This window comes from Pholcus phalangioides, unplaced genomic scaffold (assembly GCF_987345545.1).
Source record: "Pholcus phalangioides strain wild (caught in Gottingen) unplaced genomic scaffold, Ppha-v1.0 ptg000024l_1, whole genome shotgun sequence".
NCBI classification, from domain to species: domain Eukaryota; kingdom Metazoa; phylum Arthropoda; class Arachnida; order Araneae; family Pholcidae; genus Pholcus; species Pholcus phalangioides.
The window spans coordinates 23,458,484-23,518,747 of record NW_028301616.1 but is presented as its reverse complement, the minus strand read 5'-3'; the positions used below and the strand labels follow the sequence as shown (position 1 = coordinate 23,518,747).

General features: G+C 36.4%; 4 protein-coding genes and 1 long non-coding RNA gene across 6 annotated transcripts in view; 3 read left to right on the top strand and 2 right to left on the bottom strand.

The window, feature by feature from the left end:
- The first annotated feature begins 2,208 nt into the window (after positions 1 to 2,208).
- On the top strand, positions 2,209 to 11,031 carry LOC149069022 (uncharacterized). The gene is made up of 3 exons (XM_089250853.1): positions 2,209 to 2,417; positions 2,552 to 2,639; positions 8,255 to 11,031. The coding sequence occupies exons 2-3, from the start codon at positions 2,564 to 2,566 to the stop codon at positions 8,578 to 8,580; spliced, it is 402 nt and encodes a 133-aa protein (XP_089106979.1). The 5' UTR covers positions 2,209 to 2,417; positions 2,552 to 2,563; the 3' UTR covers positions 8,581 to 11,031.
- A 5,687-nt stretch (positions 11,032 to 16,718) lies between these two features.
- LOC149069021 (uncharacterized) lies at positions 16,719 to 24,419 on the top strand. Its single transcript, XR_016195146.1, has 3 exons — positions 16,719 to 17,155; positions 21,226 to 21,385; positions 23,982 to 24,419. It is a non-coding gene; the product is annotated as an uncharacterized LOC149069021 (long non-coding RNA).
- A 4,139-nt stretch (positions 24,420 to 28,558) lies between these two features.
- On the top strand, positions 28,559 to 34,045 carry LOC149069020 (transmembrane protein 231-like). Of its 2 annotated transcripts, XM_089250472.1 has the most exons (7): positions 28,572 to 28,929; positions 29,623 to 29,795; positions 30,227 to 30,352; positions 31,089 to 31,232; positions 31,596 to 31,677; positions 32,746 to 32,851; positions 33,573 to 34,045. In XM_089250472.1, exons 1-7 carry the CDS (start codon positions 28,791 to 28,793, stop codon positions 33,730 to 33,732), a joined length of 930 nt encoding a protein of 309 aa, XP_089106598.1. In that variant the 5' UTR covers positions 28,572 to 28,790; the 3' UTR covers positions 33,733 to 34,045. The 2 variants fall into 2 exon arrangements, with proteins under 2 accessions (XP_089106599.1, XP_089106598.1); XM_089250473.1 differs by lacking the exon at positions 32,746 to 32,851 and having other exon boundaries at positions 28,559 to 28,929; positions 33,551 to 33,756.
- A 1,579-nt stretch (positions 34,046 to 35,624) lies between these two features.
- LOC149069019 (dysbindin-like) lies at positions 35,625 to 42,290 on the bottom strand. Its single transcript, XM_089250474.1, has 9 exons — positions 42,153 to 42,290; positions 40,369 to 40,407; positions 39,624 to 39,686; positions 38,537 to 38,597; positions 38,321 to 38,453; positions 38,045 to 38,200; positions 36,793 to 36,942; positions 36,469 to 36,603; positions 35,625 to 35,803 (listed from the first exon to the last, which is right to left on the bottom strand). The coding sequence occupies exons 1-9, from the start codon at positions 42,206 to 42,208 to the stop codon at positions 35,733 to 35,735; spliced, it is 864 nt and encodes a 287-aa protein (XP_089106600.1). The 5' UTR covers positions 42,209 to 42,290; the 3' UTR covers positions 35,625 to 35,732.
- Positions 42,291 to 49,517: 7,227 nt separating this feature from the next.
- Ctu2 (Cytosolic thiouridylase subunit 2) overlaps positions 49,518 to 60,264 on the bottom strand; it is a 14,601-nt gene continuing 3,854 nt past the window's right edge. Inside the window, exons 3-15 of the mRNA XM_089251112.1 lie at positions 59,807 to 59,945; positions 57,979 to 58,039; positions 56,858 to 56,967; positions 56,510 to 56,658; positions 56,120 to 56,255; positions 55,298 to 55,344; positions 54,047 to 54,128; positions 53,615 to 53,706; positions 52,789 to 52,846; positions 52,272 to 52,429; positions 51,590 to 51,638; positions 50,572 to 50,627; positions 49,518 to 49,647 (exon numbers count right to left, since the gene is read on the bottom strand). Coding sequence (XP_089107238.1) covers positions 49,566 to 49,647; positions 50,572 to 50,627; positions 51,590 to 51,638; positions 52,272 to 52,429; positions 52,789 to 52,846; positions 53,615 to 53,706; positions 54,047 to 54,128; positions 55,298 to 55,344; positions 56,120 to 56,255; positions 56,510 to 56,658; positions 56,858 to 56,967; positions 57,979 to 58,039; positions 59,807 to 59,945 — 1,219 coding nt within the window. The 3' untranslated portion in view covers positions 49,518 to 49,565. The remainder of the gene's footprint in view (positions 49,648 to 50,571; positions 50,628 to 51,589; positions 51,639 to 52,271; positions 52,430 to 52,788; positions 52,847 to 53,614; positions 53,707 to 54,046; positions 54,129 to 55,297; positions 55,345 to 56,119; positions 56,256 to 56,509; positions 56,659 to 56,857; positions 56,968 to 57,978; positions 58,040 to 59,806; positions 59,946 to 60,264) is intronic.

The following is a 60,264-nucleotide window of genomic DNA, read 5'->3' as shown; positions in this document are numbered from 1 at the left end:
AATAAACTAAGAACGCCATGTAAACGGGGCTTAAGTGCAATATTCACAGAGATATTCAAATTCGATAAACGGTGGAAATTCGGGAGAGAACATCGTTAAGTGCGGGTAAAACGGTTTTTCCCGCATGGAGCCCTACATACACCCTCGTGGACGAGTTCAATTCGATGAATGCATAACGTATTCACGGTCAGTCAAATGGTGGTGAAAGAGAAATATATTTTTATGCACATATATATTTTTACTTCCGGTAAACTGGGTCGGGCGGGGGTAGAAACGTGTTCTTCCTTTTTCCGAGATTTCCGTTTCCTCAAGATTACATCCTTGAGAAATAGAAGAAAAACAGAAACAGAGTCTATATATATATATATATACAAAGTGGTGTCTGTGGATCGACTTGGTTTTTTCAAATAAGTAAGTCAATTGCCAATTTTTGCCTATTCGCTGCAAATAAAACCCCATTGAAACCCGTATAAATTGATTTCTTTATTATTCAATGGGCAATCATAGAGTTATTTTGGTTATAAAAAAAAAAAAATGAACTAAGATTGCCATTTTTTCTGGGAATCGGATTCTGGGTATCAAGAAAAGTAATAGTGTTCAAGGTTTTTGTTTTACTATTTTTTCCACTCGGAAAGGATTGATATTTATCTTTTTGTAGATAATTGGCTGCGATTCGCGATCTGCATCTACACAACACGTAAGGGCCATTCAAGTATTAAAATTCTGAAGCTCTTCAACTCTCAAAAATTCCAACCAGATCTCACAATCACATGTAACTCATAAGGGGGGGGGGGGCATTCAAGTATTACGTAAGCATATTTTCAGCCATTTTTGACCCCCTCCCCCCCCCCCTTGTCAGCAAAACTCAGCAAAACTCAGCAAAACACTGACCCCCCCCCCTCCTCCCTCTCCCATTATCAGCAAACTTTCGTCAGCAGCTTAGAATAATTCATATCTTCAAAAAGGGTGGTCGATGACGTAAGCAACCTTCAAACCCCCCCCCCTGTCATCAAAAGTCTGACAATCCGAACCCCCCCCCCCCGATGCTGACGTAATACTTGAATGAATAATCTAACCTTCATTATTCCACGAAGCAAAAGGCGGTGCAATACTCATTAACCAGAAATTAATTCGAAATGAAATTTGGATTAGTCTGCTATTGATAATGGAATTTTTTGTGTCTAAAAACTCTTGACTACTACTACTTAGGGGTCATTCAAGTATTACGTCAGCATCGATGGGGGGGGAGGGGGTTTCCGATTTGTTGACTTTTGATGATAAGGGGGGTTTGGATAATGCTTACGTCATCAACCACCCTTTATGGAAATATGAAATATTCTTAATGGCATCTCACTCGGTGCGCCAAAAAAACGGTAAAAACTTTTCGATAGTTTGTGGGCACCTGAAGTGACATTTCCCCCTATTGATAAGTGCCCTACAGAGCCACTTTAGTGATCTCTAAATGTTTCGCGAATCCATGTGATCTGGGAATGTGTCCGGGCCGCTTAAGTGCTCTGAAACTGTGCCACGCATTATTCAAATGATCCGTAATTATGTCGCAGATCACTTAAATAATCTGAGAATGTGCCGCGGGTAACTTAAGAGATGTTGAACCGCACTTATATTATCGAATTTTCACTATTCCTGTATATTCTGTGCAAGGCCGTCTTAAGAGCATCGTGGGCCCCCGGGCCAAATGATTTTTCTGAGGCCCTACCAGGCAAATTCTCGAAAATCTCAACCAGATCTCATTTTTGTGGGGCACCTTTTCTCTTGAGGCCCCCGGGCCTTGCCCGGGTAGGCCCATGCCTTAAGACGGCACTGATTCTGTGATAATGCATGAATATTGGATGCGATTTCTTCACAAAATATATAATATCGGGGCCAACTTAGCCCCGATTGTATATATTTTCGCACCGGGCCCCGCGTCTGATAAGGGCGGATGACATGGACTTATGCAATGTTGCCATTTCGATCATTCACTGGTGGAAAAGGGAAACCCGCTGTTGATTCTTCAATCACGCGAGATATCATTTTCCATGTTTTTATACTTAAACATGCATTTTAAACATAAACATACTTTTACATTTTTTTAAACATACTTTTTCACGATTTTCGAATCGGACCATTTACCGTTTTATGAGTCACAATGACCGTGACTCATCCGAACTCACGTTCGTCGTCATTTATAACACCAGTTGATAGACCAGACCGCCAAAATGTAAACGGAATTGTCCGTCGACGAATAAACATTTTTTTTTTTTCCATTTCCTGCCGAAAGCAGATTAGTTCACTTACTGGCGGCAGCAGCAGCAACTCTCCATTGGAAAAATCACAGATTGGTCATTGCGGTCTTGGTATCCAATTTCTTCTCTTTGCATGCTTGCTAAAAATACTTTACACACACACGCATATATGTGAGTATTTATAATTACTTCACCCCCCCCCCCAAAAAATTTCGCATAAAAAATTCTGAATTTTTTTTCTTTTTTTTTTAGTAATTATTAGTATTTACCAATTATAGTGAATGTTTCGTAAATTTTTTTTCTAGAACCGAATTGAAATGCGTACTTTGAAGGAATGCGTCGTATCCGTGTTCGTGCTTTTGGCGTTGTCGTTGCAGGATGTTAAAGCTGATGGTAAGTCATTTTTAATACGTTTCTCGGAAAACTTACACTTTCTTCAATTACTATTGTCGTAACAGCCAGGACCCCGACGTTAACTGCAGGGGCATAGTCGGAGATGGGGCAAGGTCATTATTGCTGGGGGACACAATGATGATGATGTCAATTCACATATATATATATACATTAGATCAGTCGACTCCACCTCCCGTATCTTCACCCATGTGCAGGGGGTGTTTCAAACAAAACTTGGGTTAGAGTTCTGATGTGGCCAGGGTCAAAGATGTTTGACTAGTGAGTGAATATATGTTGCTGAATCTTGGAAGTGGGGGGTCCTCCAAAATTGGTTCAAGGAAATTTTTGCCCCCCCCCCTCCCCCGACATTTCATCTCTGACATTTCGTCCTCGAAATTTCGCCCCTAGGATGTTTCGTCCCCTGTAATTTTTTCAACAAAAATTTCGCCACTGACATTTCACCCCCGAAAAATCGCTCCTGACATTTCGCCCCTGAAATTTCACTCCCTGCATTTCGCCTGCCCTGACCATATGAGAGACTGAATGACCATGTGAGTGATCGTATGAGTGATCAAGTTAGCTGGACATTTACCACTGACATTTCGCCTGCCCTTGCCGTATGAATGACCACATGAGTGATCAAGTTAGCTGGACATTTACCACTGACATTTCGCCTGTCCTTGCCGTATGAATGACCGCATGAGTGAATAAGTATGTGACAGTATGAGTGACCAAGTGAGTGACCAACCGAGTGATCAAGTAAGAGACAGAGTGAGTGACCAAGTGAGTTGGACATTCAGCCCCGGATATTTCATACCCGACATTTCGCCCCATGTATAAATATTGTGAGAAATGTCACTCACTTGGTCATTCATTCAACCATACATTCATTCACTCACACTCATATTCATACGGCCACTCTTGGTCATTCATACGGTCACTCATACAGTCAATCGCACACACTTGATCACTCATACAGTCAATCGCACACACTTGATCACTCATACAGTCAATCGCACACACTTGATCACTCATACAGTCAATCGCACACACTTGATCACTCATACAGTCAATCGCACACACTTGTTTACTCATACAGTCAATTGCACACACTTGGTCACTCATTCAGTCACTCACTGACGGTCTCATATGGTCACTCACTTAACCACTTGGTAACTCGCACAGTCAGTCACTCATATGATCAGGGCATGTGAAATGTCAGGTGCGAAATTTCCGGATCCCCCCAAAATCATGGGACAGTGGAAGAACCTTCGACTTGCCCATAAGGGTATAGGGCCCTGATAACAGTCAGCAGCTTCATGAAGAATTTATGAACGGGGCCCACGACGGGCTTCTACTCAAACTCACACAGCCCAAAATTATTGAAGAACTTTATTTTTTCTGAAAGGATTTTCTCCAATTATGAATTTTCATCGATTCCGTAATTATTTATCTCGTTAGTTCTGAACTTATTTCTGTCATGAATTCTGAAGTTATTCAGTTCAGTATTGGCGGAATCATTTATTTCTTAATTTTTATTAATTTTGGTAATTAATTCAGAAATCATTTCTTCATTTGATTCTGAATTTCCATTCACTCTGAGAAATCGTTTCTTCCTTTGATTCTGAATTTCCATTCATTCTGAGAAATCATTTCTTCCTTTAATTGTGAATTTCCATTCATTCTGAGAAATCATTTCTTCCTTTCATTCTGAATTTCCATTCATTCTGAGAAATCATTTCTTCCTTTCATTCTGAATTTCCATTCATTCTGAGAAATCATTTCTTCCTTTAATTGTGAATTTCCATTCATTCTGAGAAATCATTTCTTCCCTTAATTGTGAATTTCCATTCATTCTGAGAAATCATTTCTTCCTTTCATTCTGAATTTCCATTCATTCTGAGAAGTCATTTCTTCTTTTCATTCTGAATTTCCATTCATTCTGAGAAGTCATTTCTTCCTTTAATTGTGAATTTCCATTCATTCTGAGAAATCATTTCTTCCTTTAATTGTGAATTTCCATTCATTCTGAGAAATCATTTCTTCCTTTAATTGTGAATTTCCATTCATTCTGAGAAATCATTTCTTCCTTTCATTCCGAATTTCCATTCATTCTGAGAAATCATTTCTTCCTTTAATTGTGAATTTCCATTCATTCTGAGAAATCATTTCTTCCTTTGATTCTGAATTTCCATTCATTCTGAGAATCATTTATTCCTTTGATTCTGAATTTCCATTCACTCTGAGAAATCATTTCTTCCTTTGATTCTGAATTTCCATTCACTCTGAGAAATCATTTCTTCCTTCGATTCTGAATTTCCATTCATTCTGAGAATCATTTATTCCTTTGATTCTGAATTTCCATTCATTCTGAGAAATCATTTCTTCCTTTGATTCTGAATTTCCATTCACTCTGAGAAATTGTTTCTTCCTTTGATTCTGAATTTCCATTCACTCTGAGAAATCGTTTCTTCCTTTGATTCTGAATTTCCATTCATTCTGAGAAATCATTTCTTCCTTTAATTGTGAATTTCCATTCATTCCGAGAAATCATTTCTTCCTTTCATTCTGAATTTCCATTCATTCTGAGAAATCATTTCTTCCTTTCATTCTGAATTTCCATTCATTCTGAGAAATCATTTCTTATTATTTCTCAAGTCATTTCCTCATTCATTCCGAATTTTTTTCATTAATTCCGAAATTATTCATATATATTTCAGTATTTACTAAATTATTTCTTTACTTTGATGATAGCTGAAATTATTCCTCTCGGTAATTCTGAAATTATTTACCTCATTAGTTTAGAAGTAATTTCTTACTTTAATTCTCAATTTTTTTATGAAATATGATATCATCATTTCATTCCCCCAGATGTGAATTTTCATTGATTCTGAAATTACTTCACTCATTAATTCCGAAGTTGTTTAAGAAATTAATTCTTTCATTCAGTTTTTGACATTTTTTTCTGTCATTTATTCTGAAATTAATTCTTTCAATATTGAATATTTGTTTCTTTAGTTCTAAATTTTTATTGGTTTTTTTTGTAATTATTTCTTTCATTAATTCAGCTGAATAAACCAGAAATGATTCAAAATAACAACTAGTAATCACTCTCGGGAATTAATTGAGAAATCAAAATACAGTCGAATCCCGTTCTAACGAACTCCAAGAGACCGGAGAAATCACTTCGTTACAACGAAATTTCGGTATTAAAGAGTTCCAGGGTTTTAGCGTTGTTCCTATGTTCTTATCTGGGGAAATCAGAAAAGTTTTCGTTAAAACGAGATTTTCGCTGTATCGCTATTCGTTAAAACAGGATTCGACTGTATTCTACAGAAGTGTTTCTCAACTTTTTCGAATCCCAAGACCAGGGAAATGTCTGGAATTTCTCCGATTGAGACTATCATGAGTAGGCAGTCCTGGTTTTTTCTGTTTCCCCGGCTGTCCAGACTTTGTTTGCAAGAATGTCCCGGTTTTTCACGTATTTTCAACGAGTCAGCTTGACTTTTCGTTAAATCAACGATTAAAACTATCTTCCCAATTCAAAAATTAAATTACCATTATTACGACTACAAATAAGAATTTTTATTTGTACATATTTTTCGTGGTTTTTTTTTTAAATTCACTGCAGTTTAAAGTAGGGCTTCATTTTCCTCGATTGGCAATGACTTTTCTGTGATTTAAACATGAATTGGCGGTTTTGCTTACTTTTGGCAGCAATTGGCAATGCCCCGCATTTCGAAGCCCAATTTCACGTATTTTTCTCGAACAAATATGGTCAGCCTAGTCATGAGTAGTGTTAAACATACAACTCGAAATCCCTGAATTTTTGGTTGGATCGACTGTTTTATACAATTGTCCCATTTTATCAATGAGAAGCTCATTATAATTTGTTATCTTTCCTTAAGATTGTAAGTGAAGATAATTTTCATAACTTGTTTGATGGCATTCTGTTCGTTATTTGCGCATCTTTTCTTTGACTTGGGTATGTCAGCGCCACCTATCGGCTGTTTTTAAGGTTTTTTTTCCCTGTCAAAAAAAAATTCCCGTGACCTAACGATGCTATAACCCTGCAAATAGTTTTTTATTTCTGTTATTTCTCCGGTTTTTATGAATTTTTAAAGTTTCTACGCGGACTTTTTGCCCATCATGTATTACACGGAGAATTTTACACATCACATTTCTCATTTAAAATAGCGCATATCATTTTATGATGTTTACAAACAACATGTACCGTATTTGTTGACGTACAAAACCTCTTAAACCAAGTCGAGGGGTTCCCAATACCTCTTTTGCCCAGGACCTCATCAAGTCCAAGGTCGGGCCTTGGCCGCAAGTCAGTCAAGGATATGTAAATATTCCGCGGGTTAGGCAAGTGATCTGGGAATGTGCCACGGTGATCTGGGAGTATTCCTTAGTTCGCTTAAGTGATCTGTGGCCACGGGTTCCTTAAGTGATCTGTGTCCACGGGTTCCTTAAGTGATCTGGAAATGTACTTCTCACCCCTTTTACCCGAGGGGGCTGGGCCATGCTGGTGAGGAAGGGATGTACTGGAACGTTGACCCTACAGTCCGGACCGTTGACTCTTTCTCTCATTCGTTTCCTGACCCTTCCCCTCTAATGCTAATGGACGAATCTAATGATAGAACTGAATAGGTTCTAGGTCACGGGCCACATCACATGACTCAGAGGGCCACATTTGGCCAGCAAGATCCCCACCCCCGACTGACAGCTGTGATAGCTATGGGTTTTAATTTCACAATGTCCTTTTCATCAGCGTCCATTAATCATGTGAATTGAAGAGAGAGGGGTCAGGACACAAGTTGGAGAAATAATCATAGGGTCCGTTACTGTAGGGTCAGCGTTCCAGTGCAACCCTTCCTTCATTCTGGCTTTTCAGTGCACATTTTGAGCATCACTCAAGTGGTGGCCCATGGTATATTTAAAAATCACTTAATTGAACTTCAAGACAGCTTCAGTGTACTTAAGCTACCTGTGGTGCAGTTCCACGGGAATTGAGTGGCCCACGGCACACTTATAACTCACTAGTGACTCATGGCACTCTTCCAAAGCATTTAAGTGCCCCGCGCCACGTTTTCAAACCAATATTCAAACAAATGAAGTGACCCGCACTCTCGTAAAGGTTCAGCATGAGCACCCCTTAGGGAGTTCTTAACCTTTTTCAGCCGTTACCCAAAATCACTTACACGACCGACGCAACTTCGCGACCCATGGCTCAAATTTGGTTACGAAAATTAACGTTAACAAACATTACTTATAACAAAATATTTGGTTTCATATACGACCCATCTCGGAAGCCCCTGAGACCCAAGTTTGGGTCGCGACCCATATAGGTTAAGAATCCCTGCCTTAGTTGATGGCTTTCTCCGAGAAGGGCTAGCTCTCTCTGCTTTCAGGTGGTCCAAGGCGGAAAACCTCTAATTGGTGAGCATATTTTAATGGCAGGGACATCCCATTAGGCCGTCACCTGCTTTTTCATTCGATCATGCTTAATTAGTGTTGAATTAGAGGGGGGGGGGGCATCTGTAACATAAGAAATGTGCATGATATTTAATAAGCTAATCTATATCCTTTCGTATGTGTTGTCGTTACAGGTGATGCTGATCAATCCGGCGCGATCGTGGGAACAATCGTCTTCATAATATTCATCGCAGTCTGCGCCATATGCTGCTACAGGCGATGCTGCGCGCGTAACGTGGTGGTTTACGAAACACCTCCGGCAGCGGCAGCATCCGCAGCAGCTCAGAACGTCCAGCAGATTCAGATCATCGCGCCACCGGCTCAGCAGTTTGTCCCAATTCACCCCCAGCAACCCATCGTATCCCCCGTCGGAGGGCATGCACCGATGCCGACGATGGGTGGCCCGAATGCTCCCCAGTATAGTGCACCACCGCCGCCACCATCGTACTTTGAAAAGTAGACCTTTCTGTACGTGTAAGTATTGTACTGATACGCGAGAAAGAGTCGTAATGCTCTATTTGTGCTAGATTTTTTTATCTTGAACCTAATGATCAACATGGTAATGTTTCCGTCGTGCAAGTAAGTGTCAACATGAATTATACTCATCTTGTCATGAATTCTGCAAGGGAGAGGACCATAATCTATAAACTTGAGCTCAATTTAGAGCGACTTAAAGCAACAAGTCGAAAATGATTTTTGTAAATAACATTGCTTCTCCAATTCGGGCGTTACTCGCTTGTTTATCATGTCTTAATCCCCTCACATTATATATCTAGAGCAGAGGTTCTTAACCAATTGTATTCTGAAGACCCTTCGTGCCAATAAGACTAAGGTTAGGGATCTCGATTGCCAATAAAATGAAGGCTATGAACTTCCCACTTCCATTGCCAATAAGATGAGTGTCAGATGTTTCCCTTCCTCCCCTTCCTCCATTGCCAATAAGATGAGTGCCAAGAATCCCATTGCAAATAAGATGAGTGCCAAGAATCCCATTGCAAATAAGATGAGTGCCAAGAATCCCATTGCAAATAAGATGAGTGCCAAGAATCCCATTGCAAATAAGATGAGTGCCAAGAATCCCATTGCAAATAAGATGAGTGCCAAGAATCCCATTGCAAATAAGAAGAAAACCTGGAACCCCCGTTGACAATAAGACGAAAGCCGGGGGACCCCACGCCATTGACAATAAGACGAAAGCCGGGGGACCCCACGCCATTGACAATAAGACGAGCGCCAGGGACTCCCATTACCGAATAATATTCGGCTCGTAATAACGAAAGAACAATAAATTATTTTTTTTCTCCTTCAACCTCACGGACTTAATCTGAAATTTCTCCAAGGACCTCTGGTTAAGAACCACTGCTCTAGAGGAAAGACATGCTCCAGCCTTGACTTTACTATACAAAGCAATCATTATACAGGGCGATTATAATTAATAACTGACACTACTCAGTCTAATTATACTGACACTACTCCGACCTATGTAGCGCCCGTTGTGATGGACGCATTTCATTAAAACTTGGTATGTACGTTATTTGGACCATGGGAGAAAGATAACTGCAATGAAAACAAACGCCGCTTTTTCACTGACGGTCAAAAATTGAACTATATATTTTATTGAATCTTTTCTCTTCCGTGATCCATATATTACAGAGTCTCCTGTAAGTGTTAATGCGGCCTTTATCTCATCAACCGTTTGTCGTAGAGGCATAATTTTCAATTTAAAAAATGCCTAAAGGCGTTCGAAAATTACCCTGTACCAGTTTTAAGAGTGAAAATACAGTGTTTCACAAAATAAAAAAAATCAATTTTTATACGGTCCCTCTGTTCTCTAACTTCCAAATAAAGAGTTGTTGCCCTGTTTCTCTTAAGGCCAACCAAAAACCGGAAAAAAGTTGGAAAAGGATAGAATAAATGAGGAAAAGGAGCGTTGTCCCTTAGTTTTTGCTGCCCTTTCCCAACTTTTCTACCCACCGTCGCCACAGTGGTGGTCGGCTGAAGTTGGTTATCTGTGGTTCCCAACTTCGAGGCGCAAATGCGAGCCGATCTCCCCGTTAAAAAGTCTCGCCACAGAGAGCAACAGACCTACAAACCGTACAAATATTCAGTCACCACACATCGCTCACTTCACTTCTGAGATATAGATGGCAGCACTGAAAAATCATACACAACACTAGATACGCACTCAGACTGTTAGCTACACACAATTACACTTCCGGCACAACTCACTAGGTAGAAAATTGCCTATGGCGATAGACCTGAGTTGTGCTCGGTTAAAAAAAAAAAAAAAAAAAAAAAAAACACACACACACACACACACTTTTCTACGTCTTTTGAATTCAAAATATCTCGGCGAATATTGCACTTGGAAACATAGAATTTTTTCTGTTGGCATCAGGAGAGACAGGGCAACAACTTCCTAATTGGAAGTGAGAGCATAGGGGAACCGTATAAATTTTTATTTTTATTTTGCGACACGCTGTATTCTCGCTCTCAAAACGGGTGCAGGGTAACTTCCGAACACCTTTTGAGCATTTTTCAAATTGTAATCATACCTCTGTGACCGACAGTTGATGAGAATTAAGAGATAAAGGCCGCATTATCTGTTACAGGACAACTTGTATACCAAGTTTCGTCAAAATACCTCCATCAGAATGGGCGCTGCATACGTCTGACTAGTATCAGTTTATTTATAACCACCGTCTGTGTAATGTTTTGAATGTGCAACTTGACTGGAATATAAGACAAAGGCCTCTGTCAAAAGATGGCGTACTGAATCTCTATCTCTGGATGATACTGTATATTGAAATGTCTAAACGCTTTTATTGTTTTTTTTATGTGTGCCAATGAGCCGCTCGCAACTGATTCTTTTGTTTTTCGTTATAATGTCAAATAAAATTTTAATTGACAGCTTTTTTTTCTTTTCTTTTTTTAAACAGCTTCTAACTTGAAATGTTGTCTTAGGTTCTAATGTTTTTGAACGCGTGCCGTATGACTGTCAGACCAGACGCAACCTGGGCTCTGTCCCTATTGGTTGGCCCATGCTGGGAAAGAGTGTGTGCCGCATGACTGGCGTTCGATGAAATTGATGCAACTTCCAGGCTGTTGGGACATGGTTCGAGGAATTCACTTCTTGATGTTTCGATCACATTATGTGTCGGGTGTCTCCGGATGTTTAATAGCGCATAGGACTCTCTCGGTTGAGCTAGCTAGTACAACTCCTCTTGCACCTGATCACCCCCCCCCCCCCACGACTTGCTAAGAAACAACTCGTTGCCATTCAGGTTCCTAGAAAGGAGGGCGGACTCATCGACCCCCTTCTTTGGGTGAAAAAACTGGTTTTAACACTCCAAGTGGCGTCCAATCGTTGAAAAAAAAAAAAAAAAAAAAGAAGCAGAATTGGAAACAGCGAATGGCTAAAGCTCTATGAAATACCAAGCTGACTCAAAAAGTCAGTTTGGTATTTCAAGACCGTCATCTTTGAGTGAAAGTGCGACGTCAATACTATCGCTGTAATTATAGCTAGAGCCACTAGAATATACCTGTAAAGACGCCTTAGCTATAGCCACTGGTAACCCTGGTCGACTCCTCAGCTGTGATTAATGCACAGTGTAGATAGCTGTTCTCTACGCCATTTTTTTTCAATGATTAGACGTCATTTCAGAAAACCACCCTCGATGAGTCCACTAGTGCAGTGTTTCTCAACCGCCGGGCCGCGGCCCGGTACCGGGCTCTGACATCATTCATACCGGGTCGCCAGTGATTAGCCGTTTCCTTTTTTCTCATTCATTTTCTGTTGTTCGTGTGTTTGACTGGACTTTCAACTAACAAAAATGAATGAAACCGGGCCGCGGGCTCGCAAAGGTTGAGAACCACTGCGCTAGTGTGTGTAGTTGGCTTATGACTGTTCACTATCCTGCTTTCTTTTAGCGATTTCCAAGACAGTTTACGGAAATTTCACCTCCACCATTGTTGTGGTTCAATTTCACCTCAAGTTCACACTCAAGTTGTGAGCGAACAAGTGAGTGGGTTGGTAACCGTATGAGTGAGTGACAATATGTGATCATATGAGAGACCAAGTGAGTGTGGTCACATGCGGTCACTAACTTGATGACGAAAACGATCTTGTCGCTTGAATGACCACGCACTTGTCGCTCATGCGGTCACTCACTTAGTCGAGCTCTTGGTCACTTATACTGCCACTCACACGCGGCCATACACTTGATCATTCATATGGGTATTTCCTTCAACCATACAGTCACTCACATTTACTCATACGGTCACTCGCAATATCACTCATATAGTCATTCATTCACCAATATAGACACTCATTTATTCAGTCTCACCCGCTCATACGGTCAATCACCCACTTATATGGTCGTCGCCCACACAATCAGTCACTAATACGTCAGATCAGGTGATGGTCCGGGGAGGGGGGGGGGCTAAATGTACCGGGGACGAAATTTTCGGTTCCCTTCCAAGACATCACTGGGAACGACATGCCTTGTTTGTTGCTAATAATGCGACCGTTTCAGTGAATAGAAGAAGAGATTCGATAATAAATAGTTGAATTTTTGACCTCAGGTGTAAAAGTGGAGCTTTTTTATTCCAGATCTAGTGAGCGAGAAGAAACCAAAAGAGTGACCTAGTGAGCTAGAAACCAAAAGAGTGACCTAATGAGCGAGAAACCAAAAGAGTGACCTAATGAGCGAGGAACCAAAAGAGTGAGCGAGAAACAAAAAGAGTGACCTAGTGAGCGAGAAACAAAAAGAGTGACCTAGTGAGCGAGAAACAAAAAGAGTGATCTAGTGAGCGAGAAACAAAAAGTGTGACCTAGTGAGCGAGAAACCGAAAGAGTGACCTACTAAACTGAATATGTACCTCGTACACATTCCTCTGCGGAATTTCTAACGATTCGGTACGTGTCGGAACGTAACTATTGCGTGAGTGTATGTATATGCATGGCCCTAACACATGTATGTTGTTCGACATTTGCTTGTTTCATGTGCTTCATAGTGCTGCCATCTGCGTTCCATATTTTGAAGTAAAACTGGTAAATGCTTGAATTTTTCATGTTATGTCAGTATCGTGTTATAGGACTGCCTACTCTCAGCGGATGGATTTTTAAAAAAAAAAAAATGGGAGACCGGCTCGCATTCACGCCTCAAATTTGGAAAACAGCAAAAAAAGAAATTCAGCCGGCCTCCGCTGTGCCGCCAACGGGGTTCGAATCCTCACGATGAGAGTCCAGCACGATGCTCACACGACCGCACATCGGCAAAAAAGAGTGGCCTAGTGAGCGAAAAACCAAAAGAGTGACTTAGAGACATATTGTTTACGCGTGCAGGGAGGACCAAAGCTGGCTCCCAGGTTGGCAAATTTGAGGAATCCGAAGCCAAGAAAATTAGATTAAAATGGATAAAGAGCGGCAAAATTTAAAATGCCACTTTCGGTTAAACCATTAATTCTTCCGTCTCTGTATCAAGTTGCACATAGACTTGAAGAATGGATTCTAGCCGAACTGTGTGGGGATTGGGCGCCCTCTACTTGCAGCTCGCGCGGCAGGTTCTGCTCCAAATATAACCTAGATAGCTTAGTATCTAGGAGGAATTAAATAGGCCCTCGTAGCGTAAAATAGACAAGGTACGTCATCAATAGGACAGAAATAGAAGTCATGCATCTCTTTTATGAATTTCATCGCAAGCAACTGAGTGCATACACTTGTCTTTCTGGCTCGTAACCGATAAGATAACGGTTATCTTCGGTTTTTTATCAAACAATGTTATCTCATTTATACGTCTCTGTAGTTTCACTTTGAAGTTCTCAACACGTCGCTCTTGATGCGATCCCAAATGATGGTCGTGGGTCCACGCAACGTATTTTAACATTATATGGACTTAGACACCTTACCAACATTTGGGACCGCAACACTCTTGATGAAATTTCAATGTTCATCGAGAATAGGGCCATTATGCATGTAAAAAATTAACATTGAGAACTTTAAATTTCCTTCTCTTTCTGGAAAGAACTTTCTTTACAACACTAGAGTTCTTAACCAGGCGTCCGTGGAACCCTAGGAGGAATTTCCGGGGATCAGTGAGTTTGGATAGAAAAATAATTCACGAACCTCGATTTGTTTGCCAGGGTGCCGTGGATGAGGCTATAAAAGTTCATGCATATCATACTAAGCATTCAAGAGGGTAGGTCGGATGATCATTTCATAAAGAATTAGTTTGTTGTTGATCGACCGGGCTATATTTTGCTAAGCCCCCCTCCCCTCCTCTCCCCTTTGGCTTTCTGATAACCTCAGTCCAAAATATCTGTTACTATGCTTTCACGTTTGCAGCAAAATCAGTTCTAAGCATCAAAAACACATCTGCTTCTTCCCGAAATTGACTTTAATTGATCTTTGCCCCTAGAGGGTGAGTATCTTTTCTAAACTGATATGCCAAATATTTTGTAAAGGGGTCCATCCATTCATTTTATTGGTAGCTACATAGAGGGTTCGAAAAGCCTCTGCTTCACCCTCAAGTGAGTCTGGTTGATCACAGTCTAAGATTATTTATGGTGGAATATTGACTTTGATCATTATACCCTTATTGTTTTTATCCCACGACCTGTTTTTTATATAATTGATTTCTTTTGTTCATCATAATAAATATTACTTTTATTTCAAAATTTCATTTTTTTCAATTGATAGTATATGTTCTTGATATATTTTGATGTTAATCAGGACTAGGGTCACCATGTCTCATGGGAACAAATGCCAGAAATTTAAGACTGTGTAACGTGGGGGCATTGCAATTTGTCATTTAAATAATCGCTAGTTCATCCTTGAATTGTCCAAATATATGCTGACCGTCACAAGAAAAAGGGAAAAAGAAAAACTGCCAATATATCAGCAGGAAATGATTGGGTTTAAACTCAGTCCGAACAGAAAAATTACAATGGAGAAGTTTACAAAGCGAACTATAATGTATTCCATATAAAAAAAGAAAACCTGAAAATTTACACATTTGCGAAAAGTAAATAATCCTTTAAAGGCCCCGATATAATGTCAGAAGCAGCCAACGCAAGAAATAAAAATGGCAAATCCAATTATTTGCCTTTTTTTGTTATTACCTTCTTTTGAGATTTGTATTCGAATCCATAAAATAATGCAAATTATCGGTATTCCCGATAGAATGAAATTAATTCAAGTTTGAAAAAAAAAGACATTTGTATTTCTAAACAAAACTGGTCACTTGAATGATCTGGAAATGTGCCACGAGCCGCTTCAGTGCTCTGAAGCTGTGCCGTCGGTAACTTAAATGATCTGGGAATGTTTCGCGGGTCACTTTTGTGAGCTGGAAATGTATCACGAGCAGCGTGAGTACTCTGGAACTGTGCCCCAGGCCACTTAAATGATTTGAAAATATTCCGCGGGTCACTTCTGTGATTTGGAAATGTGTATGGGGCAGCTTGAGTGATGCGGAACTGAACCACGGTTAATTAAGTGATCTGAGATCTGGTAATCTGATGTGCCATTAAGTTTATTTTTCCAAAATTAGATTTAAATTCTCGGGCCACATCAGAAGACTCCGAGGGCCACATTTGGCCCGTGGACATGAGTTGAGCATGAATGAGATACGCCATTTTTTCTACGCATTTCAAGAGATACGCACGTCATTCTAATTTTTTTTTCATTATAATGATGCATTTATTCTGGTACGATAACTTTATAGGCATGTCTAGAGTTAAACGAGCATCCTACGCATTTGTAGGAATACATAAGCTTCCTATGCATTGACCGTATCCAGAAATTGCTTTCTAAGGGAAAATACGCCAACCGTCTGCGTGTTTCCAGGGGGGTGCGTAAAGCATGGAAGTTTGAAAATTACTGCATACAGGGTGTCCCTGAACTCATAGGCCAAACTTTAAGGGAAGACAAAATACAAAAAAAAAACATTTTTTGTATATAGCAATGTGGGGTCGGAAATGAAGTGTTCGGTTGAAAACTCATTGCGAAACTTCCAGTCACTGCTGTAACTGTTTGTGAAACATCTGTCGCCTTCGAAAAGGTACCCCAATCACACTTTTGCTACACGCTGCTGGGCCTGGATCTATGTTGGTTGTGGCACATTTGAGCACTTGCTGTAATTATTAATGTAAAAAAAAACTTTTTTTTTTCATTTCCTCGGCACATTTCGTGTTTTTCCAACAACATTTTTCATTTCCGACCCCACAGTGTTATACAAAAAAAAAGCTTCATGTGTATTTTACCTTCCCTTAAAGTTTGGCTCTTGGGTTCAGGGGCACTCTGCATTCAGTTAGTCAGCGAATTTGAGAGTGCTGATCGAATACCCCGACTCGCCCATGCGGAATTTAGTCACAGCCTTGAAGCGAACAAGTCTTCAACGCGTGAAATCCATTTCGCAACAATTGTGTAAACTAAAAAAAATATTCAACCCTATTAACGCACTAACAGTAGTATAGAGAAACCACACTATTATATACATGTGATCATTTTATATACGATTTCTTGTTTGTTTAATGATTTCCTTTCCTTCTCCGCTATCTTTTTCGCCTTGCATATGGGTTGTCTTATCTAGCTTCTACCAGACTTATTATATCCGCGACAATAATTATACAAAAAATAATTCCGCCGACATGTTTTCTTCGTCGCGCTGCAACGAAAAAAAGCCAATTCGATTTCGCCCGCAGCAACCAGCAGGCATATTTTAGTTTATAGAGAGACACAATAAAAAACGCGCGCACACGCGCGCACTGCAGCGGGTGTGTAAACAGCATGTAAACTTAAACAGCTGACATGAATAAAATAAGAAAAATATACCTCTCGGATCGTTCGCCAAACGACGACGACGATGATGATGATTATGTTAGTATTCGGCAATGGATGACTCGACACATTCCTCTCTCTGAGGCTTGATCAAAGATTAAAAAAAAAAAAAACTTAGCAAAAAAAACCATCATTAAAACGCTGTCATCTCTTCATTAAGATACATTTTAAAGACATAAAACTGGAGGAAAAAAAGGTACGTGATAAAATTTATTTCGGTATTAATTGCAGTGCGTACATAAGACTTTTTGTGTAACCACTAACAGCTGCTCATTCTGACGATCTACGCTTCGAATAGATTTTAAGAGAAAAATGGGAAATCAGTGCTTCTTTAGAAGTTTTTGTATGGAGTTTTCATCGTTCTTTCCACGCGAAACTGTGAATTAGAAAAAAATTTATTAAAATTTAGTTCATGATTTTTAGTCGCTCTTGTTACGCAACTCTGTGAATGCCAAAAACACAATATTTGCCTATATTGTCCAAACAAATATACATTGTCTTTATCAATATTTCATCAATTAAAAAGTTTAAAAATCACAATTAAATAAAAACGACATTTCCCTTATTCGTTTTGAGTAGTGATTACTGTACGGCAGCGGTTCTCAACCGGTGCTCCGCGGAGCCCTTGGGCTCCTTGTGCACTCGCCAGGGGCTATGCAGCCGCTTGTGGAAAATATAAAAAACAGTAAAATTAAAAAAAATAATTATAAATATTTTTAAATAGCAAAAATAAATCAGTAACTTTGATGAATAATTAAGAAATGGGCCTGCCGGGCCCCGACATAGAATTTTTTTTACTAAAAAGGGCTCCGCGAGTCAAAAAAGGTTGAGAACCGCTGCTGTACGGTATGTACTATAGAGCAGGGGTCTTCAACCTTTCAGAAACGGCTGTCCAAATTGAAACTGCCCACGAAGCCAGCGAGCCACCAACTCACGTAATTTACTAACATTTCAATCGAATGCCTCGATGGAGACCCCGAGTTTATTCAATCCAGAGAATCCTCATCCGAGATTATTCCTTTCATTAATTCTAGAATTAATCGTTTTTCAATGCTTTCAATCATTTTCTGAAAATGACCGGCGGGCCGCTACAAATAACTCCGAGGGTCAAGTGTGACCCACGGGCCATGCGTTGAAGACACCCTGCTATAAAGCAACGGGTCTCAATCTTTTTTAACTTGTCCTTTTTATTCTGTGATTTCTATGGCGGAGTCGTAGAAATTATAGACGAGTAGTTATAGGCTGGTAAATATGGCGTAATGTCCGTAGGTCTCTTTTTTTTTTCTTTTTTTTAATGTATCCATCAAATTTACCGATTTATTTTATTGTCCTAGAGCGGCCGCGGAGCACAGGGTGAGAACCTCTGCTAGGTGTAAAGTCATATCCTTATGAACCATTGGTGCTAGAAACATAATTTCGATTTAAAAAAAGTGTCTAAATAACGGGAACTGAATTTCTGCTCGTGAACTGTTAATGGTGCTGCATCCTGGGGTGAAATAAGTTTTTTTTTTTTCATAAACGAGTCTGATCTTTCCTAGACCGTCCATCCCTTTGGGAGAGAGCGTGAACCATCCCAAGATGGGTCTCTCTGGGCGGTCAACAGTCATGTCTGTCTAAATAACGTATTCATTTTAATGGAGGCACTTTCGAGGTGTGCCATTAAATTTGTGTAAATGGCTTAAAAATTCATAAAAAATCGAAAGAATTGGTATATTCGAATGCGGTTTGCGAACATTCTCTCCGAAGATGATTTTTTTTTTATTTTAACAGAAAATAAAACTATTCAAAATTTTGTCGATAGAGAGCGCTGCACGAAAGTGAACTACTGGAAATATGCAAATCAGAGTCCTATGAAATGCAAGGTGAACGAATAACAGCTCATTTCCGAATTTTCCTGTTACTGGCGCTTTTATAATGTTTTCATTCTAATGTTGATATTGGTGGATGAAGCACTATTGGTGAAGGGGCTACTAAGCTCAGCTACTAATCATTCTTGGTAAGTCTTTTGTGCAGCGTCCTCTTATATAAATAATATAAATAAGAACATAAATTTTAACTTACTTTTTTCTGTACCCAAAAAAATTCCTCTTCGTGAAAATAGATTTTTCGCAAACCGGCATTAAAAAACACTAATTTCTACATTTTTTTAATAAATTTTTAATCTATTCAATAATTTATAAGATACTTTGTATATATCATGATATAAAATTGAGTTTTTAAAACGGTACTTCTGTCCTCTAATTAAAAAGCTTCCTTTTCTTCGAAGCCCAACGTTTGATTAGCCTCATTACAGCCCATTGGAATGCCACGGTGCTGAAACAGGAGCCTCGTGAATTCAGACAGTTATTTATCGATCTTCGAATTGACATAGCACTAGTTTGTGAAACCTTTTTAAAACCATCTCGCATACCTCAAATATCTCCAATTATTCTTGCTTACGTGAAGACCGGCCATACGGAAGGGTTGGTGGAGTTGCTGTGTTGATCAGTATAAAGATATACGTTATCTTATTACCAAACTCTCTATCCCTCCTCAACGGATATGGAAGCTTTGGCAGTAAATATAATTGTCAATAGAGTCTATTATTTGTGCCATCTACAAGCCGCCAAACAATCGTGTTGACCTCAACCTTTTTTAACAACCCGGTATTAATTGCAGGCGATTGGAACTGCAAAAGCCCTACGTTCTCCATTCACACTGCGAGTCATCAAGTTTGAGTACTGGGCAAGCTCTGTACAGACAAAGCATTGTGCATTCACTCGTCAAGTGTACCGACCAGTTATTCAGCCAGTAGACGTTGTCACCCTGTTGTACTAGATTACGGAATATCAAGGAACTTCAGGCACAATATTGCATTTGAAACTACTTCTAAGCTTAATTCTTCGCATAATCCTATCATTTTTACAATAGGCGTAACAAAGTCAAAGGACACTCCGTACCAACTGGGAAATATATCGTGCATCCCTCGAATCGTGGAATTGCACGGATTTTTGTCCTTCCGCAGTGAAAAATGTTGCTACGAATTTGACCGACATAATCCACAATGCAGTACAAACTGCTACTAAGAAGATAAAAGCGAAAGAAAATAGATTCCGGTAACTCAAAAGAACAACGCGAGAAAATTAGATTAAAAACCATGTAAGAAAGCATTTGGCAACGATTTAGAAGACGAACAGATAAAAATGCTCTCTGTCTCAATCGACTGGAGAAAGAAATAAGGAAAGGAACAACAGGGTTTATAAATGAGCGATTTGCTAATTTCGTTGAGGAGGCCACTGCTTCTGAGGGTTCACTATGGAAGGCAGTTAAGCCGTGTAAAAAGCAATCCCCCCTGCAGTCAACAAAATTTTCAATGATCAGGGTCAGATGCTGTATGTAAACGATGAAATTGCAGAGACTCGCCGACAGTTATGAAAAATAGTGCATGCCTAATAGACTTCAACCTAGAAGTATTCCCGCCGCAAACTCCAGGAAAGTGATAGACTTTCTGAATAGGGTACGTGAGAAGTTGATGCTGCCGGACTGACTAATGTTGATGAGGTAAAGGGCAGTTAATTAGAAAATTAGGAAGTTTGTTGTCCTGTTTCTCCTGAGGCCAACAAAAGCAATTCCACGTTTCTAAACGCAATATTCGCAGAGATATCTAAATTTAAAATTAAGAAAAATGTGGGATCGTTTTTCCTTTATTATGCCACTCCCCAATTTTTCTCTATTTTTTGAATTTAAATATCTCAGCGAATGTTGTACTCAAAAATGTAGAATTTCTTTTGTTGGCCTCAGGAGAGATGTTGAGACAGAGAGGCGGGCCCATGGTGGAGGCCTCAGGAAAAATTTCTAAAGGGTGTTACGGAGTACAGGGTGTCCATATAAAAAGTTAATCTTTCATGATAATGACTATACAACCCCTTGAAATATGAATGGCGTATCTGAGGTCTACACGTCATGTGGATAATTTCTCTAACTGGGAAGTATGCCTCTATTTAGAATCAACGGTTCGCCAATAATTTACGGTTCGAGGAGTAAGGCCGGGATTACACTATAAAAGTTTTATACAAATTCTTTTATAGAACTTGATAAATGTAACCAATAAGCGTTTCGGTTAAATTCAAGCGAGTGTAACCAATAGGTTTATTGGTTTTTTTTTCTCTGCAAGTTTTGTAAAGGGACTTTTATCGAAGTTTTACAGTGTAAATCCCGGAGTTAGCTATGCACCCTGTATATAAGGAATATGGGAAAAATGATTGTAAATTATATTCTCCCCAACAGAACCAAATCATCTACTCTCCCAGTGGGAAGCTGGAAGGGAGCTCTCAGATCTTGAGATGGATTTTGATAACGACTATACTCTTCTCGGCTCTGCTAGCGCTGCTATATCTTGCCAACATATCAACGCCACCAGACGAGGTTTTCGAACAATCTATCAGAGGTGAGTCAGACTTCCATCTATTGCAGAATCGACGAAGGACATGGATATTCATGATGGTTAAAATATTTCGCCATGTTTATATGACCTTATTCTTGCGTACAAGGGGGACGATAACATGAAAATATGTACAATATTAGATATAGTTTATTTTCGTTCTGTCATCAAAATTTGATAGCATTTTCATCACCTTTTAGTCAATAGTAGCCGCAAAATAAGAATAAGATGATCAAATAAAATCAGTTTCCCCCCCCCCAAACTTATATTTGACCTTCCCGTAGGAAATTGTTTTCTGAATCTATTCTGGAGGTGCTCGAATCCGTGCTAGAAAATACGATGATTTTTCGAGCACCTACAGTTCCAACGCTACTGCTTACCACTGGAAGACTGCAAAATAATGCAAATATTCGGGATCTTGGGAAACATTTCGCAGCATGTAATGCCATCGATCTTTAAAAGATGGCACCAAATATGTCCACAAAAAATACAAGCAGAGAGTAAACGTTTTTTTTTTACTGACACAATGCTTACACAGCAGTGTTCACCGATACACATCAATTTTACTCCTCCAAATTTCGTTGAGGAGTGAAAATACTCCTTAAAATTTTGTAACTATTAATTGTTTTTAGTGGAGTTAATTTCTCACTGATAAAAAAAAATACTCTTGTTTTTACAAAAATATTCCTTGAAATTTTGAACAGGAGTGAAATTATCCTTCAAGGCTATATTTTTGAATAACATTAGTACACAGAATTTACTTCTTTTTTTTTTTTAATTTCTTGTGAAAATATAGGAATGATAAAATCTCGTTATAATTGCACTTATGACGAGAACATTGGTGAAAATAAGTTGTTTTGAAATATTGTATTATTTAAGTGATAGTAAAAAAGAGTAGTCACACACAGAAAAATAAAGATTTTTCTAGAAACTATTCCTGCAACAAACAGTGCAGTAAAAACTCTCAATAACGGACACCTACGGGTCCAAAAATTTTGTTCGCTAACGGAGTATGTCCGTAAATAGGTTGTGAGCTACAGCTTTTTCTCTGCAAACAGCAGGCAGGCCTTCAACATGATACTTACATAACATGAATATTCAAGCATTAACTATGTTCACTTCGTAATATGGAAGGATATTTATTTTTATGCCGCGTATCAGCGTAAATTTCATGCACCAAAATACCTCTTATTTTTGTGCAGAACACGAAACAAGCACAACTCTTATAACACACACACTTTAGTGGCCACACATGCACTCCAACAAACCTTCCGACACGTACCGATTAGAAAAAACCGATTTGTACGAGGTGCATGTTCGGTTAAGTAGTAGTAGTATTGAAATACATGGACTGAAGTTCGTTGATATGGATATCGCAAGTGTCCATTAACAAGAGGTGTCCGCTTGAAAACATAGTTCATTGTGAGAGGTTCCACTGTATATATACAACACCTTCTACAGCAGAAAGCCTCCGTACGAAGCTTTGACGTCACTGAATACAAATACAAAAACAACGCCACAACAGGCAAAATGCCCAACGAGGTGGCTGATAAAAAGATGCCCATAAAAATATGGATGATCATATATTTCAAAAATACAGCAACCCAATTAAAAATGCAATTAACACAAATTATAAACAATATATACACATGATAAAATATTATACAACGCCCACAAAGAATACTTATGGTTGTCTTATTCGAAGAATGGATAGCTTCTCGATTTACCCCAACATGTTTATCGTATTTCTTTTTAAACGTGTCAATTGTGTTACAATTTACTACCTCCGGGGGTAAGCTATTCCATTTATTAACAACCCTATTAGAGAAAAATTCCCTGCGACACCACAACCTTGCATTGTCCCTCACCAATCGATTGGCGGTGTACTAAAAGTTCATGGTCCATCCTATCCATCCCATTGAAAAGTTTGAACACTACGATCTCCTCGACACCTGCGTTCATCCAATGTAAAAATATTCAAAAAATGAAGACTCTCTTCATAACTCAAGCCCCGTGTGCCAACAAGGACACTCGTAGCTCTTCTCTGCACCCCTATATCTGTGCGACTGGCCCGAACAATTCATTAGCACATTCCCTGAGGACCCTGGGATAGATATCATCTGGTCCTGCTGCTTTGCTTGCACATACATTTCTTAGAAGATTTAGGACCTCCACGTCTTCTACTTGAATATCGTTGAGGGTTTTATTACCCCATGCAACACCCGTAGGTGAAGCATGAAGGCGTCCATTTCACCTGTAGCCATTGTATATAACAGTCCGACGTATGCGAAGTCTTTGCCCTTTTTTTTTTGCAGTATATCCAATGACTATAGGTGAAATTGGTGACTTCGATGACGTAACGAGCTTCGCCCGGAGGCTTTCTGCTATAGAAGGTGTTGATATAGATATCGTGAACGTTTTGTCTGAGCAGGAAATTCTAACTAATATTGATTATTATTGGCGTAACACAATCCTCTTTTTCTTTTATAACATTTTGGGGGATCATTATAAAGTTACCGTGAAATTATGAAATTAAAAATTATACTAAAATTAAATTCATAGTTAGCACATAATGAATTTTTGTTTTTATTTTTCATCGCAGAGCGAGAATTCGTGATAAGAAATGATTCCAGATCAAAGAACATAACAACGTGGAACCTTGAGAAAGTGCTGATAGCAAGCGAACATTACGGAGGTGCCGCCATAGCCGCCTTTGCCACGACCTGCATCGTCCTGGGAGTGTTTTTGCTGTTCTGCGCATGTTGCTGCTGTTCTTCAAGTTGAAATACGCGCGTATGACGTAGTGTTTGTTAAAAGTACTGGACATATCCCAACTGTCAAAGGATCGTGCACTAGACAATCCATGTAAAACATGTAATGGGAACTAGAAATTCATAATCGATTGGAGTTCCTATTATCATTTGCTGGAAATGGAGACCCGATATTTACCATTTACGAAAATTTTCATTGGAGGTTTAACATTTCATCAAGAAACAAAATGTCGAACGAGCAATAAAGTTTTATGAAAATTCACATGAAATATTTAGTCTATAGACTTTTTTCATTAAAAAATGACTGTGAGCAAGGTTTATATCCCTTAAAAAGAAACCAAAGAGATCCATCATAATTTCCATGCAAGTACCTACGTATAAAAAACACGTACAGGATGGTCATAAAATAACTGTCCTCATAAATGAACCTTATACCTCCTCCAAGGGAAGAACCATTTTCACATTTTTGGCTCCTTAGCCTTTGAATGAGAAAGGGGGGGGGGTGCTACGTTGCAACAGCATTTTTTTCCCTCCCACTAACAACTTTTCATCAATTTTAATTGTAACGAGGCGTTTTGGATCACGTGACATTTTGCTCCTTCGAAAAAGAAGACATACAAACCGTATCCAAGGTAACCAACATGGCAGTTTCCTCGGACGATCGTGGGGTGGGGGGGGGGGGGATCTAGATGAAAGAAATGTGTGTGGAAATGAATCGAGAGATTTCTGTTCTTCATGATGATCACCAGATATGATGATGATTATTATGACGTCACTGCGAAAAGCTTAACTGGTAGGCTAATCATATATCCTTGAGAAAAATACGGGAATTTTGGATCACAATTATGAAAAGTCGCCAACAATCGCCAAAAGCGATGCCAAAGTTAATCCAAACTACCAGTCAAGACCAATATCACTGAAAGTTTGCCAAATGGCTCGCGAAATGAAGCGCTTTTGCAAACGCAGTAATTTTAAATGCAATTCAAGGGGGAAAAGAAAAGTTGAACATGACAGATATGCAAGATTATTATTGGTATTTTAAGTCACGATTATCATGATATAATTAATAAACTTAGGAAATAATTTTAATAATCATTGATTTCTATATTCAGTAACAGAAGGCCAAAATTGCATGGTGTCTTCCGACAGCAAATCATTTGTCAGAATGAATGAGCATGATGGTCGATCGACCATCGCCGCTCACTGCTGGCAAGAGGGTCATAGATTCAAATTTCAGGAAGCGAAAGTTTTCCACAAACTGATTTAGACTTTTGCGAAGGCACATATATTCGGGGCTACAAAAATAGATTAGTAAACGACAATAAATCAACACCACCGATCGCAGTGTCATGGCTTAAGTTCATTACGAGCGGGAATTGTAAGAAAATTCGAATAGACCAATCAACTAACTCCATTTTGCGAGCAGCCAATCAGGGCGTTATAGAAGACGTACACGCAGGCGCTCAGCTTCATTTTGGTCACAACGTTTGACTTGGACAGACGCATATTTTTTTCTTTCCGCTGAGCCCAGCATGATAGTTTATCCTCTGAAGACGACGCCCATAGCGTGTCGAAATGCATAAGGAGTTTTCGTATTTTTCTTGTATTTGCCATTTTCGTTCATGATTTTTGTGAACAGTGAAACCTCGCTACAACGATACTTGTTATAATGGCAAATCCCTCCACAAAGATATTTGGAATTTTCTAGTCTAAAATGTTAAACTCCTCTCGATACAACAATATCCTTCAGTACGATAAATCATGAAATATTAATTTTTCGCATAAAAGAAACGATGTTGAAAGGAAAAATGCATCACAAAAATTCATACGTCTAACGTCAGAAAGTGTCATTGAAAGTCAAACATAGTTGAAAAACAAAATTAGCATGTTTCATGGCTTGACGTTCACGATGTTGGAAGAGAAAAAATCATATTAACGAATATTTCAGTACATCCGATTTTGTTGTAAAAGTGGGCCCAACTTTCTTAATTATTGTTGAAATGATAAATTGCAGTAGCCTACATATTTTTAAAAAAATTGTTCTTAAGGAAAAAAAAGAAAAAATATCATTCACCACACACACACACGGTACAACATAAAATCAGAAAGTATTATACAAAATTGACAATAGATGCCTCTAGTGAAACCGAAACTAATTTTGATTGGAACGCTCAATTATGGAAACCGAAACTTAAAACGAGCAATATTTTAATCGATATTTGACTGTATCAAATTTCATTCTAATTATAACCAATTGTAATAATTTTTAAATAGTAATTTATAATGTAAATTTTCTCCCAAAAAAAGAAGAAATACAAATATTAATAAAATATGCATCAATTCAGGAATTAGTGTTCTAAATCAATAGCAGATGACGCTAGTAAAAACTTTTTCTGGCATGGCGCATCAAGACATTAACGCATCGCTTTCGATTCTTAACCGAATTGCGCGTAATTTTCAGATTTCGTGTGTGATTATGGTTATTCAAATATTATCAAATGATATGTTTGAGAAATTTCAAAATCCTCCATCACATACAAAGACGAAAATCAGACTAAGGGCAATCGACCTGTAGCGGAAACACGTTAAAAATTCAAAGCTATCCATTTTAAGGGCAATCGAGCGAGCCCCAAGCTGACGGATATCTAACAAAAGGTACGGAGATTTAAGGCGACTGTATAAGGACTACCCTTTATAGTGGCTATACGGAGATTCACGTAATAATATTTTTTTCACACAACGATAATTTTAATTAGAATATTTAAAATGATAAATTTAATACTTTCATATTTATTAATGGTAATTAAATTTCATATTTTATTAATGGTAATTAAATTTCTTGATTATTTAATGTCTCGATAATAATTTAACATTTGAATAATAATTTTTAAATTCAAATAGATGATCTGAAATTATCGCGCAATGATAATTTTAATTAAAATATTTTTATTTGAGTAATCAAGTTCTGATTCACATTCACAATTCAAGTTCACAAATTCATAAAATTTGATACATTCCACCCGCCATTCACATATTTACGAATTCCATCCCTCTGAGCAGGAGTATACGCAGGATCAACCTTGAGGAGGGAGGAGGCACAAGAACCTTCTCCGAGAGAAATTTCTTGTTATCAACCTCAAAGAGCATTTAAATTAACAGAAACTAATTTAAATAACGCATAAGTGCTTTCTTTCGATATCTTAATTTTTTTTTCCGAAAATATTAAAAAAATAAATAAATTTTTGGTCGGCTTTTGGGGAAATAGGGGAGCCCTCCCCCGCACTTCTCTTTCTTTCAGTGTCCTTTTTTTCCGAGTGGGAATCCAGATCGCAATCCTTTTTCTTTCCTTCTTTTCCATCTTCGGTTGTTGTTTTTTTTATGATTCATCGTAATTTCTTTTTAACTGTTTTACAAGTTAAAAGCTGTTCATTCTCAATGCTGGTAGGCATAGCCCTCAAAACCTGCAACAGGACCCCTAGGCTGTAACCTTCTGTGTGGGCCTTTCTCTACAGTGAATTTATAACGGATAAAAAAAAATGACGAGAATCGTCTCGACTGGAGCCCTGTCACCCCGTCATTATGGAGGGCCATGCTGGCACGTAACCAAGTTTAGGCTCATTTGTACACAAAGTTCATATTAAGCTTCCCGACATTCCCGGAAGGTTGTCTCGGGGACCCAGAGGAGTGCGGGGTCATGTACGACCTATATAACCAATTATATAGGAGGCCGTGGGTCCCGATGTTCTTGCTGCGGGGGATCGCAGATCCACGTGAGAAGCGTGCCGTCATGACAAAATAAAAGCAAAATCTCATCGCCCATCAATTTTTGTACATATATATATATATATATATATCATTTTTAGTTGCGGCTCTGCAACGATCTTTATTACGAAGCATTGATAAACCATGAAACATTGGTTACGAAAGCATTGGATATTTAACGACACTAAGGCGCCTTGATTATATTTTATGCGTATTATAAGGGCTCTAAACAGCATAGGCCCCAACTCGAAGTAGGAATTCTTTAATTCAAATCTAAAAAACCAACCAACTGAGCATTTGACGATAAAACGCCATTTCATATGAGGAAATTGCCTCTTCAATTCTGAGGGTGGGATTACATTATAAAAGTTTAAAGTTAATAAAACTTGACAAAACAACCAATAAGACTGTTGGTTACATTCGCTCGAATGTAACTGATGCTTTTATGAAAGATCTTATATCAACGTATTGTGTAATCCCGGCCTTTTAGCGAGAATTGGTAATATCCCATATTCTCCCCATTCTAACCATTTCCTTGATGCAATATGGTCAGTTTAAGAGCAAGATGTCTACAGTCAGCCTGCGCCATCTTCATAAATAAAAAAAACAATCAAGCTTTTTAGAGCATCATTTTGATTTTTCTTTTGGCAACGTGTCGGAAGAAAAGTGTAAACAAACAAACATTTCAGTGGCGGCTGAATTATAGTTAACTGATAGTCCCAATTTTCTAATTATGCTCAATTAAACTGATGAAGTTATTAAAATTATCTGTCGTCTGCTAAGCAGCTGGATTCATAGCGATGATCATGATCTAACGCAAAGCGGCTCGAGATTTTACTACTCGAGATCTTTATACAGCTTTGATCTAACGGGAGAGGATGGCTGTATACGAGTTATTCAATCAAGCCATCAAAGTGCGCTACAAAGCCAGCTTGTGCTCCAAAGCCACACTTTTTTACGTTGTCGCTACTTTACTGACTTTTATTCCGCCATTTCTGATAGCGTATAGAAGCCAAGGTATGTACATAAATTAATTAGTCTCGATGTGAAATATTAAAAAGGCTTTAAATCATACCTACTCAACCCACGGGCCAAATATGGCCCTCAGAGTCATCTGATGTGGCCCGCGACCTCAAACATAATTTTTTAAATATGAAATAGGTGGCGCATTTCCAGATCATTTAAGTGCCCCATCGCGCAAATACAGATCACTTGAGCAGTCCGCGGCACATTTACAGATCCTTTAAGTGACTCGGGCACTGTTTTAAATCGCTTAAATAGCCCGTGGCCAATTCTCACTTCAATTAAGTTGTCCGCGGCACTTTTTCAGATCACTTGAGTAGCCACTAACATTCCTAGATCACTTAAGTGGCCCAGACCACATTTCCAGATCACTTGAGTGACCCGGAACATATTCATTAATCACTTGAGTGGCTCGCGACACATTCACAGATATCTTAAATGACCCGCGCCACAAATACAGGTCGTTTAAGTGACCCGCAACATGGTTTCAGATCACTTGAGTAGCCCGCGACATAATTACGATCACGTAAATGACCTTCGACACATTTCCAGATCACTTAAGTAACCTGTAACACGTTTTTAAAATAATGAAGTGGTCTACACTCCACAAAAGGTTGATTACCCTTGTTTTAAATGTACAAGAGTGATTAATTGATTGCATGATTTTTTTGTTGTGAATCTTTGAAGGCTTCTGGAAAAAGATAAACATCTATCGGGAGCAGCCTGACGTCCATTTCAAACACAAGATGCTGCTGGTGTTGGAAACTCCATCCCCGAATAATCTCATTGTTTGGAGCTCTTATCGTAACTTGGACAAGCTACTTAAAAGGCACATCAAGAGTAAAATCCCATTGATAGAGGTACGTTTCATAAGACTAATACCATCCTATTGAACAGTGCAGTGATTTTTAGTGGTGAAAAATGGGCCTCTATTATACAAGATTTCGGTTATCCAAGTTAGGTCTATAGGACCAGACAGCCCCAGCCCTAGGGGATGTAAACCTAGTACCCCAAGGGGTTGACACATGCTGGAAAGGCCAAAGTAGGTTTGGGCTACATTAGCTCAGATAACTGGGGTACAGTGGGGTCTCAATAATCTGAAGTGAGCGGGACCGAGACCACCTCAGATTACTGGAAACTCAAATTCAATAGCATACTCATACTCAATAGTGTGGTATATTAAGGGGTGTTATGCGAGGGCTCAATTGCTCTGTAAAAGCCACATACATAAATTATTTGATTTATAATAATATATTACAATAAGCTGTTGATTTATTTTTCGCCCTCAAAGCACATAGAAGAAGATCTGGACAGAGATGGTCAAAACGATAGGTTGCAGATGACCATTGAGGTTCCAGCTGCTGATGAAGATATAGTTTCCGTGAAACTTCTCCTTGTGTTTGATTATAAACTGCATGTGAGTAAATTTTTCTCTTATACATCTTTTACTTATTGAGAAAGAACTCTGTATGATTATTATACAGTTTAACACTTTGATGAGTTGAGCTCCTATCACTAAAACTTTTAATTATATTAATATCAATTGACAGAGCACTTCAAGACTCAAGATATCAGTCTGACTATATTAATTTTAAGAAACGAAACATAGACTTTTGAGGCTATCATTTAAACTATGATGGAAAGATTTCAGGCTGTTTCGTCACCTTGAGTGTATGATAAAACTCAGCATTTCACTCGCATGAACGGCAAGCATTTTCAGGAGATAATGATTAAATGAACTCTATATCTTCATCATCACATTTTGATCACTGTCCTGAATATATTCGTTGCTCGTGTGAGCAAAAAGTCCAGTTTTACCACTCACTCATGACGACCGAATCATGCATGAGCCAAAATAAAACAGCCTGAAATCCTTCCATCATAGTATTTGAGTGTTATTTGATTGGCTTCATCCAATCACAAATGAGTCAAAAAACCTGTATTATGGCTAACTGTCAATCGAATAACACCAACGAAATTATTCAATCACAGAAGAACATTGTAACCCAAGCTGTGGAAACATGAGCTCCATCCCCTAAATCACATCACTCCTGCAGTTTGTCACAACAGCAAGCGAAACATTAGTAAGAACTGTAATTCATGACCTCATAGCTTCAAAATCTCTGATACATTTATATAATAATTTTTTCCAGCTTTATTCATCATTCCAAATGGAAAGTCTCGCTTACATTCATCATAGTTCTCCCATTCCTGGATCATCACTTCACTTATCTGGTGAGCTTGTGTTACACCAGAGGGAACCACTATGGCATAGAGGAAGAGACACCAGATATGCCGTAAGTGTATAAAATTATTATTTCTGTTTAAATATTGCTATCATCCTTTGATTTATAGCAGTAGTTCTCAGAATACATGGAGAACCACACACTCCTTGCAGTATATCAAGAGCCCTTCAGGGATATGCAAAAAAGAAAAAAAATCAGTAATATAGTTATGTAACTATATTCTAACTCACTTGAAACCCAGTTATTGAGAAAAATTAGGTCCTTACCTAGTAAAAAATAACCTATACTATAGGATAAAAATTATTGAATTTTTATGTGTCCTTTTTCTGAAATTTCGAGTATTTTTACTACAGAGCTTGAGTGACTTTATAATAATTAATTTTTCACTGATTCAACTTTTTTTATGCTTTTCAGAAACCTGTAATTGATGAGTCAAAAGCTGATATTGATGTTTACAAGCTGGAGAACATTCTGAGAGCTTATTCAGAGCGAAATGGTAAGATATTCACCTGAAATTGATTATGTAAACACTCATAAAACATGATCAAAGTTTTACAGTAAGGGGATTCTGAGCTCAAGAGTCATGGTCCGAAACAAATTTGAATTGCCAATTTTTCCGTTCACAATCACTCTTTAGCCTGGATTTTTCTTGCCATAAGGGGCAGTGAAAAGCTTTCATTCTTTCGTGTTTTGTTTCCATAAACATGAAAAGGTATGAGAGATTGCAATTTAACCAGCCACCTGTGAATTTAAATTTCAAATGCAATGTTTGGTGAGAATTCAAAGCAATAAGAAGATAGTTTTCCCTATTTTTCTTTATAAATTGAGTCATATATAATCGTATATAGTATCACAAATAATAATTTCTGAATAATATTTATGTTATTCTTATCAGAGTGACCAATAGTGGCGAGTAAATATATGTCATGCCCAGATAACTGGTTGAAAACTGAATCAAGTGTAATAAAATACATCAAAGCTGAATCTTTTGATAGCATGAAATTGGAAAAAGACATAAGGAATTTAATAAAACCAAATTTCATGATGTCTAATAAAATTTAAAAAATCTTTCACCTCAACAGGACCTAACTTATATTTCATATTAGGAAGTTTAGACTGTATGGCACACAAGTTTTATCGCAATATTTATTACCCATCTAATATGTATATATCAGAGGTGTTTTTTTTTAATATGGTTAATACAGTAGAGCCTTGATTATCTGAGTCCCTTGATAAAATGAGACAAATGGCTAGACAATTACTGCAAAATATTTTTACGTAATACAAATGATACTATTACCATTGTGTCAAAGTTCTGTTTTTATTTGTTTGGGAATAAATTTACCTGTGACAGGCACAGACCAGACTTTTCGGGGATTGTCTATGTTAAATATAGAGTGTCTCTTGCTATTCACGAATCTAGAATATATTACTAGAATTATACCTCCTGGTTAATTGAAATTCTATTGTACTACAAAAACCAGAGCTATACCATATTAGATACATTTCTTGATGTACGTAATGATTGAAAAAAAAAGAAAGAAAAAAAACTTCTATCATTTAGTGTCAACCATGCTTGACTACAATTATGCAGTGTGGAAAAATGGAAGAGCATCCAATGAACCATTTGTCATCAAGCTAAATATAATATATAGGGAGGAAACAATACAGTATCCTTTTCATTATTATTTATTTACATATTTTACAGGGGTTATACACTCAAAAGCAATTAAATTAGAGATAAATGGCAGTATTCAAAAGAGGTGCTGTGGACAGCCCGTGACCAACACAGCCATGACGTAAGCAGGGCTCTGGAAGTATAGAATTTCTGCTCACAGGAGCAGTTATAATTGAACTTATTATGGGCAAGATGAAGGATATAAGTGCATTTGATCATGAACACATTGGGGTTCAACGTATTTGTCACTGTATTGTGGAAGTCATGTAGGCACTGGGATTTTCATGTGCCATGGCATCAAGGGTCTATTATGAGTACATTGATTCCAGTAAAAAAATCTCTGCCAAGGTTGATTGCCATGGATAACAGCGTGAGGTCAACATTGGCTAGCTCACGTGGCAACAGCAGATAGATGGGCCATAGTGCAAAATCATTCAGTGACTTTATGCTGATGCAACAAAACATGTAAGCAGCAACACCATCCAGGAATATTTTCTTAATATGGGCTACAGGAGCCATCGTCCCATGAGACCTAATCTCATATATCTCTAATTCAATTTCTCTTGACAGTGTATATATCAAAACCTCCAAACTAAACTGCTATATTCAAATAAAGAGAAAAAACAATGGGGGTTTGTTTATAGCATAAACTAAGTTCTCATTAACAAGTTTGTTTTTTCACTCTCACTAGCTTCCTTAACATTGCCTCTCAGATACAGAGTTGGATTTTGGCAGCTGCTGAAATGGGCATGGATACAGTATGTTGCAATGCTAGTCATATTCTGGTTCATTTTTACAAGAGTCAAAGCTTGTGTATTTCGTAGACAAATTTTGCCAACTATTGTACATTCACCTTTAAAACAGGAAATATGAATCAAAATCAAAACTTTCATTTTATTCATCCAGCTGATTATTTGTATTAATGCTTTTGAAATTTCTTGACAAAGTAAAAAAATATTCATGTCTGTAACATAAGATATGCTTCATAGTAAAACCTTGAGGTAAATTTCCTCATCAAAAAACAATTTTGCAAGTATAGATCTAGAGCTCAGCCCCATTAACATTAATTTTTTCCCATGGCATTCAAAATGTTTCTGTTGATTCATTCATCATAATTTTGCATCTATAATCCACACATGTAAATTTGACTAGTTTAAGGAAAAAAATCATCCTTAGTCATGTATAACCCTTGTATGTGAATTTCTGGCAGTCAGCTTTTTTTTAATCATACATACTGTATTATTTCAAGTGTATAGTCCACTGTAGTACCATCTGTTTCACAAGTCTTTCAAAGAGAAAAAAAGACAAAGGTGGATGGGTGCAAATGGGATGAAATATCGACAAAACAGGTAACATTTATCCTAATCCTATTGAATTCCTGAGGTAAGGTCATCAAAAATGACAAAGGAGGGGAAAATTAAGAAGCCCTTTTGGATTGAACTTTTTCATGTGGTTTTACAATAATAATATTGATATGATACCCGCATTGTTATATTGCCTGTGCAGAGCATTAAAAAAACTAACTTTTTTCTTGGATAGCTCATAGATTATACACAAGAGATTGCAATAAAATTTCAAGGAGTGGCTTGAGGTTGTTGGTCACAAAAAAATGATTGTCCTCTCTCTCCTCTAAGTAATGTTATCTAAAAAAAAATCATTCAAGTCTCTCTCTGGAAAAATAGATGATTATACACAGAGATATATAAATCCATAGAAAAATTCAAAAGTTTTTTAACTTATAACCCACACAAAGAAGGTGGCCCATATGTTCTATTATCATTGAACTTGTTCAATATTCTCAGTGGGATAATAGTTTGCGATTCTCAAGTTAAAAGAATCAAAATGCTACTGGGGCAGACATCATTTAGGAATTGAACAGCCACCAAGATAAATGAAATGTTTTTCATACCTGAATTACATTGTAATGTTTTATTTTAATTTGACTTTGTGCTGAACATGACTTATCATTTGAAATGTGTTTCTACTTTGTTTATGTATCACCGTCCCATACTCAAAAACAATAACTTTGTAAGGACATATAATTATATTATATATTTTTATATATAATGAATATATATATACATACAATACATACATTTCTAAATACTTTGTATAACAATGAACAGAAAAAAAATCAATATCTTGGAATGTTAAACATTTAATAGATTAAAATATAAAAATTTATATTCTACCACAACTTCATAGTTGCCACCTGTCTCATATCATCACAAATCGATAAGAAAACAGATTTTTACATATTATGCTAGTTGATTATTTCGGTGATAAGGAGCACTTACAGTTTCAAAAAATCATGTTTCCAGAAAAAAATTGGTCAAGCTGCAATCCATAATAAAAAGTTATTTTCTTCCTCGAGCAAATTGTCATAGCATATGACCAGAGACATACTTGTAGGGGTCAAAGTGATAAATCCAGGAAATAAGTGGTGATAAGGCCGACCTCTGTGAGGGTCGCTTCCAAAGAAATTTTAAGTTGCTAACCTCCAAAAAAATATAATTTTGGATGGAAATTCATCAAATATATATTTTTTTTCATACTTGGATGCATCTTGAGAGGGGTGCACAGACTCCAATGCCCCTCCATGAGTACACCTCTGGTTGGTAAAAAAGTGACAACTGTGAAATAGTTGAAACCTCCAAAGCATGTGTTAATCAATAAAAATCAAATTGAGAATATTTGCATATTCTAGCTGATTTTTTATACCTGAAGTGATTTTCGATATAAAAAAGCATCCAATACCACAGGAATGAATCAAACAGTACAATATATATTTACATAATATACCTTCAATACACATTTAACAATTATAATGGCGGTTATAATGAATATTACAGCATTTTTGGTCAACAATTATCTCAAGAATCTGAACTGCCTCCAGCCTTGTCGACTGCTTGTGTTGCTTCAGGCTCACTCAGCTCTTTGTTTCCTGTTAAAAATAATCACTCGATGAAAACAAAGGGAAAGAACAATAAAAAGTATAAAACGTAAATAATTTTTATGAAATCTCATAATCTTGATTTTCCAGTACCATGTCAAAGTCCAGTCAATAAAAAAAAATAGGTCAAGTTTAGAAGTTTGAATTTTATTTCTTTACCAGTGTGAAAATTAGTGCTGATTTCCCCAAAGAAAAATTAATTAAGGCATCTATACAATACACAGAAAGGGGTGAAAGAGAATTTTCAACTATAGTGTAACTCTCATGTTTCGGATAGCACAGTGTCTTATGGTAATAGATGGGTGCTGGTTAGACTATAGCCTTTTCCTGAAATCAAAGGAGGAAAAAAAGGTTCATTTTTCAATGAAAATTCAAGCATTTGCCTTAACTTCAAAATATGGAAGACAGGTGGCAGCAATGAACACAAATCATATATGATTTTGACAACATAAATATATTCAGGAGACACACACTCACATCACACATTTTGGCATGTGCTGATTCATTAGATACTTTCCAAAGAAATACAAGTAGTAATGGAAGTGATAAGTTAACATGCAAGACATCTTAATGATTCAAACTACATTTTAAATATTTCAATTTCAAGAATATAGATAGAAGGAAAGATAAAGGATATAAATAAATGGTGTAAATACCTTTCCCTCCATCATCATCCTTATCTTTATCATCCTCCTCTTCACCAAGAAACTCTTCGAGTTCTTTTGCTTCTTCATTCAAATCAATTTCTTCTAATGAAACTGAGCGTTCTGCACTGCTAGTACTAGCCACTCCTGTGTAGGAATATAAATGTGAAAAATATACAAATGAGAAATATGTGATGGTATGACATTTCTCTCATGGTTGTGCAAAAAACATTGCTATAAAATTTATTTTTACAATGTACAAGGGCTGCAAAATTATATACGTGCATTAAAGAAAAGTGCAAATGCAAAACTGGGAGAAAACTTTATTCTTCTTACTTTCTTTCAACTTTTGTATCCCCTGGGTCTTAAATATTTGGACTTCTTCTTCAAATACTTCTTGAAAAGCTTGGCTTCGTTCCTTGAGCACGGCATCTCTCTGTTTTTCAAGTTCTTTCATTTTCTGAGCATGCTCCTCAGCAAGTTTTTCTATAAAAATCCACAATGATGAAGGAATTAAATAAATTATGATGGGAAAATATCTATAGCATTCAACCAAAACAATTTTGTATGTTAAAATATTGAAGTAAGTAGATAGATTAATGAAAGGCTGCTGCTATAAAAATTTTGAAAGACAAAGGATTACTTTTAAGGAATCATTTGTTAGCCTTACAAAACTAGTTTTCTTATAGTTTTCTGTGTTTGGCCAGTGGTCTGAACTCACTCATATAATAACAAATCTTATGGGTGCACAAACTTTTCAGCCAGCTGGCTATATTTTGCTCATGACTACTTTTGTGGATCATATAAGATTAAAATTGCTTATGTTGGTCAAATATCAATAAAAACACATAATTTGATTTGAACATGGTTGACCCTTTCCAAGATTTTATAAATTGCACCGATCTGCACACAGTGGCACAAGAACCACAATAAATTGAAAACCCGTGTATAAGCTTACCCCAAAAAATCTGAGCATTTTTTTTAGAGAAAAAAAAATCTAATATTTTCATGCAAAACAAATAGCTTACGGAAATTTACAATAAAAAATGATTCAAACTTTTTAATTTGTTTCTTCTGAGTCTCCAAGCTCATCATAATCCATCAGGTCATCATAGGGTGTGGCATCTTTTTGTTTTTATCTTCATCTGGGCTGTCATCATCATTGTCACTTTCAAACACGATATCTTCATCTCCGTCCATCGCTGATGCAACACTTTTTGAAGGATCGGATGATAATTTTGGTGGGAACAGAATTCCACGTCTCATGTACCTATTGGCACACTAAGCCAATGTCAAGTTTCAAGGTACCACTTTTTTTTGTAGTTTCCTTATCATTGAAACTCATCCATTTGATCCACAAATTCCTGAAATGGTCTTTGAGGAAGGGGTCCCCTCCCACCACTTGATGATCAAACTTTTCCACACAAAGTATTTGGCTTATACACGAGTATATACGGTAATTGCTTTTAACATTTAAAAAATGCTACGTGAGGAATTCATAGTTTGAATAAAAGCTTGTAAAACTTGACTTAAAATAGAAATCGACTTGAGAATAATGGAAACCTAAAAAAAAAAGATTAGTTCTGACCTTTGAAATGTTCAAAATCAGCTAAGCGTTTTTCTTTATACATGGCTAATTGAAATCTGTGGTCCAGTTGTCTTTCCTGTAATTCCTGTGTTTCAATTATGTCTTCCAGGTAAATGAGTGCTTCTTCAACCTCTTCAAAAGTGCCTTCCAATTCACCTGCATATATTAATGTACAAACACATTTTTACTTTTGATATCTTTATAAAATTCATTAAAAAAAATCACTTTTTTTTAAGCAGCCATGAGCAGCATGTTCATATGAAATGAATTCCATACCAATTTTTGTCATGAGTTCCATTAAATTTGTATGAAGCTGCGGTAAAGCACATAGCTGTATGTTCAGCTGCTTAATTGATGACAACTGATGCTGGCAATACTCGTGAATATTGGCAATCATGACATCAACTTCCTACAAAAAATAGAATAATTCAAATCACATGAATGTAACCTACATATAAAAAGTCTTTCGTGATGCACAGAAACGATTCTTACCCGTGCCTTTTTTGCATTTTCAGCATCATTTGCATGTAGCTCTTCCCAATGCTTCTGGAAACTAAGAAAAATTATAATCTATATAATAAAAAATAATGTTTACATTCAAAAATCGTCAAAATATAATGTATCACACAATTACATAACAAAATCAATGTAGAGAGATATAGATGGCTTTTTTTCTCAGCCAGAGATATCAAGGAAACAGTTATTTTCCGGATATTATGCTGAGGTGAGCTCGGAAAGAAAAGTCATCACGTCTCCGCCGGGACTCGAACCCAGGCCCTCTTGCATACCGGGCAAGAGGGCCTGGGTTCGAGTCCCGGCGGAGACGTGATGACTTTTCTTTCCGAGCTCACCTCAGCATAATATCCGGAAAATAACTGTTTCCTTAAAATCAATGTACTTTCACTAATTAACTGAAAGGGGAGTTGGAAAGAAAAGCACACATACACTAGTGTATAAAAGGCCTCATTCCTTTTATTACCACAAAAACAGTTTTTTCTCTTCAAAAACTAGCCCTTATTTAAGCTGACTCTCACTCATTCCCCCCCCCCCCCCCGATTTCAGTCCTTGATTTCGGTGAAGGATTAAAAATTCAAGTAGGCTTCATTGAAAATACAGACGAAAAAAACTGGGATGACTAGAAATATGGGGATGTCCCAGGAAAACAGGTATCTGCAGGAGATATTAAGAAGATAGTCCAAAATTCAAAAATCTGATCATAGTCGCCTTCAAAAGATATTTTCCCATACTAAATTATCTGAACAATGATAGGTAAAAAACTGTTGACGAAAATTTAAAATTTTTCTTTTTGGTGTACTAAAAATATGAGGCAGTGGTTTTCACCTTAGGGCTCGCTAAGCTCTTTGATAAAAACTATTTAATATACTTTGGTAGCTTATGGGCTTAATTGAAATTTCTATCAAAGCCGTGCTGTCTCAAAGGTTGTAGATGCTTGTTTTAATGCATATTATTAATGCACCATCAGATGAAACTAGTACAGTGATATATACCATGAATTATCAATACAACAAACTAATGAGTTTGAAGCAATTTTACTAGAAAAAAAATTCTTAGCCCGTACTGGTGTAATATATCCCCGCCAGCATTCAATGATATTCCCTTGAAATAATCTTGCTTTTTGCTCCTAAATAGGAAAGAAAAAATGCTTTAAAAATTTCATGTTAAAAAAAACCATGTAAATATACAGTCGAATCCTGTTTTAACGAATACCGATATAGCGAAAATCTTGTTTTAACGAACACTTTTGTAATAAGCCAGATAAGTTTACATAGGAGCAATGCAAAAACCTGAAATTCCTTTATAACAAAATTTTGTTTTAACGAAGTGATTTCTCTGGTCTCTTGGAGTTTGTTATAATGGGATTCAACTGTAGTTGGATCCAGATACAATGAACTCAGATTTAACAACTCGCTTGAGTTTTAAATAAGAATAAAAAAGCATTTTTTCAGAAATGCCTATATGTATATTTGTACAGTGAAACCTCTCTTTTGCGGATGCCTGCGGGACAAAAAAATTTGTCCGTAAAAGAGGGCTTACAAATTTTTTGGCTAACAAAGATTTTTTTTTTTTAATATTTTTACCTCAGGCAACCAATTTTCTATAGAAAATGAAACCTATGACAAATCACATTTCAATTAACAAATGCGATCCAGGAATGAATTATCTTTGTAAGCCTAACTATCACTGTATTTGTATTCACATGGTTAACAGATTCAACAAGATAGTAACGTCACCTACTAGTGATAGTGATTTTGAAAATTTTTCAAACAAAAGGAAGTGTGAGCTTACTCGAGAAGAAAACTTACTTGGATTGTTGGCTTTGTCCAGCAGCTAAACTTCGAAAACTGTAAAAGTATAAATAAATCACAAATAAATTAATTGAGAACACAATTTAACCAAACTATTGAAACATTAATACTGTGCTATCAGTTTAAAATTGTACCCACAGGAAAACGTTGTAGCCCAGTGTAGTACAATTTTGCTCAGCACTTTTATTCTCCTCAGGTTAAATATTTGTATACATCCAAATTTAAGTAATAACTGGGCATAATGATTAGAAACGGATTTATGGTTATGCAGCAGTACTTATACGCAGGGCCGCAACTAGATGCTTGGTCACCTGGTGCAAGCACACATTTTGACAGCCCCTTGTAATGTTGAAGGAGAGGTTTCAGAATGAAATTTGCGCCTGGGGCACGACACCCGCCTGCTACCCCCCTAATTACAGCCCTGCTTATACATATTATCGGAAATGAATCAGATAATAATAAGTAGTACTATAATCCATAAGTAATGCTGTCTGTGGGCCAAAGAAATTTAGGAACCTCCATCTCTAAGTCGTCCTTTTGGTCACTCAAAGGCTTGCACTATTTTGTTCCTCACTCTTTTGGTCACTCATGTTCACACACCTACGTTATTCCAATGATCACACACTCTTTTGGTCAAACATCTCACACACTTCTCAGGCCACTCTCAGAGTCATTCTTTCGGTTACTCCCATGCTCACACACTATCTGGGCCACTCATATTCACACACTCCCCAGATCACTGTGTTGGCCATTCACATGCTTGCACACACTCTAAGTCATTCTTTTGGTTGCTCACTGACCTGGTATTTCACTCTCTAGGCCTATCTTTTAGTCACACACATGCTTGCAAACTCTTTTTGTCACTCTTTTGGTAACTTACATGTCTGTAAACTCTTTAGATCCCTCACATCCTTATAAGCTCTTTAAGTCGCTTACATACAAACGCTTTATCGCTCACTGACCTGGTCTCTAGGTAGAGGCAGATTTATGGTTTTACCATCTGTGAATTATACAAATTTTACCATCTTTCTTCCTATCTACTACTAAACCAAACATGCACCTCGTCCATATCCCTCTGCAAAACTTCTAACGAATTGGTACATGTTGGAGTGTGTATGCACATATAGTGAACCTACCAGGAAGTTTGTTTCTGTGTACGGCTTGTTATGTGTAGTGCTGCCATCTCCAATCAATTTTTTAAACTGTCAGATTTTCACAACTCATAGTGAGTGAAGTGCAATGAATGAATAAATATATCGTTGTAGGCCTGTTGCCCTCTATGGCAAGACTTTTTAATGGGAGATCGGCTCGCATTCGCACCTCGAAGTTGGGAACCGCAAAAAACCAACTTCAGCTGACCACCACAGCAGCGACAGTGGGGTTTCTTCCTATCTACTAATTTATCTTGACTACTCATTCCCTGAATCCGCAACCCTGGGCGAGAATCCACATAGATATGGCTCTGGTAATATATTTCTAACCACAAAAGAAGGAAAATAGTTATCATCCTTGATTTCACACATCTTTTTAAAGTTCGGTACTGACATAATATTAAAATTCAAAATATCGAATTGTTGAATTTTCTCTAGTATGAAATTTTTAACAAATATAGTAGTTGGTAAAAACAGATCGAATATCGATCGGGAAATTTCATCGCCAATATCATCGAAATTTATCACCATTCATCTGAGGAAAAATGAGTGCTCGCCAACTTGGCGGGGACCCCAAAAATGAAATCCGAGCCAAATGAATTAATCATTAAATACAAAGGAAGAAAATACCTGGCAGATATGTCTTGCTGGACATTAATTATTTTATCGCGTAAGTTTTCAAGCATATTGAAAAGTATCGACAAAACAGACGAGATTTAAAAAGGGGGGATTTGTTTACGTCTGAAGCAAAGATGAGCAATCAGAGTTGCCAGATCTTTAAAAAATTTCCAGCCTCCTCAAAATCATCCTCGAAAGTAACCGAAAAATAGTCCAAAATATTTGAACCGTATATGGTCAGCGTTGTACTAATACAATTTGGAGTCCATATCGAAATATTGCAGTTTTTGCTGTCATCTATTTAGAAACTTCATTAATCAATCATAAATCAGAACATTAATAACTCATGCTGCTATCTATTATTCAAAGAGCAAATGAATAACTATTGACTAGTATTATTTTCAAACCCTAGATGACAGTAAATTGTAGATAGGGGATATTTTTTACAGTGAAACCTCGTTAATGAGTCTGGGGAGAGCAAAAATATGACTTGATAAGCGGAGTGACTCGTTAAACAGAGTAAGCCATAGCTGTGCCAATTCCTGCATGAGGATAATTGGGACTTCCAAAAAGTGATCCGGTAAGCGGAGTGACGTGTTAACCGGGTGACGCACTAACGAGGTTTGACTGTACTAGTCCAAGTCGGCTTTTGATTTTTTGAATAAACAACAAACATGGCAGCGCGCTTGTTGGATATGCAGACAAACAGTGATTGAATATTCTTGACGATATTGCTGACACGAGCGTTATCGATGTAACAAACGCTCCCTGTTAAGCCGGGTTTTCCTAGGAATAGGTTTTTTGCGCAGCGTAAACTGAATTAGACCATTTCGCGCCGGCAGAAACGTGTTACATGATTATACTACCCGTTTGTGTTTTCCTAGCGTGGCGAATCAGTTCAGGGCGGCTATATTATAGTATATGGCCTTGGCATCAGCTACTCTGTGTCTGCATGCTCCGGTTTGAAGGGAAGGGAAAGAAAACACACACAAGAGTGAAAAGAACATCTGCAAAGCGCGCGGCGCATGACGCATTTGACTCCTCCAGAAGCAGTCGGCCAATCACGACGTAAAGCGCTGTCGTGAGGCGTATTGCGCTCTGTAGGAAAACAGTCATACTGTTTTTCTTATTGGTGAGTGGACGGCGTGTCGCGCTGGATGATTCAGGTTGCGCGCGGCACGGAGAACCTGCTCCTAGGAAATCCCGGCTTTAGCGTGTGCATCAGTAGTGTATGAGTAGGGTGACCATACGTCCCGTATTTCCCGGGACAGTCCCGATATTTTCTGTATTTTTGGCCATCCCGACTTTTTGGCGAAAGTGTCCCGGGTTTTCTCGTATTTTACACGAAGCCTACTTGAATTTTTATTCTTTATTGAAGTCAAAGTTTGAAATTATTTTTCAACTAATAAATTATATTATGATAATTACAACTGTAAATAAGAATGTTAATCTCCCACACTTTTGTCTTAGTGAACGTTTTTTTCGTGAAATTCATTTTAATCCACTGCAATTTGCAGTAACGCTTCATTTCCCGCCATTGTGATTTTTGCGTAATTTCAACAATATTTGGCAACTTTGTTCGGTTTTGGCGTCATTTTTGGTGATAATTGGCAATGTCCCGTATTTTGCCGTATTTGGAATCTCAATATCCCGTATTTCTCTCGAAGAATATACTCCCAATCATTAGGCTGACCATATTTCCTCGAGAGAAATACGGGACATTGCGTTTCCAAATACGGGAAAATACGGGACATCGCCAATTATCGCCAAAAACAACGCCAAAACCAAACAAAGTTGCCAAATATTGCTGAAATTACAGAAAAATCCCAATGGTGGGAAATGATGCAAATTGCAGTGGATTACAATATATTCCACGAAAGACAAACGTTCAATCAAATGTGGAAGATTAATATTCTCATATATAGTTGTAATTATCGTAAAATAATTTATGAGTTGAAAAATAATATCAATCTTTGACTTCAATAAAGAATAAAAATTCAAGTTGGCTTAGTGTAAAATACTGGAATACCCGGGACACTTTTGCCAAAAAGTCGGGACGGCCAAAAAAACACAAAATACCGGGACTGTTCCGGGAAATACGGGACGTATGGTCACCCTACCAATCATACATATTATCCGAATTTTTTTGTGGAAAGAAATAATTTCTTCTACATAAAATATCAATTATTGCAAATGTACGAATTTTGTTACCAAAATTTTCGTCTGATAAAAAGATTTTATGCTAAAAAATAACAAAGAACTCCCTCTCTCTCTCTCTCTCTTTTTTTGATCATCACATGAGTTGCCTGAAATTTCGATAAATTACATGTAATTACATGTAAATTACATGTAAATCAAGCCTCAGAATCTCTGTTGCCTGCTTCTGTTCAGGTTCCTTGTTTTGGATATCTCCTTGTGTCCCGCAAAAATTACTGAACTGGAAGTTTAAACTGCCAGTTCTGTTTGTGAGCTTAGCTTGTAGGGAACCGAACAAACCGACTACTTGTCTGTCGTCTGCTCATTAAGAGGCTCTTTGATTTGGATGTCTCCTTATGCTCAAATAAAATAACCGAACTTTCTGCTTAAATTTCCAGTTCAGTTTATGAGCTTTGTTTATAAGGAACTGAGCGGAATAAAGAATATAGTTTTTTTTAACTTTAAACTTCATTATCACCAGATGAGTAACTTTTAAATTTGAGATTAGATGGCAGCACATTACTATAAAAAAATGGAGCGGAAAAATTTACTTTTTACCAGGCTAACCACATTTCCTCGAGAGAAATACAGGACATTGGGATTCTAAATACGGGAAAATACGGGACATCGCCAACTTTCGCTAAAAATGACGCCGCAAAGTTGCCAAATATTGTTAAAATTACGGGAAATAAAAAACGTGGGAAATGAACCATTACTGCAAATTGAAGTGAATTAAAATGAATTCCACGAAGAAAAACGTTCACCAAGACGAATGTGGGAGATTAATATTCTCTTTTATAGTTTTAATTATCATAAAATAATTTATGAGTTGAAAAATAATGCCAATCTTTGACTTCAATAAAGAGTAAATATTCAAGTAAGCTTCACGTAAAATACGGGAAAAACCGGGACACTTTTGCCAAAAAGTCGGGACGACCATAAAAACAGAAAATACAGTTTAGCTTCATTTTTCTGATGACGTTGTCGCATCTGCCGACAGATGCTTAGAAATTAAGTAAATAAGAACTGAATTAAATTAATTCAAGAACTGAGTGAATAGAAATTATTGGTGGTGGACCAACACCACCTACAGAACAAGGCCTTCGCACGAAGCTCGTGACGTCACTGAAGGAGACCATTTCACCTATTGCCATTGGATATAGCAGGCCGACGCATGCGGTATCTTTAACTTTTTTGCAGTCATCCAATATGGCGATAGGAGAAATGGTCTTCATTGACGTCACAAGCTCCGTGCGGATGCCTGTAGGTGGTATTGGCTGGGCCCCAAAAATTTTGTGACCTCAAATTTAAACAGTGACAATTCGAGAGTGACCAGCTAAACATCTTGAACCCTATGGAGGGAGACTGCATAGACTGTAACATACTTTAACGTTTAAGGGGGGGGGGGGCAGGGGCGTAGCCAGAAATTTCGTTCGGGGGGTGGGGACCACTTTCATTTCGGGGGGGGGACCAAAGTGACAGAACAATGGATTTGGCCATCTTTTCCCCTTTTTTCGGTCATTTTCTCACATTTCGGGGGGGGGGGGGCAGACCCCAAGTCCCCCCCACCGGCTACGCCCTTGGGGGGGGGGGTACGATGATGATGATGTCGGTATATGTATATTAGATATAGATCACCCATACGCATCTTTTATGCTGAGGGAAGAGCAATGCCTTCCTCCAATCTCCGCCCCCTCATAGGAAGTCTCATATGCTTTCTTTGAGGTAGGAAGATTTTCATGAGGCATAAACTTTTATCCGCCAGATGGGCCCAAGACCTCCGCCCCCAACATTTGCCACTATTTCTACATCCTACAGTAACCTATAGAAATATTAGGTTTGAGCCGCCACCTTCCAATAATTTTGAACCCCTATCCTAATACAGTCAACCCTCAGTTACGACCGTCTCGGTTTGCATACAATTCAGTTTACGAAGAACAAAAATTGATCGGTTTGCGAACTTGTATTGGCTTAGGCCGGGATTACACTATAAAAGTTTGATAAAAGTCCTTTTACAAAGCTTGAAAAATAACCAATAATCGTATCAATTACATTCACTCCAATGCAACCAATGCGGTTATTAGTGTTATTTTTCCTACCCCAGTAGGAATATACCGATATACTTATTTTATACCTATATTGGTATATCAAACCGGTATCTGTCCCATAGCGCACTAGCGATATAGTGTGCTACTGGGGTATATATAGAGAAACTCAGAAGTCTACGGCACACACCACATGGTGATTTTTTTTTTCAAGTAATTTTCTCCAAATACAACTCCCTTTATCCAGTTTATGGATCACCATGTTTCATTCTAAACTTTGAGAAGGTTTACATTGAAGAAATTTTTCAGACATGTTTTGCGATAATCTCACACTCACAGAATCAACACTCACTGACATCTGGAAACACTTTAATGACCTATATTGGTCATAGTGATTATTTATAAAGCTATCGAAATTGCTGCTATTGATAAGCAGCAAAATTGATTTACAGAATCATTGAATTCGGTTTGGAAAAGGCATTGTAGCCCGATTTCTATGCAGGCAGAAATTTTGAAGGCTTTGAGATTGAGATAATAGATGAAATTGGTGAAACTAAACATGGGTCTTGCTGTGCCCTGGTGTAGAATACAGTAGAATCCCGTTATAACAAACTCCAAGAGATCGGAGAAATCACTTCACTATAAAAGAATTTAAGTAAGGCAGGTTTTTGCATTGTTCCTATGTAAACTTATCTAGGGGATAAGAAAAGTGTTCATTAAAACGAAATTTTTGCTATAACGGTATTTGTTAAAACTGGATTTGGATGTATATCTCGTAAAGTTGGGATTGTCTTTCTCTGGAGAAAGTGTTTTCAGTGTCAGTATGAAGATTTAAATTTGTTATACATTAAGGCACATATACATTAGCGAGCGGATCATGTAATGTAGGCATTCACAATTGGCGGTTCGCTTTAATTTGTAGTGTTATGAACAAGGAACTAATCTTTTCCAAGTTGTTCGAACCGGACCGCTGGGAGTCGGTTTTTTCAATGAACACAAAAGAAGTTTGTGTACCCAAGAACTGATTTAGAACCGCTCCGGAGGTTCTGCGCGATAATGTATTATACGCGCTTTTGGCACTTGAGATTAAACGAGTGCTGTAAAAATTGACTCTAGAAATCTTTGGGGTCCCAGGAACGAATTAATACATTTTACATTGATTTCCTATGGGAAAAATTATTTCGGTTTGCGATAAATTTGGTTCGCGGACAAACTTCAGGAATGAATTAAGTTCGTAAATCGAGGGTTGACTGTATAAGAAACCTCTCCTATTTTTGGGTCAAAATTTTTGAAAAATTTCTTTTTACTAAAATTTAATTTTACTTATCTTAAAATTACAATTTAAACACACTAAGTAGCAGGTTTTTTTTTTTAAACTTAGCGCTGGAGCTACAGTCTAGTGATGGTTGTTAAGGATTCGAATGAGGAGTTTCGGTATTCGTCAATCCGATTTGAAGGATACATTTTTTTTTCATTCCAAATATCATAATTAATTTGATCATTTGCTTTTCTAAAAGATATTTTCACGAGCCTACTTGACGCTCATGATAAATTTTCCAATGACAAATAATTTCAACTTATTTTTGAATGAGTGAATCAGATTTTATCAAAAGGGCCAGCCTTAGGCATTTTGCAGCAAAAACAATTTTGGGGCCCTCTGCAAATAGAAGGCTGACATTCAAAACGTGCCCACCCCCTAAAGTGAATTTATAGTCTAAAAACAAAAAAATAAGAATCTTCAGGAGCCTCAGGGCTAGAGCCATAGACCACCTACTCTTGTTTTTTTTTTTGGGGGGGGGGAGCATCAGTCCAGAGACCAGAAGTTTTGTGTGTATTTTGAATTTTATAATAATAATAAATCCATTTGAAATTCAGTTTTGAGGGAGTTGCTTTAATAATAGGGGTACGATGTATGAAGCCCTACTAGAAATAAAAAATAGATTAAAGTACTTTGATTACATATTTCATCTTGACCTTCTCTGTTGTCATATAGGTTACATATTACATTTGTTATCATTAACACATTCATAGGTTAAGATTCTATTAAATCGTGCATGTGAAAAATATGCGACTTACACCTTTTTTAACGAACACATTTGTAGAGAAAGAGACCCGTGGCAAGCCTTCCAGATTTGATTTTCTAGTACTAAGCACATTATAAAAATTGTATAAACAAAAATGAAGTTGATCAGAAGATCTCTGGGCTAATGCAATACCTAGCTTTTGAGAGGAGTCATGCAAAGAGCTTAACTAGGCTTTCTGCCGGGGGCGAAACCTTGATTATGTCCCACTCTGTGTGAAGGCCAATAATTTTATAAGAAAGTATTCCCCACATTCCCATGTACCAGTCTTGGCTGGAGAGAAAGCCAGAAAACTTGGCCTACGGCCCCGTCTATATGTATCTATAGGAGAGTCATTGGTACTCTTCCACTACAATTACACTAAATTCTCCATCATACAATTTCCAATATAAAATTGCAGCATTTTTGCTTGTTTCTTTCTGTATGCCTTGTTTGAAAAAAAAAACTTTATGGACATTAATAAAACATGAAGTTGTTTATTATTCAGTGTTAAATATTTTATGGATACAGTAAATAAAATATTTAACTCTAAACAAAGGCATAAATTCAAAGAAAATTTGCAGAGACAAAAAGATGGTATTCTTCCATTATATACATACCACTTAACAAGTCATTTCTTACTAAATGGATAAGACACATTGATAGAATTTAAAACTAGGGCTTTGAAAGAGTAAAAAGTGGTGACAAAATGTAAAAATATATTTTGATCCCGCTACATGGGTCCTATCTGTTTCATTGTGCTGCATTATATTTTCGGGAAACAACTTACTGGGAAAGATTTTTTTATGTTTATACACCTGGAGTCAGGGCTGTAACTAACTAGGCTGGGACAAGCGGGGGCACTGTCCCTGGGCCCTGACCCAAATGGGGGCCCTCACAAAGGTTTACATTTGGTTTGCATAATAATGACCCTTTCAAGAGCCCCTCAAGGAAAAGTCTGCCCAGGAGAATCGAGAAGGCACACTATAGCCCTGCCTGACGTAATTAATCTTTAGGTGTAAAAGTTTTAGAAGATAAATTCGTGATTACATTCACAAGACACAATCAAATTCAGAGTGAAAAACATATAATTTTAATTTTTATATAAAAAATAAAATACATTTTCATGTAGCATCATTCTGATCCTGATCATCTTCCTCAACATTATGTAATAAAAAATCTTGTATTTCATCACGAATATCTTTCCTGAAATGAGATGTTCAAAATTATAAAATAATAGTAAGGCAAGATAAATCACAAAAAATTATATTTTAAACATGTAAATCATAGCTAATGGTTTCATTTTACAAACATGCTTATGCTTGTAAAATGAAGCCATGATAGATGACCACAATTTTTTTGTTGCAAAAGGTATATTCTTAAGGCTCGCACAATTCAGGCTCAATTTTTTTGCCTGCCCCATCAAAAGAAAAATAGCATTTCAATATCAGGGAAAACACAAATAGTCAATCAGCTGCAATTGTGTTAAAGCATAGGAAATCCTTCAATGGAGGCTACAATTGCATGATATATAAATTAGGGCCAGTCTGATTAATCAATTAATTGGTTTGGGGTTAATTGATCAATTACTAATCACAGTTAAAAGTTTTAGTTAAGTTAATCAACTCGATCAATCCAATTGAAATTTTAGTTAAAAGTATGTAAACTTGATTTTTTGATGAAACAGACTAGATGTCTTATAATTTTTATTCCTATACAGAACATTTTGGATAAGTGACCATATTTAAAAATATTTGATTAATCAGTCGACTAATTGATTAAAAACTTGGTTATTTAAATCTTACAGATTCACAGCCCTAATATAAATGTATGTTTTCATTTATTCAAGAACACAAGCACATGTGATGATGGCATTATTGTAAATGGAGAAGTGTCAAGTAAAAAAAATACATGTCACCACCCATTCACCCATAAATATACTCTTCTTTTATGAGCAGTAAAAAATCTCAGAATCTACAATTTACAATTTTCTCTTGCTCACTTAAATCTACACTTATTTAGGTTTTTTGATGTGAGAAATGTGTTTTAATTCATAAAAAGAAAATTTCACAAAGAATCTATGAAATTCAATCTGAATCCATTTCAAGATAGAAGAAAAAGAAGCCTTGCCTGCTATTTAGTTCTCTGAACTTCCTGATGGTAGAATTAGGAAGATCCAAACATGTCTGTAAAGAGAAAAGTTTCTTTCCTAAAAAACAAACTTTTTAACATGGGAATCACAATGCATTTTCTAATCTTTTTTTTATACTACCAGCACAATTTTTTCATAATTTCATTAACAAAATGCACTCAAGTTTTAATTTTGCACCTAAACAAACTATACCACTATTTCCATTATCAATCAATTTTAATTATGCAGATTTTTACAAAAAATTCAATTCTGCAAGTACTCTATCTCTCTCTCTCTCTATAATCAATCCTTTCCATTGATTTTAATAATTACCAAAATACCCATTATTGCACAGAAACAAAAAGGTAAATGCACAAAGTATGCATAGTGAGGAAAAATTATTACATTTCAGCATCTTCATGGTCTCACGGTTTAGACATGTAAAATGTCTTATTTACTTTAACCTAACATGTACTACATTTGTAGGCTGCGAAAATGTGTGTGAGAGTATTGTGCCTTAATATTTTCACCTATTTTGATATGCACCCATTTAACCAGGTTCAATCTTAAGGGAGAAAGGTGCACATTAGATTCAAGTAACTATGATATGTATCGTGGCGCTTCAACCAACTCTGGTAAATTGTGAGAAGGGGGCTGTAACTGATTATGGGGAAAATGTTTACCTTTTCTTTTTCTCAAAGGCTCTTTTATAAGAGAAGAGGAGGGGGCAACACCACTCATAAAACCTTCTTGAAATTTGGCCTCTGGGTTCTTGAAACAAAATGAATTTTCTCATCTAATGAGAAGTTTTTGCTTTCTTTCTATTCTGTTATGTCTGAGAAAAAAAAAATGTCTTTTCTGTTTGTTTTTTTTTTTTGACTAACTTTGATATTTCTGAAGTTTAAAAAAGATTTTAAAGTAGTCCATCTTTTAAGTAATTTTTTATTTCCGGTATATATATATATAAAATTTTATAAAAATTTGCATTAAGAACACATAGTATACTTATAGTCTTACCATTTCATTCAACAGCACTTGACATCCATGGCACATATTATGTTTCAGACTGTAAATGAAAAACAATTTTCATGAATCAATTCCTGAAAGCTAGACATTACCAAAAAATAAATAAAAATAAAAAATCTTCAGAATGTAAGTCATAGCAAAATTCATAATTCAGTAAAACAACACGCAATAGAAAAAAAACGCAATGTGTAAATTAGAAAGAAAATATAATTTCCAGGTCTAAACGTAAAAGCAAGCATTCCAGGCACAGAGGTGGCTCTTAAGCTGTGCGACCTGTGCAGCTGCATAAGTGCCACAATAGGAGGAACGCCAAATCAACAGTGAAGAAAAATTTGGAAAAAATGTTTTATCTGTAAAATTTAGACTATGTTGACAATGACATTCAATATATTATTGGATGGATTAATTAGATTTCCATATGCATGGCCTATACAAAATTATGACTTTTCTGAATATTCTACTGATGTGGCTTATACACCAGACTAGGTACCTTGAATGGGTGCATTATATCTCTCCTTATACTCATTAAAATGAACTATGAGGGTGTGGTTAACGCTGTTTATTAATTAACTAATCTTAAACTTTGAGAATAAATATTGCATACAATGAGGTAATGCATCTAAGACGGTTGCTTAAGAATGCATGTCAACGCAGTTGTGCAATGGTAGTTTACCTCTCAAGATCATAATCTTTCTTCTCATTTTGATCACAGCTATTCCTAGAGAAACTCCCAGGGTCATTATTCATCGAATGATTTCGTGATAGCTTTGCAGTCAATGCCATAGCTTCCAAAGCCGAACAACTCTGTGGATTAACATTATCCAAATCACTCTGAAAAATATATTGCAAATATATATTTTTTGGTTAGTATAAATATTAATTTATCAATAGAAAAATTGTCAATGTTCTACTTGAGTAGTGCAGTTATGCATAAGTATTATCCTCTCAGCAGGGCTCAACGAGGATGTTATAGTGCAACCCAAAATAACCATTCACACTAAATTCATTAAGTAAAAATTTTCCTTTTGGTGAATTGTGGGCCAACGAATTACCTTGCCGTAAAATTTCATCTCAATATTTTGCTATGAATTTTTACAGTAAATCTTTTGTAAAAAATTGGTTTTATCTACTTTAATAAAAAAAAAAATATTTTTTTCAAATTAACAAAGGAAATATTTTATCTTACTTACCTGACAAAATACACACTTTTCAATTGTGCTATGATTAGCAGTTACTTTTCCTCCAGTCCTGCAAAAAAAAAGTTATTAGAAATTTGAGAAAAAAAAACCAACTATAATAATTTCCCATGATAAAGATAGCTTCAATAGAAACTTTCTAACCCTTATGAATAATTCAAATTAACGGCCTATTCAATAATTTTTTTTCCTGGAATTCTAATTTTGGGGGATTCGAATGAATTTTTTTGAATACTTTTTCTGCATATTTTTCAATCCAGGATATTGTTTAATACTTAATCAGTAATATAACAGAATTCTAGAAAAAAAAAAAAATCTGTGGAGAGAGAGAGAAGCAAGTTATAAACATACTAATTTTAATATTTTTAAATCTTTAAGGGAAAAGTATGTGCGCCATATATGAAGCTGCTGTTATTTAGACAACTTTTTATTATCTTTTTTTTCTATGCGGCTTATACATCCTAAAGGTTTATTTAAGTATTAATGGCTTATTTGTAAATCATGGAACTTGCACTATTATAAATATCAAATTCCCAGTCTAGTATACCTATATAAATACAGTAAAAACCCAATTAACAACATCCCCTTTGATGCCCTCACTCCTCTTTTACGGCCAAATAATAATTTTCTCTTGTATAATAAAAGTATGCATTTCAAACCACTGGTTAATGGTCACTCCCCTCTTTTATGGACAAATTTGTTTTTGTCCGGCCAGTGTCTGCGAAAGAGAGGTTTTACTGTATATGTGTGATAGGATGGAGATTATGTATGAAAACATATAAATTAATAAATAAATCTGCAACAAATATAACTAGAATACCTGAAGATTGTGAAGACAGTAGCTGGAAAATTCTCTTGAAGATCAGAAATGAATTTTTCAGTGAGGCGTTGTATGCTGGAATGTGAATCTGTCTATATATTGGTAAAAAAAATTTCTTATGAAGAAAGTGATAACAAAAATATTCAATAGCATATTTTGTTCATATGGTCATGCATTGAAACCGCCATTAAAAACTTAACATTTTTAGTATAGAAAAAGAAGGAAAACATAATTAACTAACTTTATATACCTCCAAAGAATATCATTTATAAATTGTCACTTAATGGACGAAATCAACATAAAGTTCAATATGAAACATAAATAAACTTAAGATAAAAAGCAAAGCAAAATAAGCTAACATTAAGTGAGAGAATTAAAAATTCTGCTCTTTGATTTTTTGTTTACAATAAAATTCAAGCAACAGCACTCTACCATTGTCAGTATAGATGGTTCCACATTGCACTGAAGATCATTCAGTTTGTTATAGAAAGCTAATTCTTTCTTTAAAAATTCCCTAAACAAAAAAAAAAAATAAATTTGTTAACAACTTGATCTAGTACAGTATATCAGAAATAACAAAATTGAAATATAATATTAAAATTAAAATATATTAAAATTAAAATAAAATATAAGAACAATGTAAAAACCTGGAATTCCTTTATAACAAAATTTCGTTATAGTGAAGTGATTTCTCCGGTCTCTTGGAGTTCATTATAACTGGATTCAACTGCAGATTTCTTAATACAAGTTAATTTTTTTTACTCTGTCAGGTAATAAATTGTGGAACATTCCTGCTTTATCTGCATCAATGATTTTTTTAGATAATTTCATTCCAATATTAGCAAATTAACAGGATACCTATCATGAAATTGATTTTTAGTTCACAGCAGTTGATTCCCTAAAATGTTTTTTCATTCCTTTTGTATCCTCAAAACAATTTAGGCCCCTCACCAAATAATAAAAATTCTTAATTATTCTAGCTGTTCAATTCCATGGCTTTATGAAGTCAATGACATCTTCCACTAAGTGAAAGGTTTTTTTTATAAACACAATTCGTCCAGCCATTCGAAAATGATTTTAAACCACAAGTTTCTGTCGAATCTGGTGCAACATAGTGTCAGCATTACAATGGATATCTATTCATATATTACTAATTCAAAATTTATTAAAGTAAAAACCTTCTTAATGGTGACCCCTCTCTTTCACGACCAAATAATTATTTCCCAATTATAATAAAAGTATGCATTTCGAACCCATGATTAACTTTGTGTGTGTCACTCTTCTTTTACACATGAATTTGTTTTTCCCATTGGTGTCCGCAAAAAGAGGGGTTATTGATGTAGTTCATGAAACCAGAACAAGTGCTCAATAAAAAAATGCTGATACTATATCAATTTTGTTTTCTTGCTATGTGATGACATAGATAAATTGTTTTAATACAAAAATACCTGTTTTTACATTCAAAGCTAAAGAACTTAAAAAAAGTATATACTGGAGAGCAAAGTGTAGTTATTATTTATGAATTCTGATTATAGATGCTGAATTTGATTGATACTAAACTGGGAAATAATTATATAAATCATAAAGCAGAACTTTGGAAAACACATTTCCAAAAATATATTAATTTTAATTTAATTTTAAAAAATGTTTTAATAATATAAAAATTGTAAATGTTTTAATTACCTTAATGGCCTGCATATTGTCACATTATGACGAGTATCATGAAAAACCTGAAATAAGAAAATTATTTTGGAAATTATTAAGAATTTCATATTTAATCACTCATAATTTAATCATAAGTGTAAGCAGGCTCTTTGAATGGGGGGGGGGCAATAACAGGGGTGCATAGAGTGAAAGTGCAGAGTCCACCTACGTCCTTCATGTCTATGCCATTAACACACTTTTTTATTGAATGGGAGGAACCCAATCACTTTCGGCAATCACTCCTTACTTGTATTCACCTATGCTATTAATGGAGGGAGAAATTTAGAGTAAAATAAATAGGTTCCTACATTCACCACTGAAGGATGTTTTCTGTACAAATTGTTGTGCACATGCTAATCTTTTACAAGCATGTGACCAAATTACTCAAGCTTCAGGGGCTAGATATCCAAACATCTCCAGCAGAAGTGTTTCCATTCTCATTTCTTCACTAAAGATTATGACGACTTTTTAAGGTCAAGAGTGTGCTTTGCTGGTGACACTCTTCTGCAAAAACTGTGATTCTGCACCAAAAGCTATGCACAGAATTTCTGTCTTTAAAGGGGCTCAAAAATTCTCCCCCATCTTTTTATTGAGGTGTTCCTAAAGTTTTATAATTTTCTAGTGGGTAGATAAGGCTGTAGACATCTGAAAACAGAGGATAGACTGTACTTCAGTACTACATATATTTCATTGAACACAGAATGATATACTATGTATCCACATTTATATATATATATATATATGAATGTAGATACATAGTATATCATTCTGTGTATATATGAATTTTTTGCATATAATTACCATATTGCTTGAGACTTGTGATCCTCTGCCAAGCGCTATGCTTGTCAAAACAGTGTTTGCAAGACTGGTAGCTGAATCTCCAACAAACACATGTGAATAACCTGAGCTTTCTGCAATATCTACCATAAGTTGTGTTCTGAATTGAAATACATATGAAAAATATTTTAATATAATATAAACATATTTTTTATTCATATGCATTGACATTCAAATCAGACACTTTATGTATCAATGATAAGTTGAAGGGTAAAAGTGGTAAATGTAAGTGCCAAAAAGCAAAAATGTTGGGAGATCTCAAAAACTGTTCTTGTAGCTAGTAAACGCGTTCACACAGTTTTAGGAAAACAGATCTTTAAGAAATTGTATTTTTCAGAGTGCAAGAAAATTTACCTTAGAATCTCTATAAATTCTTGCTTTGCAGATAACGACTTTATGCCTTCCAAGCAATTCACCAGTTTTTCCTTAAATTTTTTATTTTGGTGATAGTAAACTTCACTCGAATCCCAATAGAAATTTTTTGTTTCATCATCTCGGAAAGCCTACGATAATTTTTTCCATGAACGAATAAGAATGTTTATTAGATGGGCAAATAAAAAGCATGTTTGACTGCATGAAATGTAAAATTACATGAGCTGGACAATTACTTGGAAACATTTATTTATTGTGATAACATTTTTCCAATAAAAATCACAGGGAAAAAGGAATAACATATATGTGTATAACAGAAAAAAATATTACCATGTCAAGTGAGGAAGAGAGAATTTCACAATCAAGAGCTTTGGCCTCTCTCTGTATTGTGCCCAAGATGCCAGCTTCAGTTTCATCATTGCCATTCAATAAGCAGCGCTCTGATATTAAACAATCATGCATACATGCATTAAACAAAATTATTTGGAATAACAGCGAGCTCTAAAAAATTTAAAAACTTGGTAAGCAATGCACCAGAAAAAATATTTTTTAGAAATGCAGTTATCATGTAGGTAAAATCATTTGAAGTCTGAACTGAATTCCCCACGATTAAGTTTTCATACAATTTTTGTACCATTTTGATAGCATGGGTGCTAGACACTGGATACTTGAGTACCTAATAATTCATGAATGTACAATTAATGCACTCCTCCTATATACACCTTTGAATGTTGTATACATGGGACATCTGGCAGCCCTAGCCCGCTCCTAATTTTTTGTGTTGGACACATACATAAAACCATCCAATATTTTTGGCTACCCATAGAAACATTGGGTTTGAGGACCAACCCCTCAATATTTTTGAGCTTTCCCAATATTTTTAATAACTTCATACCTATGGTGAGACCAAAATAGCTTTTGCCTTAAAATAAGCGGTGAAAAGAAAAATCAGCTTAACAACAATTTAATTATTAAAATTTTAAGGTGGTAAAGCCTGTAATTTTATAAATTATAAAAAAATTATTAAAAAGAAATGATGTATATGCAAACCAATCATGTACATAACATTGGTTTTCTCTCTGTTTATCTGTGTGTAGGTTCTCTATTCAAATCCATAATTTTAGGCCGATCTTTTTTTGCCAAATTTCATACAAACACCAAACAAGATCAGACTTGAAAATAACGCTAGTTTAACTACTTTAAAAGTTCCTAGAAAGGAAATGGGTAAAAAATGTTGGGCAACAATTTCATAACTCTCAACAATGATTTTTACAATGTTTACTTTGGTTACTGTGGTTCCCTAACAATGCATTTCAGACATGTTTATTCTGTTTACAATGGTTTGTCACTTCTCTTGTGAACCCAGTATATGCAGAAAATCCAGGCAAAACTGAATATTTTTGTTATTTATAAATAAAAATCATAAATGTCAGAATATTTTCATAGTTCACCAGAAATATATAGAACTCCAGGTTTCAGCATAAGTCTTTTAGGTGAAGCATCCTTTAAGGCCTATAGAAGTAAAGGAAGAAAAAATCAATCTGACTATACAATACTAATCATTGTGGTAAAGCACTTCGAAAAAAAAGAAACTAACTCTGTATTACATTACAAGCATCTACAAATTCAATTAATTCAATTTTTATCTCAGTGATTCTAAAACAGAGTGTGTATGTGCCATGGTACTACCAAAAAATCATTCATTGATACTGTGAGATATTTTTGGGATCAAATCATATTGAAAGTAGTTGCATGATGCCCAACCAGAGTATCACAACACTTCAGAGGAAGACTGAAGTTCCTAGAGATGTCTGAAATTTTAATGTCATTACCAAGGGCAGCACATATATCTAAATTTTGAGGATCTATGTTCCAGATTATCAAATAATATAAAATAGTTTGATTCGTTTTCCCAAGAGGACATGCATAGAAAATATCCTTCTCCAAAAAACGTATAACAGCGGAACTTTGCTAACATAGAATACTCGTTGAGAGTGTTAAACAGACAGAAGGGAAGCCTCCTTGGACTGGGGGAAAAATCCTTTTGTTCATACAGATGTTTTCTAGATATTATGCTGAGGTGAACTCGGAAAGAAAAGTCATCTGGTCTCTGCTTGGACTCGAACTGAGGAGGTCCTCTTGCAAACTTGGCAAAGCATGCTACCATCTACACTACAGGAGACATGGCCCTGCCCTCCTTATTTCAAGCAATGTGGCATGAGGTGCTGAAGTAGAGCCATTAGTAGCCTCTCTTTGAGTTCCAGCAGAGATCAGATGGCTTTTCTTTCTGAGTTCACCTGAGCATAATATCCAGAAAAATATGTTTCCTTGATACATGTTCTGAGAAAAAAGCCTCTCTTTACTGCCCCACCTAAGGGTACCATTTGCTGAAGTTTAGAGAGGCTACTGTCTCCACCTCACATGGTGAAATAAGGAAGGCAGGGTCTTATCTCTAGTGGTGCCCCAAAGCAGAATGTTTTACATTGTTCTGCAACAATCTCTCGGCTGACTGGAAATGTTCTACTGTGTGTTTTCTGCACTTTTTCTTAAAATTCTTCAAAATTGTTCTGCAGTAGCACTAATTGTTCTGTGACAGACATCACAGATTTTGAGATATTCTGCTTTGAGGCAGTGGTGTAAATTGCAGCATGCTTGCCCAGTTCGCAAGCGGGCCTGGGTTCGAGTCCTGGAAGAGACCAGATGACTTTTCTTTCCAAGTTCACCTCAGCATAATATCCAGAAAATATCTGTTTCCTTGATACATTGATCTGAGAAAAAAGCCATCTATTTCTCTGTGCGAGAACAACTTGAACTTTTTTCTAACTTTATCTTTTTTTGCGAGCATAATTTGTTCTGTTATGTCGAGTTTTCATAGGAGTAGAATTTTTGCACCATGTACAGCGAAAAAACGCTGATTGGTTTAAAACCTGAAATTCAGGGTTTTTTGATGAATCAGAATTTTTACGCTGCCTGTGACATACAAACCTGTTCCTAGGAAAACCTGATTTTAATGTGCTCGTAACCTAAAACACTTCTATATCAAACTTAACTTCTCCCATAAGAAATAACGGAAACTCAAATGATTCATTCTACAGCAGTATTCCTCCAGAAAGTCATGATTCATCTCTTAGCTCAAAATTTGACCACATTATCCTCGACTGGCAAATCCATTCAGGTTCGTAATTGCGACTATACAAAGTGTGTCATGAAAATTTCGCATGAGTCAAAGAACAATAAATATAGTGTAAAAACATTTCTACTATGCATGATAAAAATTACCTCCTTAACCATGTGAAGCATCGCAGTGGAACTCTGTCCTCCTGAATGGCAAATAAGAACTTTTGATTCCGATTTCATCTTCTTCGATTTCCCAATAGTCGCTCTGAATTTGTGGTTGCAATACGTCAGAAAGCATGATCTATAGACATTCAACAGAAATCAGTATTATGCAAGGAAATAAAAAAGATTTCTCATTCTACAATTCAGAAGTTCTTTATAATTTGTCATTGACAATTAAAGCTTTACCACATTTTTAAATTATTTAAATTAATACAACAATCAATTATAACATTATTAATGCTGTTACAATTACAATATTTTTTTTGGGGGGGGGGTTACAATAATAATATTTTCATATTCATCTCATCTCTATTCCGTGTTTTTTTTTCCTCGCGATTTCTGAGATATCACTTGGAGTGACAAAACGTTTGGAATCAGCAATAAATTGTAGGTCCTTC

Excerpts from the sequence above, each read along its gene's own strand:
- LOC149069022 (XM_089250853.1), top strand. The coding sequence starts at position 2,564 with ATGCGTACTTTGAAGGAATGCGTCGTATCCGTGTTCGTGCTTTTGGCG. Across the intron at positions 2,640-8,254 it reads GCAGGATGTTAAAGCTGATG|GTGATGCTGATCAATCCGGC; the intron begins GTAAGTCATTTT and ends TTGTCGTTACAG.
- LOC149069020 (XM_089250472.1), top strand. The coding sequence starts at position 28,791 with ATGGCTGTATACGAGTTATTCAATCAAGCCATCAAAGTGCGCTACAAA. Across the intron at positions 29,796-30,226 it reads GTAAAATCCCATTGATAGAG|CACATAGAAGAAGATCTGGA; the intron begins GTACGTTTCATA and ends TCGCCCTCAAAG. Across the intron at positions 31,233-31,595 it reads GAAGAGACACCAGATATGCC|AAACCTGTAATTGATGAGTC; the intron begins GTAAGTGTATAA and ends TATGCTTTTCAG.
- LOC149069019 (XM_089250474.1), bottom strand. The coding sequence starts at position 42,208 with ATGCTTGAAAACTTACGCGATAAAATAATTAATGTCCAGCAAGACATA. Across the intron at positions 38,201-38,320 it reads GGAACTCATGACAAAAATTG|GTGAATTGGAAGGCACTTTT; the intron begins GTATGGAATTCA and ends TAATATATGCAG. Across the intron at positions 35,804-36,468 it reads GGATGATGATGGAGGGAAAG|GAAACAAAGAGCTGAGTGAG; the intron begins GTATTTACACCA and ends TATTTTTAACAG.